This window comes from Lycium ferocissimum, chromosome 6 (genome assembly GCF_029784015.1).
Source record: "Lycium ferocissimum isolate CSIRO_LF1 chromosome 6, AGI_CSIRO_Lferr_CH_V1, whole genome shotgun sequence".
In the NCBI taxonomy this organism is placed as follows: domain Eukaryota; kingdom Viridiplantae; phylum Streptophyta; class Magnoliopsida; order Solanales; family Solanaceae; genus Lycium; species Lycium ferocissimum.
Genome location: NC_081347.1, coordinates 65,584,744 through 65,645,888, shown reverse-complemented (window position 1 = coordinate 65,645,888; position 61,145 = coordinate 65,584,744). Strand labels below are relative to the sequence as shown.

The 61,145-nt window shown below is 34.7% G+C and overlaps 3 protein-coding genes across 5 annotated transcripts; all 3 read left to right on the top strand.

Annotated features, from left to right (window-relative positions):
- Positions 1-12,772: 12,772 nt before the first annotated feature.
- On the top strand, positions 12,773-14,813 carry LOC132060912 (lignin-forming anionic peroxidase-like). Its single transcript, XM_059453807.1, has 4 exons — positions 12,773-13,038; positions 13,298-13,489; positions 13,630-13,795; positions 14,300-14,813. The coding sequence occupies exons 1-4, from the start codon at positions 12,838-12,840 to the stop codon at positions 14,683-14,685; spliced, it is 945 nt and encodes a 314-aa protein (XP_059309790.1). The 5' UTR covers positions 12,773-12,837; the 3' UTR covers positions 14,686-14,813.
- Positions 14,814-19,119: 4,306 nt separating this feature from the next.
- On the top strand, positions 19,120-26,696 carry LOC132060077 (uncharacterized). Of its 2 annotated transcripts, none has more exons than XM_059452951.1 (5): positions 19,120-19,580; positions 22,134-22,256; positions 23,815-23,914; positions 25,082-25,191; positions 26,332-26,696. In XM_059452951.1, exons 1-5 carry the CDS (start codon positions 19,251-19,253, stop codon positions 26,536-26,538), a joined length of 870 nt encoding a protein of 289 aa, XP_059308934.1. In that variant the 5' UTR covers positions 19,120-19,250; the 3' UTR covers positions 26,539-26,696. The 2 variants fall into 2 exon arrangements, with proteins under 2 accessions (XP_059308934.1, XP_059308935.1); XM_059452952.1 differs by lacking the exon at positions 19,120-19,580 and adding an exon at positions 20,030-20,373.
- A 4,562-nt stretch (positions 26,697-31,258) lies between these two features.
- Positions 31,259-54,145, top strand: LOC132060078 (histone acetyltransferase HAC1-like). Of its 2 annotated transcripts, none has more exons than XM_059452953.1 (18): positions 31,259-31,427; positions 33,768-34,085; positions 35,274-35,388; positions 35,505-35,784; positions 35,889-36,398; positions 36,501-37,049; positions 37,199-38,319; positions 39,755-40,051; positions 40,226-40,504; positions 42,915-43,043; positions 43,637-43,837; positions 43,922-44,064; positions 44,169-44,481; positions 45,147-45,286; positions 46,959-47,037; positions 47,137-47,529; positions 48,883-49,100; positions 53,478-54,145. In XM_059452953.1, the coding sequence occupies exons 2-18, from the start codon at positions 33,895-33,897 to the stop codon at positions 53,590-53,592; spliced, it is 5,073 nt and encodes a 1,690-aa protein (XP_059308936.1). In that variant the 5' UTR covers positions 31,259-31,427; positions 33,768-33,894; the 3' UTR covers positions 53,593-54,145. The 2 variants fall into 2 exon arrangements, with proteins under 2 accessions (XP_059308936.1, XP_059308937.1); XM_059452954.1 differs by having other exon boundaries at positions 31,260-31,427; positions 35,505-35,775.
- Positions 54,146-61,145: the final 7,000 nt, after the last annotated feature.

The window sequence follows — 61,145 nt, the reverse complement described above, 5'->3', positions numbered from 1 at the left end:
GCGAACAAGAATAGATTTGGAGCCTTTGTGCTTCCAATTCTCGCACTCCACCACACAAGAGGAAAAGTAAATAAATATTTGGACTAGAAGACTCCACTTAGCACTTAAGTCTTTAATTTTTTCTTTTTTTAACTAAAGCTCAGAATTTCGAGTTTTGTTCACTCAAAGTTCAAGCTATGGATGTTCAAACCTTTTTTTTTTAAAGTGAGGGTTGGGGTTCTATTTATAGAAACCCAAAATTCATACAAAGAAACAAACCAACCATGTGGGACAAACTACTTTTTCCTGAAATTAACCTTTGCAAACGTTATTTACGGCCTAGATTGACTCAAACCATCAATGAATGGTCAGATCTGAGTCCTGTTGAAGTCGATCCGACCCATTCACCTTCAACCAATGAGGTTTGAGTAAATACGAACCCAGTACAACAAATAAAATAGAAAAGATCAACTTTTTGACTCAGTAATTCAACAGAAAAGTAAAAGAAAAGGGTGATTACCGTGTTTGGGAGAAATTCGAGTGAAAATAAAACTTGAAATTGATTGTTTCATGATGCAAAAGCTATGCATTTTCTGGGCTCTCTGCATTTTTACTATTTTTAGATGTGTGAGAGAGGGAGAATATAGGCGGCGGCTAGGGTTTGTCATATAAGAGGAAGAGAGAGAAGGGGCTGGGGGTAGGGGTCATTTGGTACGCGTGTTTGTAAATGAGGGAAGTGTAAATTTGTATTCCCCTCCCTTATTGCTGATTAATCTTTGGATGGGTCGGTCCATTATTGGACTAGGCCTGGTCCAATTTTAAAAGACTCGACATGGCCCCTTTTCCCTATGTATATCATATGTGTATATTCATGTATACTGGGTGTATATACGCGTATAGGGGTAGGACGATTAATTTAACAAAATAGACAAACACTTTAAACAACCAATTATTGACCATAGTATTTAATTATAAACAAATTAGGACGTAATTAATTTTAAAAACGGCTAATAAGTTCAATTTTGCAAGCATAGCCTCAATTGATTTTTAAATCCAATTTGACCGTTTCAATTATGACCGTATTTGGCTAATTGCAATAATGTCCCTAATTGGTCTTAAGCTAATCAATTATCTCAATCATGAGCTTATTTATCCGTATTAGCTAATTAAAGCTAGATTTGCACTAATGACCTCAATTGATTTGCCAATGAGTTTGGTCATTTCAATTAAGGTCATTTAAGGGCTAATTTTGCACAAATGACCCCAATTGTCTTAAACCATGAATTGACTAATTCAATTGTGGCCACAATGTAAACAATTAAATGATTAAAAACCAATTTTGCAATAATGCTCCTCTAATTGATTAATTAGCCTAATTAAGCACTAAAAACAATTTATTAATTTCAAACAATTATGCAAACACGCAGAATTAGAGATTGAGGGGTAAAAGGGGTCAAATCTTTTAATCACTTTCGATTCGTTGGATTCAAAGGGGGTAAATCACTTATTAATTTGACTTTTTAACAATTTAGCAATTAAGTAAATAATTATTCGAAATTATTTTGCTTTTAATTAATTCTAGTAAAATATTCCATATATATCATAAAATACCAATTAATAAATAAATAATTTATAATGTCATAAAATCACTTTAACAATTTAAAGGAGTAAAATGTTGACCTGAACAATTTTATAAAAAATCATTTAAACTCTTTAAGATGCATGACTCATTTTATTTATTATCCAAAGACCCTGAGCAATTAAAATAAATTATGAGAAGTTAAAATTTAGGTATCAACAGATGGCAAGTGGGTTGAGGCGAAACGGTTGCGGGGTGCGTTGGAACTTAGCCCACAAAAATTTGAACCCAACCCACCTTGTGCGGCTCCGACTTTGTTCATCTTTTCCCGATCCTTGGACGTGACAAGGGGGGGCAAATAGTTGGAGAAACCTTTCACGACAAGAGGGCCAAAACTTTTTAATGCGTCAAATATTAAAAAGTTAGATACATTTACAATCGTATTCTTTGATCAAATTTTTATCGTAGTAGAGTCATTTATGCCTTATGCGTGACATCAAGATTTAATGAAAAAACTTATTGTAAAAAATTAGGAATCATATCAAAATATTCGTTCGTGTCCATTTTGCAATTGCATATGAAACTAAATAAGAACCAAGATTAAGAATATGAGCTTTTATTAAGGATCTCACTTAGAAATGTTAGATTCAAAACATTTATACCTAAGCTTGCAATAAATTCCTATCTAATTAATATGTTAAGTTTTCTTTTTCGCTCTTTTTTCGAGTGATTATTTCGTCTTACGTGTTAAAGTTTGGATATGAATATGAATGCATGAATTTTAGAAGTCTTTGCTTATTTTCATGCCTGCCAAAGATTGTATCTTGGTCCTACCTTGTTGAATTCAATTTCACCTTCTTCAAAATATTTTTTATAAGAAGTTCCTCATTTTCGTTCGTGTAATGAGGACAGTTTAGTAATGAACTTGGACTAGTTGCTGGTGATTTGGATGGTTGTTGGGTTTCGTTAACTCCTTATTATTGCTTTCCATATAGCAAGTTAGCATCATTTATCTCATTATTTGGTCGATTTTAACGCACTTGGCCTTAAATTCCTATACAAATTCAATTGTTACTCTAAATTACGAATTCAGGATACCGATGGCGAGGAAGAAGAGGGGGAAGAAGGGAGAGACCAGTAGGCCCACCTCTTGGTCCATTTTATTGAAACGAAAATGGAGATCTGTACGTTTAAAGGGAAAGAGAAGAAGAGAGAAGAAGAACAAAGTGGTTGAGTTCGTGTACTTTCTGATCTGAAGATTAGGTCTGAGCATTAGGCTTCTTTTTCATTATATACTCATGGGCCCATACACGTTTGGGTCATAATTTATTTGGGCCAAGTTCTCAGCAGATGCAACATGATTTATTTGGCCAAGTCTCAGCAAACATAAGCAACACAGTGCAGGCCCATGTCCATCAGATCAAGATACAAACAAAATACAATCTGTACACATACAAACAAAAATACAACCTGTACATAACCTTGTATTTTATTTACGTATTTATTTTTATTTTAGTAGACACTTGTAAATATTTCATTTGGTTTGTTAGACAACAACATATAGGATAGGGACAGTGTAGTAGTACAATATTCCTTTGAATATTCTCGGAGATGCTCTTGGTGTATATATACACGATTTTACGATTTGAGGATAGAGAAATACAACAGAAATTTTCTACTATTTTCTTCATTTCTAATACATTTTGCCCCAACATTTCTCATTCACGAAGAAAACCAACAATCCTGCTCACCAGCACCTAGTCCAAGTTCATCACCAAACTGTCCTTATTACATGAAAGAAAATGAGGAACTTCTTATAGAAAATATTTTGAAGAACGCAAAATTGAATTCACCAAGATAGGATCAAGATAGAATATTGGGCATCATATTAAGGTTGGACATGACAATAAGCAAAGACTTCCAAAATTCATATATTCATATCCAAACTTAAAACAGAAGACGACGAAATACTCAAAAAAAAGGATGAAAAAGAAAACTTAACATAATTAATTAGATAGGAAATTATAGCAAGCTCAAATACAAATGTTTTGAATCTAACATAAGTAAGATCCTTATTAAAAAGCTCATATTCTAAATCTTGGTGTATGTCCGTTTCACATGCAATTGCAACATGGACACGAGCCAATATTTTGATTTGATTCCTAACTTGTTACAATGAGATTTTTCATTAGATCCGGATGTCACACATAAGACATAAATTACTCAACAATGGTAATTTAAAAAAAAAAAATCATGACTGTAAATGTATCTAACTTTTTAATAGTTGATAGCATTAAATAAAAAAAAATAAAAAAACTAGAAGAAGACTTATCAACTACAAGTTTTAAGTAGTAAAAATACTCCAATCAGTAGTTTTCTACAAAATCAAGAGAGAGAAGGATAATTAGCAATTCAAGATTGGTGGTAACTCTGCCTGTGACAACGCAGTGTCCAGCAAAGGAAAGCTCCAATAGAGATGGTTTCGGCAATGAAATGGAGCGGGAAGAAAAAAGATATGAAAGAAATTAGAACTAGGATTTTAATATATAGACCTCCGGTTTTTTTCCATTATGGAATATCATTAAATATAATCAATTTTTTGGCATAACAACTTTCCAACCGACTCTATGGTAACATATTTAATATATATCAAAAATATTTTTTGTCTGCTATATTTATGTTTTCCATAGATTTTCTTAGAAAAAAGTATTTTTAGTTTTAGTATAGTATTTATCTCGCCACTAACTCTGTGGGTGATATATTACACAAACTTTTGCGCCAAATAAGATTCTCCGTAATGAATATCGAAAAATGATCAAGGAAAAAAAAAAAAAAAAAAAAATATATATATATATATATATATATATATATATATATATATATATATAGAGAGAGAGAGAGAGAGAGAGAGAGAGACATTCCTTGGGAAAATAGTGATTTTCTTGTAGGGGTTACATGAAATTTATATTTAGTATATTCAAAAAGAAAAAAAAATTGTCTTAAAATATTTTTATGAGTGATTGTTGATAAATCTAATGATTCCAACGGTTAAGGTCGCTTCAGTGAACTTATTAATTACTGTACAATAACATAAACCAATATGAAAATGTGATTAAACAATAACAAATGATACAAGATATTCAAAGTAGCCTCAAAATAATACAATATTATGTTGAAAAGATGGGCTTACATTATTTAAAATATTTTATTTATATTGTTATAATTTTGGATCATTTTTTGTGCGGATTGCCCTTCTTTTGGGGTGGTCTTTAAATGTTACCCCTCAGATTAGTGGTCTTTAAGTTTTATCCTTCGCTTGAAAAGGTGGCCGAAAATATTCTGAGGTTCTGGGTTCGAACCCCTACTCAGTCAAAAAAGAAAATATTTTCGCAAGGCAAGGAAAAAGTTCTGCCTTATGGGGCAGACTTTTAATTATGCTTAAGGCAAAGTCTGCCGCATAAGGCATAACTTTTCCTTAAGGCATAGACTTTGCCTTATAAGACAAACAATGCATTGCTTAAGGAAAAGTGCAAGATACTTTTAATTATGCCCATCCAGGCGAAAGTGCCTCACACATTCCTTAAGACATAACTAAAATTTTGCCTTATAAGGCAAAGTGGTAATTTTAATTATGCCTTAAGGCAAAAATCATTGCATAATGATTTTTGCATCTTGCCTTGCGATTTTGGGTTCGAGTTGAAGCATTAAATTTTAGGCGAAAAACAAAAATTAAAACTAGAAAGCCAAAAACTAAAGACCAGCCCCAATGAAGGATAATCATGCAAATTGCCCATTTTGGATTGTATGGTAGTCCATAAATATGATCTCAATTATAATGTGGGCCCCTATCTTGGGGTGGTATTTAATTTTTGTCACTCAAGTTGATGGTCTTTAAGTTTTGCCCTTCGGCACTTAAGTAACTAAAAAGTAGTCGAAAATATCCCTGACATCAAAAAAAAAAAATATCTGCCTGCCCTTATCTACTACCTAATTTCGCAAGGCATAAGTTTATAAAACTTTTGCCTTGTCCGGCATAAGTTCTATAGGAATCAAGTTATCCGGCATAAGTTGTGTAGCGCTTAATTTGGCCGGTATAAGTTTATATTTTTGCATCATAATATAACACAAGTTATGCCTCGTGCTTACCTCTTTCAGAAAAGTTTAGAATCATAATATAACACAAGTATGCTTTACAAGGCATAACTTGGTTCCTACATAAAAGTTCTCTAAACTTATGCCTAGCGAATTAGTTACTACACAACTTATGTCGGATAACTTCATTTTTTACATAACTTATGCGGGACTCTAAACTTATGCCTCGCGGCTTTTTTTTTTGTAATAAAACGACGAGTTCATCAACTCACATAACTTATGCGGGACTCTAAACTTATGCCTCGCGGCTTATTTTTTTTTTTGTAATAAAACGATGAGTTCATCAACTCTGCTAGGGATCGAACCCAGAATCTCTGGTTTCTAGACCAGCGGCTTATCATAGATAGGGGTTGGGGTACTTTGGCCCACCAATTTCATTAAATGAGAAGCAGGAGCAAAAATTAAAAACCAGCGATTTGAGGGCCAAAAATTAAAGACCAGTGCATTTGAAGGAGAATCCACACAAAAAAATTGATATTGGGTTGTACACTTTATGTATATATATATATATATATATATATATATATATATATATATATATATATATATATATATCCCCCTCTGAGAGAGAGAGAGAGAGAGAGAGAGAGAGAGAGAGAGATTAAAGATGAAGGGATCTTATTCATCTCACCACAATTCTTGTTGGTGATGATTATGGTCCTCATTTGTGATTGTAACTGGCCAAGCTGCTCCCTTATATTGTTACTCTTTCTTTTTATATATATAAATTCATTCTTATTTAATTTTTTTCAGTTCCTGTTTAATATTCTTTCAACTATTCAGAGACGCGTTTTTTTTTTTCTCTGCAAAAGCAAAAAATGTCTATGCTTACAAAAGCAAATAGGGCTTTAGAATAACTTTTAGAATTAATTTCATGTATGATTACTGGATTTTATCAATTATAACGGTAAAATCACAAAAAGGTATTTCACATTAAAGTAATAGAGTGGTGCGTGATTGCGCAAAAACTATAATAAGTGGAAGGTTAATCTTCGGTGTCGATCGAGCCATGACACATTATTAGTCACTCTGTAAATTTTATGTCCAAACAAAAAATATTTCACCTAATTTTTTTACCTGCGCATAATTTAGACAAAAGACAATTAAATCAGCATGCATTATTGCATTATATATGCCTCATGGTAGATCAACTTTATTTCATGAGTTGTGACAATTTGTTTATGAAATTCTTGTTGGATCACTTTAATTAGAATCAAACTTTCTTTCAAGATATCTGCTCTCGCATGTGTTGTGAATTTTGTCGGTGTAATTTGTATTATAAGATGCTTCACATGGCTGCCGTTTTATGGCGAGCGAAATGCATTTTAAATACGATCACGAGCAATGACTATAGAAAACGCATTATTCTTTAATATCGAGCTTTCCTGCGCGAATTTGAATTTAGTCGAACTTCAATGCGAATATCAGACAGCCGTATGACAAAACCAAAAAAAGTGAAATAAATATACAACAGTGTACTTTTTTTGGCAAAAGAATATTGAACGTAGCTCCACCCTAACCAGAGGTACACTTGATTATTATGGTTTTTGCAATGTAAACTAATTTACATCATAACCCTTTTGTCCTTAATCGATTGCACAAGAGAGTGAATTCGGTTCACGAAATGACAAGTTGAGGGGAGAAATGATAGAAATATTGGTTTCCTGCAACGTCTTTAATTTGTTTTGCTGTCCTTTCAAAACCACCCTAGCACCCCAGGTCCATCCTATATTAGCGAATGACACGGATTGAACTCGCATGGGGTGATTCACAAATATGCCTCCTCCCAACATTTTTAATATAGAACAAATCAAAATTGATATATATACACCTTGAAAACCTTAATAATATTATGTTATTTCGAACTTGATACTCCTATATCTACGTGACATTATTCTGAGCAGTTTTCTCTTTAAGTTAGTTTTAACTTTTCCATGGGCAAAATTACTTCTTTTCGCTTAAAGTTTGTCAAAAAAGAAAACTTTCCAAGTTCACAAATCAAAATATAGGAAGACAAGCTGTATACCTTTTCAGTTTGGAAGCCTTTGAAGTTAAGATAGTAGTACTACGTACTTTACAGTATATATGGAAACGAAATGAGGTGCATGTGAAAAGGCATATTCTTTTTGTTCATTTTATTAATTAATTATTCAAGAACCATTAGTAACTATTCAGTTATTTTACTGGTGCAAGAATATTCAAAATGAACATCTATATATTATTAAAAAGAGGATAGTTTTAGGACAAAAAGTAGTTAATTAGTTAATAATTAGTTATTAGTTATTGTTTGAATTTAAAAATAATTAAATATCTATTTTTTTTTTAAGTAGTGGTTGTAGTGTTACCCATGTCTTTACAATGAGGAAAAAAAGCGAAGACCAACTAAATCAAGTTTAAGTTTTAAATATTTGTAATTCATTTTCTTTTAAATTCTACTTAGAAAAATGAAAAATGAAGGTGGAATTGCTATTCTTAAAAATTGCTAAAAATTCTATCCATGTTATACTATTCCTAAAAAATTTTAAATTACACGTTTGGCGCAAGCCATGGTTGCATTATTGCAACAAAAGTCAAACTTAGAAACCAACTAGACTCCTCCTTACCTTAATTCTCTCAACTCGCACTTGACACATCTATATATAAACTCACATTTAAAAGACACCCCCCCCCCCCCCAAAAAAAAAAAAACAACCAAAACCAACCCCAAAGCCCACGTTTGTAACTTCCCCATTTTCCTCATTTTACTCTTTCATGATCACACACAACCTTCAACTCACAAATATACACCATTAGAGTCTTTCAAGTTTCACGTGGCAACTACAATGGAAATGAATTAATTTTCAAAAGTTTGAATTTTAAATTTTTGATTGAGAGTGGTTAATTTTTTTTAAAATCAAATTCACTATAAAGAAGGGTCGCAAATTGTCCACTTCCACGATTAACTACTAATTAACTGCTACATTTAAAACAAATTTAATTTATAAGAGGGCAACTTCTCTATTCAGATGCAGACGTGCTTTCATAAAAAACATTTTTCTTTAAAAATTATAGAATAGAATGGTTGGCTCTTCATGAGAGCCCTTTCTAAGGAAAAAGTGAGAAACTTCTCTCCCATGGTAAAAGAAGTAGGTAGTTATGGCAGTACTCCTCATGTCACCATTGAAGAAGTCCAAGAACTTTTTGGAAGCATCGGACAAGTAATATGCAAAAACTTTTGGCTATCTGTTTCAGATTTTTTTTTTTTCCATTAGTAGTACATTAACTTTTTTTTTACTTCACAATTCCATGTTGTTTTGTGGTATTAGCACTTGAAGCAAGAAGATAACATATCTGGATACTTGGTATTTTTATGTTTATCAGAAATATTGCTCGACTTTTTATCATCACAATGAAGTTATTGACTTTTGTGACTAGCTGTTAGTCCATGCCTTTGAATGATGCTTAATTCCTTTTCCATTAATATGTAGGTGGCGATGATATAAGACCCGTGGCCATGGAGCATAAAGTTATACATATGAAAAAGGATATAACATAGGGAATGTTGTTTTGTCATATGAAGATGCTTCCAAAGACTGGTGCTTTTAACATAGTAAGTAAACCGTAGTAGTAACGATTTCTTTTATGCACTATATCTTAACTCTAACCATGAATTTGTTCACCAGGCTTCTTTAATTATAATATAATATGGTAATGGCTGAGAAGTCTTCACTAAAGGCTCCTCCATCATATGGTATTTGGGTAATTCATGTAGTGTACTTTGTTCATTCTTCTTTTTGAATTTTTTTTCTTTCATATTCACATGACTTCCATTTTATCTACTGTCCACTTAAGAGTACTTAAATGTCTTTTATACTTTTGCCTTGGCATGCATGAGTAAGCAATTTTAGCACCACTAATCACTCGATTTCCTCTTCTATTGACATAGTAGTTTTTTCTCCCTTTTTATAAGTTGAAGTTAATTAATAGTAATAGATTTGGAAACTTATGACAAAAAAATCAAATAGAGGTTTGAAAATTCTATTATTTTTTGTTTTAGATTTTAAAGGCAAAATTTTTGTATGAAGTACTACCAAAAGTTTAAAAAGCTGAAGACAAATTTAAATTGTATTTATCCGTATTCTCTTTTGTCCTCTTTTATTTAAGAGAAGAATTGTTCAGAAGATTGTTAATAAAATTAAGTCATATTATCATAACATCGTAACTTTTAAGCCATTAAGCAAATAAAAATGCACGCTAACTCATAAAAATCGAGATTAGTAGAAAACTTTCTTTATGCAGCAATGAACACACAACACATAGCCAAATTTTTGTATGAATATTTTGAATTTAATATGATTAATTTTAAATTTTGAATGAAAATATAAAGCCTTTGAATTAGATGTGGTCAGTTTTTAATTTGAAATTTGAAGATGTAATATAAACCTAATAAGAGTTCTTTGTAACTGAGATTAAAAAAAAAACGATGAATTAGAAATGAAAGATAAAGTTATTTCATTTTTCTCTAATTTAGCTTAAATTGATTTGCCTTGCAATTATTCCTAATACATTTTTTACTTTTTCTGTATCATTTACGGAGCAAAAAATTATTTCTCTTTTTATACGTACTTTAGCTCATTTATTTTTTACTTCTATGGACTCTAATAATTCTTTTTTTTTTTTTTTAGAACAACAACAGAAAAGGAATATTCATCCTTTTCAACTTACTGCAACTCTGAATATATCATGTTCACATGTTATGCCTTATCATCATATGTGGTGCAAAGTTAAAAGTAGATAATTCTATGCTCGACAAATATACATCATGTGGTTGGGTGCCCAATTGAAGTAGCAATTTCACCTTCCAAAGTTTCATATATTGTAAAGGATACATGTAATATAATGATTTGAATTGTGTATTGCCTTCCAATGAATGGGAGCTTTTGTCACTCAAAGATTTATTTCTTTAACGGGGTAATTTAAACCAATATGTAATGGAATGTAATAGGATTTGTGGTGCGATTATCACATGTTCCATAACATGATAACCCAAACATGTCTTTCCTCTCTAATTAGGTAAAGAGAAATATTCATCCTTTTCAATTTACTGCAGCTCTGAATATATCATGTTCACATGTTTAATTAGGTAAAGAGAAAAAGATACAAAAATATTTTTTAGTAGATAATACTTAACTGAATTTCAATTGAAGAAGTATTTTGAACCGGCAAGAGAAAAGTTATACTATGAATAAGATCATGAAATCGAAATAAAAGATGGAAAAACAAAACAAATGCCAAGCAACAATATAAAATTATAAAATATAATAAAATTTCTCAAATAGAAAATATAAATAAATGCTTATTGCATATAATACTAAACTAACAATTATTAAAAATATTAATAGATTTTATGATAAAATAATTAAAAAAAACTTCTCTATTGATACATTAAACAAATTTGGAATCACGATAATACATAACATTGTTTGGACCATAAGTAAACCACTTACTGGGAAAACCTAAATCATAATTTACTATGATTAAATTATAAATTAAAAAATATGAAAATAATTAATGTTTAGTGATAAGAATGTATATGAAGAAGTCGTGTTATTTTTAGCACTACTGGTCTAATCCAATAGCTTGAGATTTTTATGATTTTCTAACATCACAATATGGAGAAGTAAATGAAGATGTTCCTCTTGCCGATGTTATTCATACAAAGATCAAAGAAACGGGTACAATAGAGCTATTAGACATTATTTCTTAGGCATTATTGGTGCTAAATGTTGGCTTCTATACGGTCTTTTCAATAATACTTGGTTTTGGCGTTGTCTTACATGGGGATTGTTACGCTTACAATTATTCGAATGAAGATAATGATCACAGGAACAATTCATCAAGCAAATCATCATCTTCTTTTATGCAAAGATCTTTAACTACCTCTTTTAATACTTCAACAAAGGATGCATTGGAAGCTCAGGGATATTTTCAGGGCAAAATAGAAGTCCTGAAGTTTAAGTTTCTCCAAAATTTAAAATTTCAATTTAAGATGATTGCTGTAACAATTTCACATATTAGTTACATACAAACATAGAAGAGATAACGTGAAAGTTGTGTACTCCCAATATCTTCTTCGTATAGTTGTTTTGTGACTATAAGTATTTTTACATGCATAAATTTTTTTCGATATGTGAACTTCAATTTAAATTTCTTTGGACAATGATATAGTTGAGAGAAGCGCTTTGCACAATGCTATAAAGAAGATTTCACCTTTTCAAGATGTCGGATCACAAATTAATTTGATTGGATAATATGATGTTTACGGTAAGTGCATGATGCTCATGTCTTTGTGCATTCTCCTTTATCAAATGATTTATAGTCACTTTGACATCAAATTTTGATGCTAAAAAGTAATTCACCCACGTTAAAAATATTATGCTTCAAAATAAAGTTCTTTTGTTTCCTGTGCCCCACCTATTTGTGTGATTACACTGGTATATCGTTGTTGTATAAAGTTCTTTAGTCACATTTATATTACAATTAATTATGTTGTACCTAAATATATATTGTTTAAGAAGAGTACACTTATGTTTTGTTAGCTCTATTCAAAATGATCAGAACTCAAAGATAAGATTGTTACAATTATCTCCCTCCGCTCTTTTTTTTTCTTTTCTTTGAGACAATCCGCGCATCGCGCGGGTACGTATACTAGTAATAAATAAAATATAACACAGAGCACTAAGATATATCTCATAGAATCTCTTAATTAAACACCAAATCCTATTAGTAATTTACTAATAGCTAAGTGATAAATAAAGGTGAAAATATGTATTAATTAACTATAACTTAGTAATAATTATACTGGTAAAGACATGTATCATATAGTCATATTACATGATTATTGGATTAGTATAAACACCATATACGGTTATGCTTTTACCATTTTTTGGGACATATAGCATGTACTTAAATATCAATTGATTTGAAAAAAAAAAAGACATGATTGATGTCTTTTGCAACCTATATAAGTAGAAAGCGGTCATTCACCATTTCTTGTACAACTCCTCTTATACTCTATTTTCTTGCCACCTTTAATTATTAGTACTAAAAATACATAACTTAGAGCTTCAATTAGCTCTTTTCTAGCTATGGCTTACACAGCAATTTGTATTCTCCTATTGCTTTCAATATTTATGCACTGCGAAGCGCAGTTAACTCCAACATTTTACAAAAAAACATGCCCTAATGCGCTTAGCACGATTTGTAAGGTCGTGAATCAAGCAGTATCACGTGAGCGTCGCATGGCCGCTTCTCTCATTCGTCTCCATTTCCATGATTGCTTTGTCCAAGTAACATAATTCGTCTAACATTTATTTTTTCTTTGTTAGAAGCAGATTCAGAATTTTAAATTTATAATTATGAAGAATCATTACGTCGATTATTTGTTTTGAGAATATAGGTTAGACTCAATTATTAATACAATATGTGGATTGAATAGGAAATTATCAACTATATATAGAGAGAGAACCAAAGATATGGGCATGAAGAATATAGAACCACCTTAAACACTTGTAAATAATTCTTTTAAAATTTTCAATTCTATTGTAGGGTTGTGATGCATCAATTTTACTTGACGAGGCTCCGAATATCAAAAGTGAGCAGACAGCGGTACCTAATCAAGGATCTGTAAGAGGTTATGATGTTGTTGAGGCGGCAAAGAAGGAGCTCGAGAAAATGTGCCCTGGAGTAGTATCTTGTGCAGACATTTTGACTATCGTAGCACGAGATGCATCTGCCGCTGTAAGTGTCATCAAAGTGAATTTAAATTATATATGCTAACAATATAAGAATCTATATATATATATATATATATATATATATATATATATATATATATATACTTTAGTATTCATATAACTTATAAATTCATGACCGTATAGGTTGGTGGTCCTTCATGGAAGGTTAAACTTGGAAGAAGAGATTCCACCATGGCAAATCGTACTCTAGCAAACATTGATATACCTAGTCCCGTTGATAGCCTTGACACTCTTATATCCAGATTTTCAAAGAAAGGACTTAGTGCAGAGGACATGGTTGCCCTATCAGGTACTTAGGCAATCTACTTATCCATGTTGAATTTAAGTTTTTGTCTTTTCACTCGGTGTCTGATTCTGGGTTTACGAACCTAAGTTGTATGCACTTATGTAAATGAGATCACTTATAGGATCACTGATAGGGGTTAAGGGCTAACTCACTTGGTGAGTTCCAATCTTTCTCAATTAAGGTGAAGAATTCAAATCCCGCTAGTAGCGTAGCATCGCCTTCTCCTTTACCCATCCTCTCCTGATGTAATAAAAAGCCAAATGTAATAAAATTACATCACGTATAAAGTAATTTTAAGTAAATCTAGGTAAATTAAGGTGACAAACATTAATTGCCAATCCAATGATTATGGTTAGCAATTTAAACTACACTGTTACCTTTTTTCATTATCAATATATATAACGTAAATCCATAAACGTTGAAATATATATGTTGTTGACATATTTCATTTGCCAAGTAACATTCTCATTTAATTTCTTATTGTAAATCAACCTCAATGATTTGCAGGGGCACACACCATAGGCCAATCAAAATGTTCTTCATTTCGAAACAGAATTTATAATGCATCAGATATAGATGCAAGTTTTGCTAGCACTAGAAGACGTCAATGTCCTAAAAATGGAGGAAATGGAAATTTGGCCTCACTCGATTTGGTCACGGACAAAAAATTTGATAACAATTACTTCAAGAATCTAATGCAGAGGAAAGGCCTCCTCCAATCCGATCAAGTTCTTTTCAACAGAGGATCAACAGATAGTATTGTTTCTAAATATAGCAATGATACTCGTGCATTCTTCGCGGATTTTGCTAAAGCCATGGTTAAAATGGCAGATATTCAACCCCTCACTGGTCGAAATGGGATCATAAGGAGAGTTTGTAGCACTGTCAACTAATTTTCAGATTTATGAGTAGTTTTTGTGTCATCTTGTGTGGTTCTCGTAATTGTTATTTGTCAATCTGCACTGTGAAAGCAGTCCTTCATATTTAACTTTTGATTCAATATGTTAATTCACATATTAGTTTCCGGACATTTACGTTGCACATTTATTCCATGTTAATCGGTATAAACTTTGTAGAACGTCATAAATAATATTAAGGCTTAGTGCATATGGCCATATGCGACGCCCTAAACTTGTTTCTTTTTTCCATTTTGACACCTCAACTAAGTATTGTTCCCCCTATTTGATTTTTGTTACCCCGAACTCGTCCTCAAGTGTAATATTTTATACATGTGGTATGGTCATGTATGTTTCGGTTTCTGCTCTTCTACTGCCAGCTTGATTAAGAGCTTCTCTTTTTTCCCCTCTCAATCGAGTGATAATCTTAGCTAAGAGATGACGTAATTAAATTGGAATATATATTAACATGTTGCTACATTGAAGATGGAATACTATGTAAGTCGGATTGTGTTTGATAGACACACTTGAAGACGAGTTCAGGGGTTTAATAGGAACAACACTTAGTTGAAGTGCCAAAATGGAAAAAAGGGACAAGTTTAGGGGGCCGCATATGCATTAAGCCTAATATTAAAGCATGTTTGTGATGAATAACATGAGTTTTGAAGGAGAAAAATTGAAGCTCAAATTGATGAATATAATGGTATACTTATTCGACCAACTTAATTGTTGAACGCAAATTGATTAGATTGTTTGAATATGTGAAATTAAACAATTAAATTTAGTTAGGTAGGTATGATGAACAGTGGGGTTAATTTTAATGTTACCATATACAAACATATGATTGTATCTTGCTTAATACTTCTTTAAGACGATGTTATTAGTGTATGCGTGTGTGACAAATTTTTGGAGTAAGGAAAATAAGTAGCACCCACTAAGAAAATATAAAGAAAAGGAGATTTTATTGATGTATATTGGTGAGTAGAATTTTATGTATTTCCTTGATTATTCTCTTCAAAATTCTTCGTATTTCGAGGGTTTAGATAATGTATATATATATATCTCGAACCTACGCTTTAAAGTGTAACATCTGTACTCTCATACTAAAACTTTATTTTATTCGTGTTTGCTACATTTATTAATACCTTTTAAATCCGAGTGAGACTTGTTTAAATGTATGAAACTCTTTCGAGTATAAAGATGATATTTTAGCTATATGAATCCATTTTAATGATAATTTAACGGTGTAAAATACTTTGATTTTTTTTACCAAAAAGTTTGAAGTTCTTAAGGCCTTCTAAATTCATCTAAAATGAAACAAAGTACTTATTTTTTTCCTTATTCTCGGTATTATTACGATTTAATTGAGAAAACTCTAAAACATGAAAGTTGTTTGTTTTGATTAATACGTTTCTAAACATATATTTTTTAATATTGCTTGATCTTTGTGCTAGGGGTCCAGTTATTTTTTTTTCCGTGAGTTTGGATGTGGCGCGATCACCTTTTTTTCTTCCTTTTTTTTTTTAAAGGCGACAACGGACGATGAAACACGACGTTTTAATAGCCAAACTTCGTTATATTCATTTTTACTTCATTTTAAATTGCAATGTTTTCGAGGTAAAGAACACCTTTTGGAATTTTCATTAGTTTGTATTATATTTATGTATATAATATATATATATATATATATATATATATATATATATATATATATATACACACACACACTATGATTCAAAAGCAAGAATTCATCATTATAACATAGGGTTTTCAAGAAAACCCACATATTAGGATCAAGATTCTAGGTTTTGGAGTTTTTTTTCAAAGTTCAAGTCTTTAATTCAAGTTTTTTTTATTATATATATGCTTGATTTTGTCTATGGGATACTATGTTCAAAACACATCAATATAACATCTGTAGTTTGCCTCATAATCCATAAATTTATTATATTCTTTACGAAATACGCATGGTGTTTAATATGGGGCCACAATTATTTTCACATTTATTAGAGTAGGTCCAATCCGAAATTATATTATTCTGATCTTATTTTAATATATAAGTTATTAATATTTATTTATGATAATTTCATTTGCTCCGTCCACTAATGGATTGAACACCCATATCTCATGAATCCATTATTATTGACTTAATGAGATACTTTAAATAAAATATTGTTTGATTTTTAATATCCTGCATTTTTTTACATTTTCATGCAATTGTATTAATATATATATATATATACCATGTTCAAAACACGATTAATATAACATTTATTTGTGAAACCGTATCTAAAACTTTATTATATTAGTGAACTATAAATACAAAGTCTTTTTGAAATTATTTTTTTTGAATATGGGTGATCATTTTTTTTTTTTACAAGATAATGCTTGATTTTGTTAATATGGGAAACTACTTTTTTACCGTGAGTTTGGAGATGGCTCCGGGTTGGACGATTTTTTTTATATACGCTTGATCCATTTTTTAGCACGTTACAATATATATGAGGCCCGCAATTTTTTTTTTACAATTTTTTTTTTATGGGCTCGTTTAATATGTACCCACGTTTTATTTTTTTTTATTTTTTAAATTTTTACTATGTTCAAAACTCATGTTGATATATATATTGTAATTTGTGCTGTATATAAAATTTTATTATATTAGTGTTTGCTAAGAATACAAAGTCCGCATTTTTTTTTTTTGACATTGTTTATTTTTTTAATATGGGATTCATTTTTTTTATATATTGCTTGATTTTGTCAATATGGGATACTATGTTCAAAACACGATTAATATAACATTGTAGTTTGTGCTCCGTATTTAAAACTTTATTATATTAGTGTTTGCTATGAATACGCATCGTGTTTAATATGGGGCCCGCATTTTTTAACATTGTTTGTTTTTTAAATATTGCATTTTGTTAATATGGGGTCCACTTTTTTTTCCGAGTTTGATGTTACGTGGGTTTCACTCATTTTAAGGTTTCATAGACAAGACAAGATGTTGTTTAATATGGGGCCCACTTTTTTTTTTTAATACTGAATGTTGTTGAATATGGGGCCCATAATTTATTTATTTTTCAATTTTTTTTTTTTTTTTTAGGGACTGAATATGGGGGCCAAAATTTTTTTTTATTTTTTTATGTTGGTGTTGGGGGGGGGGGGGGGGGTCCACGGACGGACGACGAAAGAACGTTATATGCTTCTAATATATTAGAAATTTGTGAGTAGAATTTTATGTATTTCCTTGATTATTCTCTTCAAAATTCTTCGAATTTCGAGGGGCGTGCCAATGGTTTCTCGAACCCTACGCTTTAAAGGATCAATTGTGCACTATGTATCAACCAATGCCGCCACTCGGTCTTTGTGAATAAGGATGCCAATCGAAATATATACCTCATATTTAAGATATATACACATACATACATTTTTTTTTAAGGTTACCGGAGGCACCTGAACTCCTTCTCTAGGGTTAGGTCCGCCTCTGTCGCATAAAACTTATTCCAGAAACTTCACCAAGAAGTTTTTTATTAGAAACTTTTACACCATCAAATCCTCAGCAAATGTGTAGAGAAAATTACCTGAAGAAGAAAGAGAACTCCGTATCGTATTAGCACGAAAACACGAGGACATGGTCTTGTATCGGAAGGATAAATATGTCATCTCCCTTACATACTAAATAGTAAATAGATTCTGTTTTTTGCAATAAATTTTAAAATAAAAACATTACTCTTTCCATCTCAATTTAAATGTCTTACTTTCCTTTCATTTTTTTGCCCGGATTGCCCTTTTTTTGGGGTGGTCTTTACATGTTGCCCCTCATATTTGTGGTCTTTAAATTTTATCCCTCATATTTGGTCTTTAAATTTTGCCTCATATTTTTAGTGAACCCCCGCCAGGACTTTAAGTAAAAAAAAAATCGCAAGGCAGCGTGTTGCGACGCAGATCTACACTACGCTGGAAAGGCGAATGGGCATAACTTTAGTTTGCCGAGGTTCTTTCCCTATATAACTAAAAGTTTGCATTAAAAAAAATAATAAATATATGCCTCAAGGCAAACTTTTTGTTTAGCCTTATAGGGACAGAGTTAAAAATATAACTAAAAAGTATGCCTTCCGCCGGAATTTTTCTTAAGACATAACTTTTTTAAAATTTATATGCCTCAGAGAAAATATTGGACGGGCAGAGCTAAACCCTAGGTTTTTTTAAAGTAAGGGCAAAATTCGAGCTTAGATTTTAAGCGAGAAAAAACTTAAAAGAATTCGAGGGCAAAATTTAAAGACCACACCAAAAGAAGGGCAATTCGCATTTTTGGTCAAGTCACGAGGCCACTCGATGCAATTTTGTGAAACGAAAATGAATCATACGGCCCACTTTCTTAACCTTTTTGAACATCCGGCCCAATGATCCATTAATACCCGCCGTCGGCCCTCCTTCATTTCCCGCCAAATCCTTAAACAAAAGCGAAAAATCTCTCCATTTTGGAACCTTCTAAATCTCAAAACAGAGAGCAAAAACGAAAATCGCTTCATTCTAGAACCTTCTAAAATCTCAAAAACGCTAAAATGGAAAAGTCCGGCAACAGCGGCGGCGGCGGTTCAGCACCTACAGGGTGCTACAAGTGTGGTCGTCCAGGTCACTGGTCAAGAGATTGCCCTGCAAATCCTAACACTACTACCGATAAATCTAACCCTAATACGACGACGTATGGTTCAAAAACCGGATCTAATACCGAAGCTGGAACCGGAGCTGGAGGTTCGGGTTCCAAGCCGAAGAAAGTAGTAACTAGGTCAATGCCTAAGTTAACTCCAGATATACTTTTATCTGATAAAGGACTTGGTTATGTTCTAAGGCATTTTCCTCGTGCTTTTAAATATCGTGGTCGCGGTCATGAGGTACTTACTTTTTCTTCGATTTATGTTAATACATTGATTTTTTTTTGATTCAGTTATCGCATTATTTTGTTGTTGTTGTTATTGTTACTATTCCTTTTTCTGAATGCTATGATATAATTTTGTTATTATATTTATTATATATGTTACTTTTCCTTGGATTTCTGTTAATACATGATGTTTTTTTTTTTTTTTTTTTTTCTGATGCTGTTGTCTCATTATTTTGTTGTTTGTTTTGTAATGATTTTGTTATTATTCGCCATGTCTGCTTTGCTTTCTGTATGTTATTTTCTTAAAATTGATTTATTATGACTTATGAGTTACTTGAGTCGAGGTTCCTTAATTTCGCTTTTTTTCCTCTACAACCAAAAACGAAAAATCTCTCCATTCTAGAACCTCCTAGATCTCAAAATAGAGAGCAAAAATGAAAATTTCTCTATTCTAGAACCTTCTAAATCTCTAAAACAACAAAATGGAAAAATCCAGTGGTTCAGCACCTACAGGATGTTGCAAGTGTGGTCGTCCAGGTCACTGGTCAAGAGATTGCCCTTCAAATCCTACCACTACTACCAACAAATCTAATCCCAATACGCCGATGTATACTTCAAAAACCGGTTCTAGTACCGGAGCTGGAGTTTCGGTTGCAGGAACTGGAGGTTCGGGATCTAAGCCGAAGAAAGTAGTAACTAGGTCAATGCCTAAGTTAACTCCGGATATACTTTTATCTGATAAAGGACTTGGTTATGTTCTAAGGCATTTTGCTCGTGCTTTTAAATATCGCGATCGCGGTCATGAGGTACAGTTTGTTCGCGTTATTTGTTGTTGTTACTGTTCCTTTCTGTGAATGTTATGTAATGATTTTGTTATTATTCGCTATGTCTGCTTTGCTTTCTGTGTGTTATTTTTGTTTAAAATTGCTTTGTTATGAGTTATTTGAGCCGAGGTTGCTTAATTTCGCCTCCTCTTTTTCCCGCCAATTCTTTAATTTCGCCTTTTTCCTGTACAACCAAAAACGAAAATCTCTCCATTCTAGAACCTTCTAAATCTCAAAGAGAGCAAAAACAAAAAATCACTCCATTCTGAATCTCAAAACAAATCACAAAAACAACAAAATGGACAATCCGGTGGTTCAGCACCTACAGGATGTTACAAGGGTGGTCGTCCAGGTCACTGGTCAAGAGCCTTCCCTTCAAATCCAACCAGTAACGACAAATCTAATCCTAATACGATGATGCATACTTCAAAAACCAGATCCGATGCTGTTGCTGGAGCTGGAGGTTCGGGTTCTAAGCCGAAGATAGTACCTAGGTCAATGCCTAAGCTAACTTCGGATATCCTTCTATCTGACAAAAGGACTTGGATATGTTCTCTGTCATTTTCCCCGTGCTTTTAAATATCCTGGTCGCGGTCATGAGGTACTTTCGTCTTTCAAATAAGTTTTCACATCCGCTCTGAGACCAGTCGTGTGTTTGGTATGATGGAAAATGTTTTTGAGAAAATAATTTCTCGGAAAATAAGTGATTTTCCTACTCATTTTCAAGTGGGGGAGGGGGTGGAGGTGGTTGGGGGGGTAGGTGAGGGTGGATGGATAGTGGTGGAAGTGGGGTGGGGGTAGGTTGTTTGTTTACTGATTTCTTGACTCTCACAATTAAAAGATTTTTCCTGAATTTTAATAGTATCAGTTTCAAAAAAAAAAAAAAAAAAAAAAAAAAAAGATTTTTCCTGAATTTATTCGTCTTCAAACTTTATTCCTCCTTTTGTTTTTTTGTTGTATTTATTTTGAATTCGCATAGCTAATTACCTATTTTAGCCGTACTAATTAGATTATGATTCTTTTTTAGGTTTATCATTCGCACCTTACTATATTAGTGAAATTTCCAACAGATATTGACCACTGATTTACCAAATTTTGGTTTTCTGAAGAATGTATAATTTCTGGTTGATAATATTACCAAGGCAGGGGTAAGGTCTGCGTACACTCTACCCTTCCCAAACCCCACTTGTGGGATTACACTGGGTATATTGTTATTGTTGTTGCGTCCAGAATAACCAACACTCTTCAATCATTTAACATGTCAGTAATATTAGTTCGGTAAGTAGACTTGTTTTTCCTTGTTTAGTTTGTGTAAGTTGAAAAGAGGCCAACATGGGTTGTGGTGGGATGATTGAGATCCCTCCATCCTTAACCAGAGGTCTCGGGTTCGAGTCCCTGGGAATGGAAAAAGTCTGTTGGGAGCCCCCCCCCCCTATAGTGCACAATCCGGATTTAGTCTGGCTCTCCAGTGCGGACACCGGGTGGGAAACCCAAAAAAAAGAAAAAGAAAAAAAAGGTACCCAATCATTCATCTTGTGCCTCTTTAAGATTGGTAAGTTTGATTGTTTGCATGTGAAGATTGTGATTGCTAGATGCTTAGTCCATCATTTTGGTTAAATGATATGCAGTCCCTTTAGTTGCACTCTTGCTAGAAAATGAACAATATCAAAATGTACGTACTTATACTAGTGGTACTCCATCATCTGAATGATTTGATTATAGTGTAATCTTATTGGTTGCAGGTTGCTGATTTGGGTCACCTACTTGGCTTATATGCTGAATGGCATGCTGGTTTACTTCCTTATTACTCATTTGATCAGTTCATACATAAGGTGGAAAAGCTCGGTGGCTCAAAGAGAGTCAAGGTAACCACTTTCACTTCCGCAGCTTTAATATTCCAATTGTGTTAGATATACTTGTCATGAAATGTGTGCTGCCTTTTAATTAAAAAATATTTCTTTTCCTTTGGTTTCACCTGAATATATGGTGAAGAAGGCTCTTGGAAAATGGACACACTTCAATCATGTCTAAACAAAATACTCACTCTTGAAAAAAAAATACTGACAGTGCTTTTTAACCCTAAGTCGACGAGATGCTAGAACTATTTTGTAATACTCTTATGATGTTTTAAGTAGAATATCTGCATCTAGTTAATTTGACAATACCTGCGGTCAAGAAGTCATCCAAACTTTTGATATCCTCTTGATTGTGTTAGTTTGATATTTGCGAATAGATAGTTCATTACTTAGTCATCTGTATCGTCCCTGTCATATATGAACTAAGAGGTAATTATTCTTATTTTTTGAAACTGGTAGCTGTAAAAATTACGAAGTCTAGAACAAGTCTGAGAGGTCTTGTAGGTGGACAATCTTAAAAAATGAACTTACAAAATGACTGCTAATTTTTTGTAGTTCCATGCCTATGCACACTTCAACTTCTTACCATGAATCTCTTTGGTAGAATTTACAAGATATCTCATTAAAGTAAATTTGAGGCACAAGATGTTCAGGTAAGTCTCAGTTTATCCTGCTTAGCAACTCTCTTTACATGCTTAATGCTCAATGGTGGTAAGTTTGTTATCATGGCACTTTTTAGGGTGTTCTTCTCCTTCGCGCTAGTGTCTTCTCGTGCCGTATACAATTGGTTTGGTTTCAGACCATGACAACAAGATATATCTACACCTTTCTTAAAGGAATCATTGGATAATGTGCAATGCCGTCCTCTGAAGGCGCTGAAAGATGAAATAATAATAAACACCCTTCTCCCTTCGCCATCTTACTACCTTGCCTCTGCTTTTGCAATGCTTGTACACCTATGTATTTACGAGTCAAATTGAACTATTTTTAGCTATTTTTAAGGCGTTACAATACTTCAATCCCCGAAAAATCACTTCTTATAATTTAAAAGTCCTCCGATGTTTATGGTCTCTTATGTTATCCATTGCAAGGCCTCTCTAGAACACACATGCCATTTTGTAGAATGTCCTGCTTAGCGAATTTGTTCAGCTGCATCCTACAGTCTGTAAGGGAAAAAACAGAACATTATAACCCTTTAGAACTATGGAAGATAAAAGTAGAAAAATAGGGGCCACAACTTCACCTAGATGCTTTAATTTAGTTGTATTATGTGCAAAATCATCCTTTAGGATTTCTCCGCAAATTTGATTGCCATAAGAACTGAACCAAATCATTTCATTTGCTGCTCAAGAGCATTCTATTGAGCTTAATATTCACGTAACACAGATTACATAGCTGGCTTTTAACCAGATGTCTCACTCCATTACAGGTCATGTACCCCAATAGATGATGATTGCAAGATAGTTTATTATAGGACCTTTAGTGAACACGTAAAAACAAATATGAGCAGTAAACAATCTATGTTTTCATTATCAAGCTTACCAGGGTTTCTTTTTTATTTGAACAGGTATGCATGAGAGGACTACGAGACAGGGTCGCTGATGGAGTGGATCCTGCAAAGCTGTATGACGAGCCACAAGTACAAGAACAAGAAACAAATCAACAGGGTATCTCTATCAATTCCTATTCTTCAAATATTCTTATTTTCTAAGCTCAAATTACTTCCAGCTTGTGCAAGCAACAATAATACAATAAATAGTCACTAACGAATTACTGATAAAATGCTGAACTTCCATTGAATTTTTTTATATCACTTGCTTTCCTTTGTCTCCCAAAGCATATATAAAGTTTGCAAGTACTATGATTTCAGCATTTCAGATACTAGACATTAATATTTGAAATGTTGGTAAAGTACTAAAATATTGGGTTGAGGAATATTTCAAGTGAAATAATGGTTTCTATTCACAAAGTTTCAACTTTTACAAACATTTTTCCAAGTGAAATTATGTCCAAACTCTTTTTCAACTTCATCCAACTATTGTCCAAATGCCTACCTACTTGAACCAGGAGAAAGGAAATGTAGCTGTCTGGTAATTATAAGAGATACTAAATTAACTTTTAAATGTGAATTCAATTTCTTGCATTTGCTGAGTGCTTAATACTTTTAACTCGCTTAGTTTCAATTATAGTAGTTCTATGTATTAATCCTCAACTAAGTAGTTCTATTCTATGTATTACTCCTCAACTATTACATGACATTATTCCTCTTCTCTATTGTTCCCTGAGGAGAAGAGCTGAAAAATCTCACTGGCTTGTACTTTATTCCTCAGTCGTCCATCACACATGTATCTATGTTTTGTTAATTATGTAAGATTTCATACCGTTTGAGGGTGAAACATTTAGGCTGAAAGTTAAACTTGATAATTAGGAGCTGTCTTGTTATATTTCACTAACAAGTTGTTTTTAGGCCATGGAGTTTTAAGTCCAACTTGACATTCTAGTTTTTAAAATTCCGCATCTAATGTACCCATATATTAGCCCCTCCCTTCTCTTTGAACATTAAGAACTGATCTGCTGAACAAGTAACTTTATTGATTATGCAGAGTTCGAGAAGATATGCATTTTTGTCTTAATAAGTACAGAATATTACATGCCTATGTATGCTGGTAGTCATGCAATCATGATAGTCACTTCCGAGTGCACCTTTTGTTGATTATGTGAATAGCAAAGAAGGAGAGTTCATGATATATGTGGTCCATAAATAAATTTGCTCTTCTACTTGTGAATGCTTGGATTTGAAATCAGAAATTGCACTTCCTGTATATTGAATGCAGAGTTCAAGGATTTGGAACCAACTGATTATCCAGAAGATAGCATGCAAAATCCAAATCCTAAAGATTTTCAGGAAATCATGCTTGATGATGTGTGGGAGAAGGCAATTGAGGTAAGCATAAAGAAACTTCCAACTGATTTCTGTGTCAATGTTTGTCTTATTTCTAAATATAACAAGTGTTACTTTTGTCTGGCATACTTAAGCCCAACTTTTACATCTAGTAAGTGATCATTATTCCCTGCTAGGAAGCATACAATAGTATTCTGCTTTCGTTCATTTTGTATAATGCATTTCGTAGGTCACAAGTACTTATCGAACTTTTACCTAGTATTTTGAACACCACCTTACCATCTGTCACCCCAAAAAGAAAATAAAAATAAAGAAAAATATAATTTTTGAAAATTTTGAGAGAATGAAACAGTCGTCACTCGTCCATGTGCATGATGTGCTTGGGCTATGTCTACTTCAAGTAACAAAAGATGAACTACATATTGGAGAGTACACTTACGCTTTGAAAGTGATACTAGAGTAATAATGTCACATTTCCATGATTCTGATAACTTTTACCAGGTTTCATATGAATGCCATTGGAACTATAGGGGATGAACTCTCATCTTAACATCCCTTTCTATTGGATCACATCTGGACTTATAAATTAACCCTATTCTTTGTCTATTTAGTTTCCTTGTTTCCACGGTTTGAAATTTTATGCAGTTGGCTACAGCATACACTTCCACAGCAGTACAACTGGAATGTGAGTCGTGTATGTTGAGACCAAAATCCACCCACCCTTGAAACAATTTGCCCACCTTTGTTAGTCTCTCCATGTGCCATCAGAGGAATTGCATATAGACCGTTAAAGGTAGTGCAACAGAATGGGGGATTCAATCAATTCATTCCAGGGGTTTCTTATGTATACCAATCTCGAACCATCTGAATACCAGAGGGTACATTATGCTTATTCCTATAGCTAGCTTAAGGAAAATATTAAGTTTGATTCGTAGAAACCTATCAGTTTAAAGAACTTCCAAGCAAACTCTCATATGAAGAGAAAACTTGCCTGATCAGTGATTATTTGTCAACCAAGGATCCTATAGTGACCTATCTGGCCAGTGACTATTATCCTGGCATAATTTAGTCTCGTGTGCCACACTGGTAATATATTTCGCATTTACTTCAGTTAAAAATGTTATTAGCATCCTTACTTACTGCAACAGATTTTTTGACCATATAGCTTTGCATATTTGGCAGGAGCCATCTCAACCATCCCATCAACAGATTGTTGCTGCTGATACATCTTCTGGAGGGAAAGATACAGTAAATCAGGCTCCAGAAAATGTATCAAAAAGTTCTGGGGTTATTCAGATCTCGGAAGAACAGAGAGCTCGGATGGAGGCTAATAAGTTGAAGGCATTGCAGAGAGCGGCTGCTCGAACTACTCATACAAAGTCTACATGATGGTTTTTACATAGAGCTCCATAGAGGTTTCTAACTTATATCCTTTCTTATTGTAAATTGTTCATGAGGGAGATTCTTCATTAAATGGTTAAAGTTACCTTCATCTTGAATGTCTAGAACTGGTCGAAATAATAAAACTTTTCACTCTTTCCCCCAAATTGGATGCCCTTTTCATTAATCGATAATTTTGACAATGTAAACAAAACAGAAGATATTTTTAGAGATTGCTTAAATAATCTTTTATTTTTAGCACAAAAAGATAAATGAATGAAGGAACTACAATCTAGTATTGTGTATGTCTTTAGTTGTAAAAAGAAGAACCACTTAATCCATTCTTCACGAATGAAATAACACGTTATTTGTTACTAAAATTCAGTAACAAACCAATGGGTTTGGTATTTCTGTAAGTAAGAAACTTTGTACGTACTGAGTAATTATAACTTTTTGCCGTGAGAGTTTCTTGTATTGTTCATTACATAAATCGTAGCTGTATTCAAGATGGATAAAGGTGTATGATTTATATACGAACATAAATTTATAGGTATACATGCTCCAATTGTAAGTCAGCATACTCCTACCTTTTCATAAAAAATTAATGAGGTGGCCAGTTTTGACCCTGCTATTTAAAATTATATTCAGTTTTTTCAAAATATTTAACTTGTAGACTGATGACTAAATTCAAGCAAAAGCTCCTTGCTTCTTCTTAGTTTGTAAGTAGTAAAAAACAATGACCAAAGAACAAACGAAGTCCGTTTTCGTGATCTCTTTCCATAGGCCAGAAGTTTTCACGGTATAAACTAAAGTGAAAAATTTACATACTCTTTCCATAGGCATGCAGATGAGTTGTACCCTGGGTGAGTAAAAAATTCGTCAATACACCTATTTTAACACATGCAATAATTAAATATGTGTTATATATGCGAAGAACACACACCTTATTATTCTTGGAAGAAGTAAGAAGTAGAGGGGAAATTTATCGTAATATCCATTTCATTCCTCCTCTAGGCTTGTGTCCGCGTTCCCTAGTAAGACCAATATATATCATCGGCATAATACTTGCTAGATATATCACAAAATTTAATTGCATGTGAACATGGCATATGCAGAAGTTTTCTCCATTCACGAACACTAATTTATGGATATTTCCGCCCTTACCTTCGTGTGCAAATGTCGAATCTCGAACTCGACATTGTATTGCTGTGTCGGTATGCTTGTTCATCAACACTCGGCTCTGTAACACGAGGTGGCAAACGGACCATAGCAACAAATTTTAGAGGTGTCTAGAATAATGAATTTTGTAGAGGTGACATTGTTTTTCGGTTCCATCCTCGTGTTCAGCTTGTAAGGTGTATTGGCACATTGAGATTGCTTTTCAAATGCCGAACGCAAAAACCTATGAGTTAGAGGTGTTTGGACACATTGATGTGCGTCTCGCGAACAATTGTCTCTGAGATTCCTGGAGTGTAAAATATCCATAAAGCAGCGCGAGCGGGAGAAACTGGCCTACGCCATGAGACTAAGCTAAAGTGTCAATCTCACTTGAATTTAGTTGTCTTTCAAAGCATATATAAGTGAGCACGTTTGGTGACAACCAACCAACCCTCATGAGGTGCTAACAAGAAGCCCCCCTAAGTGTGCGGCCTTGAATGAATGACATCCCTCGAGAGGGTTAGAAAAAGCACTTGACTACTCAAATGTTGAAGGTCGCTTACGAGTTAGTTGGTTTTTAGCTAACTTGTACGATACGGCGGCTCATAGCATGTAATTTAACATTTATTACTTAGTTAATGTGTATGTTATTTAACTTATATTTATTTTTATTTATTAATATATAACACATATTTAATTATTGCATGTGTTAAAATATTTATTTGAGTTATTCTGGATGCATATGAAAATAGAGGCAACGTCTTACAAACTAAACCCTAAACCGTGTTAATAAATGTAAAACGTGAGAGATCCACGTTTTACTTATTTGTAAAACGTGGATACGTTTTACGTAAAATATATATATTTTTTTTTAAACTTCAACAATCTGACAATTAAAAAAAAAAAGTTGGGGCATAACGTGGATCAGCCCACGTTTATATATTTATAAAAACTCCACCCCGCTTGATCATATACCCCTTTTGTATGTAAATTTTTGGCTCCTTTTAGAAGGACGTGAGTAAAAAAGTCAATACACCTATTATTTGAAGTTAGAAGTGTTAATTGAGACATAATACATATATATACACCTTAATTTGGCTTCAACTGGCAACTAAACCATTTCTAACACTGCTTCGAGGTGGCACATAAATTTTAGTGTGTCTAGATGACCATTTTGTAAGTTGGACTTGTATTATTGGCATAATTGAGGTTCAATGTGCATTTCTAGTGCTTAGTTACGGAGACTAAGCTAAAGTGTCAATCTCGCTTTTAGTTGTCTTTCAAAGCATATATAGACTCAACCAACCACCTAGAGGTGCTAACAAGAAGCCCCCCTAAGTGTGCAGCCTTGAGTGACATCCTCGAGGCAGACTTGACTACTCAAATGTTGAAGGTCGCTTACGAGTTAGGGAGCTCTACGGCGGCTCATAGCTCAATATAGTGTTGGATGCATAAAAGTGACGAGGCTTAGACATAAGTAACGACTGCACTCCATTGATCATATTCGGGAAGGACGTGACTTATGTGTTAATTGAGTACTGTGTGCTTGTACATAATGGGTTCAACATAGTCGGTAGCAAGAAAGACTCTAGACCGCAATTATGTTCCTATGCAGGACAAAAGCATGTTGCAAGAAAAAAAATTATGTTTGCCTCGGAGCACTTGCATTATATAACAGATGCATATAACATAAACCAATGACTAGTTTTCCCTACTCGGCAAGGCATATGCCACGTGTGCCATTGGCAGGCATGTTGCAAGGGTTAATATGAGAATTGGATTGTGCACGAACAATTAACACTTGGTGCTAGGCGAGGGACAGATATATAACCAATTTCGAGTGAGCACATAAACAAGACACAACATATAAAATGTGTGTCAGAAGTATGTTAGCTATTTGAGGTTGATGACATGAAACGGACAACACACTTGAAGCCAAGCTTTTATATCATTAAATAAAGTCAAATTTGAATATTTTGCTTATATATCCTACAATGAATCCCCTTTGACACAACCAAGAAGTTTAGCCAAGTGGTAAGAATGGTTCAAATTTACTCCGAGGTTGTTGGTTCAATTCGAAGGGGCACTAATTCGGAAGAAAAAAACAAAAAATTAAAATAATGTAGAACACTGAAACGTGAAATGAAAAAAGAACAAGAAATTTTAAGAAATGTTCGATGAAGTAGGAAGAAATGTAATCAGGGTATGACAAGGTGAGTTAAAATTTAGTGTGTTGAGGTTAGCTTAGCTCTATGCTGTCCCGCTCCGTTTTTCATCCTATACTTTTCACGTGTTTGCTTCTTCATATTTTGAACACGTTGGTGAAAATCTTGCCTCCGCCACTATCATTAAGGCAAACATTTGAACGAGGAGAGTTTCATCATAAACACAAGACTCTATGATAAGAAAAGACTGAATTTTAACTGAGTGAGGTTCTGAGTTATGCACATGCTACTCGGGCGTCACTTCCTATTAAAAAAAAAAAATTGATATGTGACAACTTAGTGAGATTGCGGGTGATGCACGTGCTATTTGGGCGTCACTTTATTAAAAAAAGTCGACACGTGACAATTAACGGGACATGCAAAATTAGTGATTCTATAATGACATGAACAAATTATTTTCCCTCGTTTTGTGGGAACTTATCAATTCTACACTCCTTTTAGTTTGAAAGAAAAGGTTTTGTTGAATTAATTCTGTAACTAAATTTATATTCTTACTAATTTGATTTAGCATCCATATTTCTATAGTATCCATAAAACAAGATTTTTTTATTTATAGTAAAATATTTTTAAAACATCTAGTATATCCTAAATATAATTCCAAAAAAGTTACTAGTACAACCAAATGAGACATGAAAATTAAATTACAAGTTGACCCCCAATAGTCTTCCAAACCCTATTCCTTTCTTCAAATCATTCTAGTGGGACAATTAGGGTACCCTTTTTGTAAGATACACTCATTCAAGCTCAAGTCAACTTCTGTTAGTTCAATCGGAAGGCAAGAGTCCAGTCTATCAATCCATTCAAATTATTGGGATACTGGGGCATTTCTACATTGGTTGAGTGCGCAAGGGATTTTCATCTGCTATGCTTTATGCCCTTTGCTTTTCTGGCCAATCCTATTAGATAAGCGACAATTTTTAAAGGTGCAGATCTTGATCTTTTAAACGACCTTAGCTTTTAAGCTATTCTTAGATGGAGCTATGACAGTAACTAAATTTATATTCTTACTAATTTGATTTAACATCAATATTTCAATAGTATCCTGCTTTATTCTGAACCGAAGGCCAACAACCTCTCTACCTTCTTAAGATAGAAGTAAGATATGCATACATACTACCCTCTCCAGACCCACTTGTAAATTATACTAAGCATCTTGTTGTAGCAGTATTTCAATAATATCCTATATTTTTTATTTTTTTTTGGCAAAATGTTTTTATAACATGTGTTATATATATATATATATATATATTTTTTTTTTTTTTGGCAAAATGTTTTTATAACATGCGCTATATCCTAATAAAAATTTCAAAATAGTTTTACTTGTATGTACCACCACCAATGAGACATGAAAAATTAAATTACAATTCTAACCCCAATAGTTCTTCCAAACCCCAACTTTTTCACCTATTCCCTTGTAGAAAGTCCCTATTTGTCTCTCTGTTTCGCGATTTTTCAATTTATCGTCGTCGTTAATTATAATCATCTTCATCATCGCCGATATATATATCGCTAAAGGTTCGATGTTAAAATCAATTTTTTTTCGTCAATTTAAATTGGTACTGAAATTTGGGAAATTCTAGTGATTTTTTTTTTAGGATTTTTTTTAAATTTTTTTGAAATTAAAAATGTAATCGAATGTTTTATGTAGTTAATTTGAGTTCAGCTTTATTTAATTACTCTTAATAGAAATGGTTTGTTCTTCATATATGTTCAAAGTTGATTTTTTGTTTAAAAATTAGGGCTTTTTGTCTGATAGTTTTTTTTTTTTCATATTAAATTTTGGTTAACTTAGTTTTAATTAGCTGAGCTTCTATATAGGTAATTTGAGTTCAGTTTTATTCAATTCCTTTCAATAGAAATGGTTTGTTCTTTCTATAAATGTTCAAAATTGATTTTTTGTTTAAAAATTAGGGCTTTTTATGAATTCAATTAGGAAAGTTATGTTATGGTTGTGTTTTAATTGTTTATTAGTTCATTTGTTAAGTCTGATTATTTTTTAATTCATCTCATATTTGGTTAACATAAGTTTAATTAGCTGAGCTTCTTTTTTCTTTGCATTGTTCCTTTTTATGTGTTCAAAGTTGGTTTTTTGTTTAAAAATTAGCGCTTTTTATGAATTCAATTAGGAAAGTTATGTTTTTGTTGTGTTTAACTGTTTATTTAGTTCATTTGTTAAGTTTGATTATTTTTTATTTCATCTTATATTTGGTTAACATAAGTTTAATTAGCTGAGTCCCCCCCCGCAGCGTTGTTCCTTTTCTTCATGTGTTCAAGGTTGAATTTTGTTTAAAAATTGGTGCTTTTATGTTCTCATTGAATTCAGTTAGGAAAGTTATGTTTTTGTTGTGTTTATTAGTTCATTTATTAAGTCTGATCATTTTTTTTATCATCTTAAATTTGGTTAACATATTCTTAACCAGCTCAGCTACTTTTTTTCGTTTGGTTAAACTAGTTGGTGTCCACTATATGAATGTTTATATGTCCTTTTTGCTATATTAAGGCAATGATCAGAGGATTGATCATTGACTATTGCTACACTAGCTATTGACTTGCCACAATGTTCCTGGTTTACTTGGGTTTGGGGGCGTCTGTACTTTGCGAAGCTCACATTGGCTAACAACAACATACCCAGTTTAATCCCACAAGTGGGGTCTTAGGAGGGTATGATGTAAGCAGACCTTAGCTCTACTGTATCGGGGTAGAGAGACTGTTTCCGATAGACCCTCTGCTCAAAAGAGATGTAACCGACGCAAGAAAGTAGGAAAGAAAAGAGAGATAAAGCTCACATTGGCTGAGCTGTTTAAATTAATTGAATAGTTGTATTCAGCTTGAGTTTTGAGCTGATATTGGGGCTTGCTCAAGCTTGTCCACCAGAGGTTTGGGCTTTATTGAAGCTCATCTCTAGAGAGTTCCCCAGGGAACTCTTGCTTGAGTATATCAACAACAACAAATACCCAACGTAATCCCACAAGCGGGGTCTGGGGAGGGTAGTCTATACGCAGACCTTACCCCTACCTTGGAAGGTAGAGAAGCTGTTTCCGATAGACCCTTGTCTCAAGAAAAAGCATTTCAAAGCAGTTCGAAAGCAAAGAAAATAACAGGAGTGAAGGGGCCGCTTGAGTATATACCTGGTTGATATAAGTGATCATACCATCTTACTTCTTGGATATGGTGAATTGTAAATGTTGATCAAATATGGTTAATGTAATCGTTGTTCATTTATGGTATCAGTGCCTTAGACTGTGCTTTGAACCGCATAGTAATATACTTTTTGTTTTGTTTTTGATAAATGAAAGTTCATTAACAAAATACAAAGTTGGTTTTCACAATTGTGTATTAGTTGTGTCTATGACAATTTAAAAAAAAAAAAAAAAAAAAAAAAAAAAAAAAAGAAAAAAAATACTCATGTCTACGACTCAATCCATGTCATACACAGTCATCTGAATGTAATCTGGCTATATGACCTGTGTATCTCTTTCCCTGGCCCGAAATGGGCAACATGATCACTCATTGTTTTTTATTTGGAGTCAAGTGTAGTATGAATTAGTATTTTTTATTCATTTTATACAATCTTGTTGCTCTTTTCAATAATGTGTAGAGTCTGTTTGGTTAGCGAGGAAGTTAGTTGGAGTCCTTGTCACTGGGAATGTCTTGCTGTTCCTGTGCTTGTCCTGTTTTTCAGATACATGAGAATGGTTTTTGTTATTCTTTTTTCGTTATCAGTTGCATCATGTTGTCGCTACTGATTTTGCTAATTTCCTCTTTCAGATAGCAATTTCTCCTGTATGCATTTAGATAATGTGATAAATTAGACAGATCACCTTTTATTTATCTTTAGTATCATTTCAACTGCAGATTTCACAATATTACCAAAATTGATTGAAAAGCTAATGATGCGTCGGATTCTCAACCATTTGAATGGGTGCTGATAGTCCACTTATGAAGTATACCTTATTTTTATAAAGTTACAAGGAAAAAAAAAATGAATTTCCAGCACATGTCAGGGCAGATTTCAGGGCAGGGTCCAAATCAAAGTGGCACTTCTTTGCCTGGGCTACCCCAGCAGAATGGAAATCCTATTCCTATGCAGATGCAAAATCCAGGTGTCCACCGTACTATGCCCAATATGGAGTCTGAGGTCTTGAAAGCTCGCAAATTTATTTCACGGAAGATGTAAGATATTATATTTCTTGTCTTTTTTCTTTTGATCTAAAAGTCAACAAAGGAAGATATCATTTTTCCTTTCATATAAAAAGGAAGATATGTTATATATCTAGGCGTCCATTAATATTTTCTTTAGGCGATTTATTTCTTCCTTAGTCCTTTTAGGAAGGGATGTGGAGTTGGATGGTGTAGACAGGCTGAGTTGAAGGGCTACTAATGATCAATTTATTAGCATCAGTTTAACACATTTTCTTTGATAACTAAGTCTACTTCAATGCTGAAAGAACCATTGGTGGAGGCCATATGTGAAAATCAGAGGTTGTATACACACATTTTGTGTTCTGTAAGTTATTCCAGTACGAAAATAGTTGAAAAACCAAGTCTTCTGCTAGCATTTCTTTTTTAGGGAGTGCAGAACTTATTTGTTCTTGACATATATGGTCAGACTATATCATATGTTCATCTGCTGGGTCCCTTGCCATTCATTTGCTCCTATAAAGCACCGACTCTTGAAAGCTGCTTCAGTAAGCTACTGTTCTGTTTTGGTGGTGAAGGTTTATAAAAGTATTCAGTTAGGAGTTCTAGAAAGGACTTCAACTTCGAAATACTAGAGTACGTGGTTGATATTTAGAGACAAGAATAGAACTACAGAAGATGATGAAAGAGAGTAGATTGAGGTGTTGTTTAACTATTACAAAAACTTGTGGAGGGGTTTGGTATCTGCTCCTGTTACCAAATATTGATGGCTTTTGGGAGGTTGTAACCCTCTTATATTAAAGAAGTAAATCAATAGTGACCTTACTTATAGTGGGGTACGCCAACCTGGTAGGTGAAATCTTCTGCTCCTGGGGAACACATACCCCTCTATTTCTTTTGCAAACTGTCTGAAAATGTTTCCAGCGTGGTAATTTATGCACTTGAAACTGTCCCTCAGATGAGGATAAACACTTGATAAATGCACAGGGAAATGGTGTGTGAACGTAAAGAGCTGCTTGGGTGCTTTTGACAACTTCAATTCCGTTGTTTAGTGAGCCTATTGGTCCAAAAGGATGCTGTTGTTTTTGCATTGTTCATGATTCTTCTTTCGAACTTCCCAATTATTTGTTAAATCTCTTTTTTATGGAATGATTCTTCCATGTTGTTGCTGAGTTATCTGATGATAGCTGATTCGAACTTTACAACTTTTCTGTCATCCAGCTATGAGTATCTCATGCGGCGGCAGCAGCAGCAAGCCCAGGAGATGCAACCACAGAGGGTTATGGATCTAGTTAAACGCCTGGAGGAGAGCTTGTTCAAGAGTGCTTCAACAAAGGTTTATTGTTGTTTCAGTTTTGTTTATTATATAGTATGACGTGAAAGATTGTGCTATCATGAAAAGTCATTTCTATTCATTTGGTGAATGATGCTTCATCTTTTTCATGCTTTTAGGAGGAGTATATGGATCCATCGACTCTGGAGAGACGATTACTTGCCGTGATTAAACACCTTCCTCGGAATAATCATAACCAACAAATCTCCCACATTAATTCATCCGCCTCCATTGGTACAATGATACCAACTCCAGGCATGCCCCGAAATTTGAATTCGTCCCTTATTGGGACATCATCTGTCGACAGTTCCGTGACTGCCGGAAGTACTATTACATCCTCTGCAGTTAACTCTGGAAGCTTCTTACCGACGACCAATTTCCCCTCTGGCAGTATGCATGGTGTTTCATTTATTTATGCTGAAGATATTACTTTTAGGCAGTATTTGTTTCCAAATTAACAAGGTATTTACTTCACTCTGGTGTAACTGAACTCATCCTTGCAGGCCCCTTGGCAAATGGATATCAGCAGTCTACATCCAATTTCTCGATCAATTCTGGTGGGAACAACCTGGTACCATCCATGGGTGGACAAAGAATAACAAGCCAAATGATTCCCACTCCTGGGTTTAGTAATAGTGATAATTCCAATAATAATATCAGTGCACAATCTTACATCAATTTGGAATCATCTAATGGTGGTGCTGCCTTCTCTGGCGTTGATTCCACAACCGTGTCGCAGCCTCTACAACAAAAGCAGCATATTTCTGGTCAAAACAGCCGTATACTGCATACACTTGGCAGCCATATGGGTGGTGGAATCAGGTCAGGATTGCAGAATAGATCATATGGACAGTCAGCTGCGCCTCTGAATGGGGGGCTTGGAATGATTGGGAACAATTCGCAGCATAATGGTCCTGGAGCCTCAGAGGGCTATACATCAGCGACCATGTATGGAAACTCTCCAAAGTCGTTACCTCAACATTTTGATCCACATCAGCGACCATCAATGCAAGGTGATTCCTCAGCACAACACATACCTTTAAGCTAATTCCTGCAATATGCTACTTTCAATGTTTTGAGTAATTTTTGAAGTATTTCATTGTTTTTGATAACAGGTGATACATATGGTATTAGTAACACTGAAACTTCAGTGTCTGGAAACTTGTATACTCCTGTGTCTTCTGCAGGGACAGTCATCAGTAATCAGAGCTCGAGTGCTGTAGCCATACAGTCCATGTCCAAAATAAACTCCTCTTTGATGAGCAATAAGTCAAACTTGACTGCCTCTCAGCAGATGCCAAATGCAAAGGTTGAACCCATCGATCAATCGGAGAAGATGAAATTTCAGTCCCAGCATTATAAGGGAGATGACCATTTATCTTCTCATCAGCCTCAACAATATCAACAGCAGCCTCAACAATTTCAGCATCAACATCAATTTGCTCAGCATTTATCCCAACAGAAGCTACATAGTCAGCAGCAACAACTTTTGTCAAGGAGCAATGCTTTTGGAGCTCAGCTGCCATCTAATCCTGGTACTCAAGTAAAATCTGAGCCCGAAAATCATGATGAAGCCCTGCACGCTCAGATCTCTGCTGAGAATTTACAGTCCTCTGATATGCAAAATCAGTTTCAACAGAATACCGTTGGAGACCAACCTAAAGGTAATCAGTAGCTTCTCTTATTTAGCCAGCAGCTTGTCTGTCCATTACTTTCTCAATCTTCAGGTCTAATGCAACAATTTGCATCCAAACCAGCTTATTGCTGATTAATGGTTTAAGCCGTCACTCTAACGGAGTTTATTCGGGTGCAGTATTGCAGGGCGAATGGTATCCAAAATCTCAAGATGGGTCTCACATACCAGGTAGATTCTTTGAACCCAATGCACAAGAGGAATTGCGTCAGAGAACTTCCACGCAAGAGGAAGCTCAGCCCAATAATTTATCTACAGAGGGATTTTTGGCCAGTCAATCTGTTGCTAATAGAGCAGTTGAAACCAATAATTCAAGCAGTGCTATGCGCAGATCTGGTAACGTTCCTCGTGAACGTCAGTATCTTAATCAGCAGAGGTGGCTGTTGTTTTTGATTCATGCGCGTCGATGTTCTGCTCCTGAAGGAAAATGTCCCGAAAACAATTGCATACATGCACAAAAACTATTGAGGCATATGGAAAGATGCAGTAAATTTGATTGTCGGTATCCTCGGTGCCCTGAAACAAAGGTTTTAATTAATCATTACAGGCAGTGCAAGACTGAAACCTGTCCCGTTTGCATTCCTGTCAAGAAATTTATGCAGGCACAGCAAAAAGTGTTTGCTCGTCCTGGCTATATTTCTGGTATTGCAAATTCCCTCAATGGTGCTTGTAGAACCTATGATGCTGTTGAAACTGCTTCTAAGTTGACTGGCAAGCTGAGTCCGGCGGCAGTTAAAACTCCAGAAGATTTGCAGCCTTCTCTTAAACGCATGAAGATAGAGCCATCTTCTCAACCTCTCATCTTAAAAACTGAAAATCTTGTGCCAGTTTCGGCCTGTGAGTCTAATATAATCCAAGATGCTCAGCCTGTTGAACAGAATGATGCTGTGGCACTGAAGAGTGAAGTCCCTGAAGTAAAAATGGAAGCTCTTGCAAATGCTGTGCAAGTTAGTCCTGGGAGTACAGATATAGCAAAGGATAATTTGGATGATACATACACTCAAAGGCCTGCTGGTGATTCCCTTGCATCAAGTACTCCAGGTTGTCTTGTGAAGCAGGAAAATGTTAATACTGAGAAGGACATAGATCAGCCTAAACAGGAAAATACATCAGCGCCTTCTGAAAGTACAACTGGATCCAAATCTGGGAAGCCTAAAATAAAGGGTGTCTCGATGATGGAACTTTTCACCCCAGAGCAGGTCCGGGAACACATTAAAGGTCTGAGACAATGGATAGGCCAGGTCAGTAAAATATATTTCGGACGTAGCATTGTTTCGCTCACACTATATTCTTCTACATTTGGGAATTCTGCATTTGGTTGTTAAAGAACTTGTGATTTAAATGAGTGATTTACTTTTCTTTTCCTTTTCTAGGTAAGAACTCGATAACCAATTAGGTAAAAATACGGATGTTCAGTAACCTGCCTTATGAAGAAGTGGCCTGAGTTGCTTAAAGGATTAAATAGAGAACATCTTTTCAGAAATTCATTCTTTTAGCATTTCTACACCTTGACTAAGTATTCTAAGTTTATGAGGGCAGACTGTGAATTTGCATTGAGCTGAAATGATTTTTCCAATGTCAAGAGCGTGCGGTTGCTGTCGTAACTGTTGGTCGGATCATATATAATTTGTTGTATGCACCTGAGGGTGTCGCCTAGTAGTCAATGAATCTGGAAGGGACCATGGAAGACCAGGGTTCAAATCCTAGCAGAAACCAAAAAAATGGCTCCTTTATTTCTGTCTAAGGCTGGGGGACACGGTACTTGTACTGATCGGAGATAGTAGGTACCTGGTAGGTTAGTCGAGGTGCAGGCAAGCTCCCTGATAACACCATTGTTATAATTTTTTTTTTAAAAAAAAATTAAAAGTTTGTTGTCCTCTAGCTGAAGTTGAAAGAAGAACAATGGGTAATCAGTGTTGTCAAAGGCGCGCTTAAGCCCTGAAGCGAGGCTCAAAATATGTTGAGCACTTTGCCTCGCTTAATATGCGTTTCAGTGTTGTCATCAAGGCTCTAAGACATACGTTTCCCGCCAATGAACATTTCCTGAAGAGGCGACACTAAACAATTGATATTTCACTTTATCGTAACTTTTTTTCAATTTCTTTGTCCATTTATTTGTTATTCATGATTGTAATTATTAGTCTTGGAGTAAACATATATATATATATATATGTATGTATGTATGTATGTATGTTTGTGTTATTTCTCCATTTTGCCTTTTTTTATTACAGCCCTCTCTTTATTTCCGCTTTGTGCTTAAAGCCCCAGTGGACCTTAGAGTTTTTTTGCGCTTCTCTCTTTTGATAACACTGGGGGTAACTTGGGTAGTTATGTGTCTCAATTATCTTTCTAGTCAGTAATTGGCTAATAAGATCGTCAGACCTTAGTCGTTGCCAAGGACTATAAGGCTTAACTTAGAGTTGATGGTCATAATGAAGCGCTTTGCTATTTACAGGAAATGTACTATTCTGACTTCATTCATGTAATCCTTCTACCATGTTATGTAGACTTAATTAAACTTTTAACACTCATTTCTTTTTCTAATGATCTTCAGTGCATGTAGTTGGACCAGTGGCTGATTTGTTGCTATAATGGTCTTTATTTTGGTGACTTGTTTGGTTTCATTTCTAATCTGTATGAGTAAACTTTTTCGTTTCTTTCTGTTTTGCTTGACAGAGCAAAGCGAAGGCAGAAAAAAATCAAGCAATGGAGCATTCTATGAGTGAAAATTCTTGTCAGTTATGTGCAGTTGAGAAGCTAACTTTTGAACCTCCACCCATATATTGTACTCCATGTGGTGCTCGTATTAAACGTAATGCGATGTATTATACCATTGGAGCTGGTGATACACGACACTACTTCTGCATTCCATGCTATAATGAGGCCCGTGGAGACACAATCGCTGTTGATGGAACCACCATTCCAAAGGCGAGGATGGAGAAAAAGAGAAATGATGAGGAGACTGAAGAATGGGTATCTGTCTAACTCTTTGCATTTAATTTGCCAAAAATAGTATCTCATTTACTGTAGAAACGGGGATTTTGAAACTTGTATGGTTGATGCTTTTTTTTTTGAATAACATGTTTCTATTATTCTACTTTTAATTTTTATTGGTCTCATTATATAAGAGGTTGCTGCTTTGCGCAGTGGGTGCAATGTGATAGGTGTGAAGCTTGGCAACATCAGATTTGCGCTTTATTTAATGGTAGAAGGAATGATGGTGGGCAAGCAGAATATACATGTCCCAATTGCTACATAGCAGAAGTTGAAAGAGGTGAGCGCAAGCCCTTACCACAAAGCGCTGTTCTTGGAGCAAAAGATCTGCCTCAAACAAAACTCAGTGATCACATTGAGGATCGATTGGTTGAGCGTTTGAAGGAGGAACGGGAAGAAAGAGCAAGGCGTGAAGGAAAAGGTTATGATGAGGTAAGTCAATTGGCTTGACTTACTCCTTAATGTTTTGCAGTATAAAATGATTAATGCATTGAGACTTGATTCCTCTGATAAGTAAACAACAACATATACTACTACTACACTGGGATGATTAATATGAATTCCGACTGATCATGTTTGTCCATTTATATTAATCTCAGTCCAAAATTACATAAAATAAAAATAAAAAGTACTAAAAGTTATCTATATTTTATAATGACATTAAATCTGTGTTGGGGCTAAAAAAGTTCTAGAAAGTATGCCTGAACATTCAATAAAAACTTCATCACTTCATAAAAAATGACTCCTAGAAAGCATAGGATGTAAGGTATACGCACTAACATGGCTAAAACACGTTCACAGCTAATTTATATTGTTTATATAGGTCTTTTTCTTCCAATATGCTCTATCCTTCGCTAAGTTTGCATGGATTCCAAGGAATCGTAGGCCCTTCGAGACTATTTTTCCATGTCATTTTAGGTCTAGCTCGTCCTCTTAAAACACCTTCGCTCACCACAGTTTCAGACTTACTGATCGGTGCATTTGAAGGTCGATGCCTTTACCAATTAATCTCAAGCGACTGTCTCATTTCATCCTTACTAAGCGCTAATAAGTTTTTCCTGCACTTGTTGGCGGATGTGATCACTTTTAGTCTTTTCTAATCTTGTATGGTCGTACATCCATCTTAGTATGTGTATATTTGGAATACTAATTTAATAATTTTGCGGATGTGTTGGGCTTTAACAATTTAACATGCACTTCCTTATAACATTTCTGGGCTTATAACCGTTCTATAGAACTTACCTTTAACTTTCGTAAGCATCCTTATCACGTAACACTCAGGTAGAACTTCTCCATTTCAACCACGGAGGGCAGTTGGATTGTATAAAAATTAATGGGTGAAAATCATTTACGCGCCCCAACTATGCTTTAAAAATCAAATACCCCCCTCAACTTTGAACAATAGATATTCTCCCCCCTTTATCCTAGTTGACTTTTTTAAATGTCTATTTTACCCTTACATTATAACTTTTGTCTTATTTTTTTACTTCTTTAAAATCATGATATTTTTAAATTTCTTAATTTATGTAACATATTGCTTATTAAAAATAAATATTTTCTACTAGGAGAAAGAAAAAAGTGAGAAATACTAATTGAGTATATATGTTAATGATGTTCTTAATAAAATAAATTAGCAGAATAAATAAATAAAAAAAATTATTTAAAATAATCAAAACTTTAATATTTATTTATACAAGTGAAAAATAACAGGTCATAATAACTTTATAAATATATATCTATGCAGTTAATGCAAAAACAATTAAAAACATAGGCATATTTTTAAAAATGATTTATTTATACTGTAAATGAATTTTATTATAATCTAAGAAATATTCCACTAGTGACAACCAAAACTTGTTTACTTATATGAATAATAGAGAATAAGAGAGAAGTGAAACTTTTTTTTTTTTGGGTTTCCCATCCGGTGTTTGGTATCCACATTGGGGCCCGACTAAATCCGGATTTGTGCCGGGTAGTCCCACATTGGGGGGCAAAGCACTCCCTAACAATGGTGACTTCGTACCCAAGGGGGCTCGAACTCGAGACCTCTTGGTTAAGGATGGAGTAGTACCATGCATATATACACACATGCATATACATACATATATACATACTTACTGTATATGATATTGAAATAATAATCACAAAAAATAGCATTAGATTTTGTTACAAATTGATAAAAGTTTATTCTACTTATAATGTTAATGAACTTAAATAAAAATTTATAAATACCTAGATTAAATAAATAAATATCATATAGTATAATATAAAAATGTATTACGTTTACCTATCAAAAAAAAAAATGTATTACATAAATGGTGGATTGAAAAAAGCAAGGGTGAAATAGTCATTGTATTGGATTAAGGGGGAAAATGTCTATTGTTCAAAGTTGAGGGGGGAGTTTGATTTTTAAAGCAAAGTTGGGGGGTGAAATGATTTTCACCCATTGATCCAGACATCCACAAATCAAGGTCTGCTCTTTCTGTGGATGCTGCATTTGTTACTTTAATTGTTGTTATACTCCAGAATATTGATTAGGGCCAGTCTTCCAGAGGGAAAAAAAATTTAGAAATTAAAGTTGTAGGGTTCTGATCTGCAGCTATAAGTGTCTGGATATATGCTTGGAAGTGAATTTTGCATTTCTCTATAGCTTATGGAGTTTGAGCTATTAGTGAATAAGTCAACTGTCGTCAGACTTTTTTCCGGTCAAACTTCTTTCCCCTTGGGAAAATATCATCTTTAGTTTGTTCTAACTTCTGTTTCTGCATTTAGTATTTGGTAGTGGTGTAAACAAGTTCACTTGTGCCGTCCTAATTTTGCTCCTACTTATATTCGTTTGCAGGTTCCTGGAGTGGAAGGACTTGTTGTAAGAGTTGTGTCATCAGTAGACAAAAAGTTAGAAGTGAAACCACGGTTTCTTGATATATTTCAGGAAGAGAACTATCCGCTGGAGTTCTCGTATAAATCAAAGGTACCTTCATGCGTAATCATGCTCATGAATGTCAATTTGGGTTAAATAATTTGAATGAATGTTGCATATGTTATTTAGTTATTACAAGACATTTTTTATGTTAGATCTAGAACTTTCCCAGTCACGTCATAGAAGTTGTATGGGAGCATGGTCCTTGTTTCATTAAATAATTACAAGAAAAAATTCTTGATATATGGAGATAAGGGCTGGTGTGCCATTAGAGAAAAGATTTTCACACGGAAAGGTGATGGCTTCATGGTCCTGTCTATCCATATTCATTTGTTTCATCTTCCATGACCCGAAATATTGTCCCAAAAGTTCCCTCCGGATCTCGAATAGCCTTCTATTTTTTTATTTCCTCGATTGTCCATTGCGAAGAAGGTGTTCTTTGGGGGACATTTGACATCCATGAAACTTTGGAACATAATTTGATCGTGGGAGGCCAATTTTCGAAGGATTAGTATTTACTGAATCATGGACGGTAGTGTCCAGACATTGTCGTGTCTCAATATGTTTAAGTCTGGCATTATCCTCAGATAGGAGTCTTGTTGTTTTCTGTTTTGAGTTATGGACTGAAAAGTTGCATTCTTCAGGTGTTATTGTTATTTCAGAGAATTGAAGGTGTGGAAGTGTGCCTCTTTGGCATGTATGTTCAGGAATTTGGATCTGAATGCGCACAGCCAAATCATCGCCGTGTTTATCTCTCGTATCTAGATTCTGTTAAATATTTCAGGCCAGAGATCAGAGCAGTTTCTGGAGAGGCTCTCCGCACATTTGTGTACCATGAAATTTTGGTAATCTTTCTTCCCGTCAATTCCAATTGCTGATTCTAGATATTTGTTATTGGTTTGTATATTAATATATTTGATTCCACTCAGATTGGATATCTAGATTATTGCAAAAAGCGTGGTTTCACGAGTTGTTATATTTGGGCTTGTCCTCCATTGAAGGGTGAAGATTATATATTATATTGCCATCCCGAAATTCAGAAGACCCCAAAATCTGACAAACTCAGGGAGTGGTGAGCTTAATAATTTGCTTTCATATAGATTATCTACTGCGGTATAGAAGGTGTATTTTCTCATGTTTGTTACATTAATTAAACTAGTGTTTTTCATATTTCAGGTATTTATCAATGTTAAGAAAAGCTAAGAAAGAAAAGATAGTTGCTGAGCTCACTAATTTATATGACCATTTCTTTATATCCTCGGGCGAATGTAAAGCTAAAGTTACTGCAGCTCGCCTGCCTTATTTTGATGGGGACTATTGGCCTGGTGCTGCAGAGGACATGATTTACCAACTACAGCAGGAAGAGGATGGGAGAAAGCAGCATAAGAGGGGCATTATAAAGAAGAACATGACAAAAAGATCTCTAAAAGCATCTGGTCAATCTGATCTTTCTGGGAATGCATCTAAGGATGTGCTTCTAATGCACAAAGTAATTTTGATTGCTAAACATCTGCGTTTACTCGTTGTCCTTCTACTTTCTCTATATTGGTTATTTGGTTGATTTATTTGCTGTTAATATGGAGTTGTGGTTTGCAACTTCCAAGAAATTAAAGTGTGATTAAGTACTGTGCTTTAGAGTGAAGTTTGCACTCGTTTCTGTACCCAAACGTGTAGCCTAACGGTTGATGCAGCGGCTGAAAACCATGGGAGACCAGAATTCAAACCTTAGCAGTGACAAAAAAGTTAGGTGATTTCTTCCTATCTGCGTCTAAGCCTTGATGGGGAGAGTTAAGCGGTGCCTGTGCTGGTGGGAGGTAGCAGGCACGCGATGGAGTAGTTGAGCATGCACAAAAGTTGGCCTGGACACCACCTTTATTAGAAAAAGATTTGTTGCGCTTAACTCTCCCTTGGTGGGGAGAGTTAAGCGGCGTCTGTGCTGGTGGGAGGTAGCAGGCACGCGATGGAGTAGTTGAGCATGCACAAAAGTTGGCCAGGACACCACTTTTATTAGAAAAAGAATTGTTGCACTTGTTTGTCATCGTCTTTGTTTCTGTTTTGCTTTATTTTCCATTCTTCGTTATGAAAGTTGATTGTACTGCTAGTCTCATTGATCTGCACTTTTAACTCTGTCCATTTTCTTTTAATTGGCCACAGCTTGGTGAAACAATTTCTCCAATGAAGGAGGATTTTATTATGGTTCATTTACAGCATGCATGCACCCATTGTTGCGTTCTAATGGTTTCTGGAAATCGTTGGGAGTGCAAGCTATGCAAGAACTTTCAGCTCTGTGACAAGTATGGATCTCATCTCTCTATATGCTTAGAGTTGTAAAAGTTTTATGGTTGTTACAGAATCATGCTTGTTGCAACTTGAATGTGGATTGGTAAAAACTTTTCTCATCTGTAGAAAATGTATTGTTTTTGTTTTTCCTCTACACATGCAGAATGAATATAAGTCTTAGTTTATTGCCAAGTCCTTCTTGAAAGGGATATAAATGAGAGCTAGTGCCAGCAACACCAACTGTTTGTTTATGAATTTATTTATTTTATGCTATCTCAGAGGCAACCAGAGTGTCCATATGAAGAAAGGTATCAGTATCATGTTCAAAGCAGAAAAGAAACATAAACGAAGACAGAGGCTTTAACTTCTTTAAAACAACTAGTTTTGTCCTGTCATTCCTCTGTTAGGCATTCCCAGAGCGTATATGTCTTATCATCTATGAGGCTTGGACTTCTACTCTTTGCAGTACAAGTCCTCACGAAATGACACACCTCCACTTTCTCATCATTGGTGTGTTTCACCGGGATTCATGAGTTCGAAAATGTAGTGTCATTTGGTGGTTGTAGTGCCATTTGCCGATTTGGGAGCATGTTGTCTTTTGTAAGCTAGAAACCTGACCGGTTGGACTGAGCTGATTGTCCATTTCAGGATTCAAAGAGAGTGCAATAGAAAATATGTTTTAGCAGATCCATTGAAGGAATTCAATAGATCCCCTTCTCAACAATCCATCTTCCTGGCAGAGAAACAAAGAATCCCCCTTGGTGTTGGGGGGTTGCTGTCTAAGTCGGAGAACTTTATGGACCAGTTTTTGGTTGTGGTAGGGACACCCTATATTTACTGATTGACGTGTCTAAAAGTTTTTTTGCTGAGAAGGTAGAGAATATAGGATAGAGTCTTTTCCAACTGAGCATCTTAACAATCCATATTCCTGGCAGAGAAACAAAGAATCCCCCTTGGTGTTGGGGGTTTGCTGTCTAGGTGTGAGAACTTTATGGACCAATTTTTGGTTGTGGTAGGGACACCCTATATTTACTGATTGACGTGTCTAAAAGTTTTTTTGCTGAGAAGGTAGAGAATATAGGATAGAGTCTTTTCCAACTGAGCATCTCAACAATCCATCTTCCTGGCAGAGAAACAAAGAATCCCCCTGGGTGTTGGGGGGTTGCTGTCTAGGTGTGAGAACTTTATGGACCAATTTTTGGTTGTGGTAGGGACACCCTATATTTACTGATTGACGTGTCTGAAAGTTTTTTTGCTGAGAAGGTAGAGAATATAGGATAGAGTCTTTTCCAACTGAGCATCTTTAAAGACCCAAATATATTTGACTTGTTCCATGAAAAGTGTATCATGTGAAGAAGCTCAGTTTTTTGCTGCACCCTGTCTATGTTAGGTTTTAGTTCATATGGGTTGCGAGTCTTTAGATTATGTGTTTTTTTTTTTTAATAGCTGACAGAGAGATTGCATAGTGATTAGTCTAAAAAAAAAAAAGAGATTGCATAGTGATGAATAAATTAACGTTGAGAATCTTTAGGGACAAAGGAAAAGAAAGGATGCAGTTACATTATGTTTTGCTAAATTCTTTCTGATGTATGAAATATTCATAAAGAGATACTATTTTGAGAGTGAGAGTTTCATATTCCCTAGTGTTTTTCTTTGTAACATTTGTCTGTATTGGTACTGTTTCAGGTGCTATGAAATTGAGCAAAAACTTGAAGATAGAGAAAGACATCCTATTAATCAAAAGGACAAGCACCCACTTTATCCAGTAAGTATTCCCCCCCCCCCCTCCCCCTACCTCTTTCCCCCCAAACAGTTGGAATGGGTATTGGGTTCCATGATTAAGAAATTCGATGAAATTTTCCAGAGTGAAATCAAGGAGGTACCTCATGACACCGAGGATGAAGATGAAATACTCGAGAGTGAGTTTTTTGATACAAGACAGGCATTTTTGAGCCTTTGTCAGGGAAATCATTACCAATATGATACCCTGAGGCGTGCTAAACATTCCTCAATGATGGTCCTTTACCACCTTCATAATCCCACTGCACCAGCATTCGTGACGACGTGCAACATTTGTCACCTTGATATAGAAGCTGGTCAAGGTTGGCGATGTGAAGTTTGTGCAGATTATGATGTGTGCAACGCTTGTTATCAAAAAGATGGTGGAGTTGATCATCCTCATAAGTTGACTAATCATCCATCCTTGGCCGAGCGTGATGCACAGAATAAAGAAGCTAGGCAACTACGAGTTTTGCAGGTAAGCATTTTCGTTGGCCCTTAATGTAATTTGTGGTTTTGTGCTGCTTCCTATGTTTAGTCAATGAAGTCCTCTGTTGCAACTTTTGGGTCAGTTCTAGATCCTTGTACCTACCACATTGTGTTCTTCCGAAGCTTTTTCATCCTCTTTGAATCACCATATATTATTCCTAGTCCACTAGCTTCGATTTTGTAGTTCTCTCGCTGTGTTTGATTCACTGTAGGTAACATTTTTCAACTACTCATAATAAGCTATTATATAGCTAAATCGTGGTGTATCACATTGTGCGCAAGCTGTCACGGACACCACCGTCATTTAAAAAATATCTTGGGGTATCACACCTTTAAGGTTGAAGTTTGCACTAAATGCTACTCCTTTCTTTGTTCAAAAAATTCCTACAACCATTCCCCAGAAATTATTTTTTCTGGACAAAAAAATATTCTTCCATTAATAACATGCCAAGATGGTGTCAAAAGTATGAACATTTTAGCGATGTTGCTCGATGCCAACCACCTGTCAAATTATCCCAATTATCTATGCAACAGGAAATTATTTCCTTACATTAAAAGTTGTAATGAAAAAGCAAAAATGATCTTGTATTTTTCTTATGTATATCTCGATATTTTTGTAATATTATCCTATTTCCACCAAATAGCCCAAAAAGGATATTATAGTCTAATTCTCCAAGTTGCTCTTTCGATGAGTAAAGATAATTTTATTCAAGGATATTATAGTCTAATTCTCCAAGTTGCTCTTTCGATGAGTAAAGATAATTTTATTCAATATGTAAAAGAAATGGATCGTGGGACTAAATCCCTAAAAGCTAGCTCTTAAGGCTGAGGATTGCCAATGATCATACAAGGAAATCAAATCCCATTTCTCATAACTGATGTGGGACAACTTCTATTCATTGACCTTTTCTTTGAGTGGTGATAATTGTTTCATTCATTTTCCTTGAAAATGCTGAATAACGTGAATACAAAGTCTCATTTGTGATGCGAATTTGCAAATTTTCAAAACAGGTCTGTCTTTTGAAAGCTTTTTTGTTGTTACAAGATTAGAGCTATCCTAGCATTTTATCTTTTGCAAAAACCTCTTTTTTATTTTTTTATTTTTTTTAGAACTTTTTCCAAAAGCTCCTTAAGAAGTTCTTCATCGAACATCTGTGAGTTCATGTGAAACAGAGAAGTATTAGATTCTGTTCTCCATCCTAACAGAAAAGATAAGACGAGTATAGATTGTTCTGTTTACATATAAATGAAATTCTTTTAGCCCAATTATATTTTCTTTCATTTTATTGAAAATATATACTAGACGTGAGATCTGACATGATTTCTTTCTTTAACTCTACAGCTAAGGAAGATGCTTGACCTTCTGGTGCATGCTTCTCAGTGCCGCTTTTCCCATTGTCAATATCCAAACTGTCGCAAAGTTAAGGGCCTTTTCCGCCATGGTATACAATGTAAAATACGAGTTTCAGGAGGTTGTGTTCTCTGTAAGAGGATGTGGTATCTCCTTCAGCTGCATGCTCGTGCATGCAAGGAATCTGAATGCAGTGTTCCCCGTTGCAGGTTTGTTGGCTAATGCTTCCTTAGATGTTTGTATTCTGTTAGAATTTTAATGTATATAGTGTCTCACATGAAAAAGGAGTATTATGTATTGTGTAGAATATAACTATAAATAGCGCGCAGTGTAATAATGTAGATACGTATCTTGACAATATTTCCGTCTTTACTTCTCACATGGTATCACAGCCTTGGTGAGAGAACATCGCTTTGTAAAAATACCAGCGCCTTCCGGGAAAGAGAATCTCGGTCACCGTGCAATTTTGGGGTGACCTAAGTGGCTGTCCGCGTCAATACCACATGTTGCCATTGTTTTTTGAAAACTGTTAATACCACAACGCTAGGAAAGCTCGGGCGAGCAAAGCCCATTTAGCTCCTCCGGCACCTGACACCTCACTGTCTCACGCACTCTCTCTCCGGCGGCCCGTCTGATACACGCGCCTAGCGCGTGACGAGCTTTCCGACGACTTCAGCTTCTGGTTCTTGGTTCTTGGGGTGCGCCTGGTGATTCCAACCTAAACCCTCCTTTTCTCGAGACCAGATTTACAGATCTGGTCCTTTTTCAGTTTGGGGCAGCCTTCTTCGTTATATTGTGTGATTATTTGCTTAGCACTCTCTTCAATCCAACCTTGTCTCTCAAATTTGATGCTTTTAGTTCCAAAAGTATTGGAGCTGGAAATTCAGGTGTTACGGTTACTTCGCAACCCTGAATGTGAAGTTCAAACTATTTAGCTTGGGCTTCCGCGGTTGAGTGGTGGTGCGGGATCAAGCATAACCAAGAAGGCAGGCTAATGAGGTAGATGAGAAGGCCTGAGCACATGGGGAGAAGGTTGACACTCAATTATGTAGTAGTCTTCTGTGGCGATCTATTGATTCCAAGTTGATGTCCTTTGTTACGTCCATTCTAGACATGTTAGTCAGTTTGGGAAAAGCTCGCAGTTTATACATTAATGACATATCTCGTTTTGAGATGTGATGCTTCGGATGACAAACTTAAAGAACGAGAAATTGGATATGTCTACTTACTTGGGATAGGATATCTTTGAGTTCTTAACCATATCGACTTTTGAGGAATCTGTAGTTACTTCTACGTCTCCGACCATATTATAACCACTCCTGACTTGTCATCTTTGTTTGCGTCCAGCGTCAGGCCTAGATGATTCATGTCCTATGTCAAAACCTACACCTACCGCGAACTTGTCTCCTCCTGTCAATCGATTGCACTTCAAAAAAGTATACGATCCACTCGAAATACTAACCCCCATTATATCTTCTTAAGTTATCATCGTCTGTCATTGCCCCTTATGCCTTTGTATCATCTTTGTCATCTGTTTTCATCCCTTAGTGTACATGTGAAGCACTTTCTCATCCAAGATAGCGACAGACTATAATTGACGAGATGCCTACTTTACATGTGAGTGGTACCAGTGTTTTGGACGGCGCGCGGCGACTAAAGGCGACAAGGGCCTGCCTCGCCTTAAGGCGCGGCGCGCGGCGAGGCGCTCGCCTTTTTGAAGTGCGGCGCCAATAAATACCAAAAAATTAAAATATTTAATTGCATATGTAAATAATCAAAATCTCACTAGCAATAACATATTAGCAAATATTTCAATTCAAAATTCCATAATTCCAACCTATGTCTTTTTTGCTAGCGTCCGACGATTCCATTGAATTTGAACCTACTGTTTATAACTGTGTAACAAAATTTAAACAATTATTGAACAGAAAAAATAGGAGCAAAACAACCAATGCCTCACTGGTCCAAACAGAGAAAAAAAAAAAACAGAGGAAGAAACAGAGGAGAAAAAAAACAGAGCAATTAACAGAGGTGAAAAAAACTGAGGGTAAAAAAACAGAGGAGAAAAACCAGAAAACGAAGAAGAGAATAGAATCAGTCAAAAAAAAAAAAACCAGAGGTGGCCGGAAATAGGGCAGTTGTCGCCGGAAAAAAAGAAGAAGAAAGAAGAAGAACAGATGAAGAAGCAGAAGTCGAAAATACAGGAGGAAGAAAGAAGAAGAACTGACGAAAAAGAAGAAGGAGAAAGAGACATACCTGAAACCTTGAAGGAGAAGAGAGGAGGAGGCAAATAAAAAACCCTAGCTGCTATTTTTATTTAGTCCTCCACTTCATTTAAGTCCTCCACTTTTTTTAATTGTTTTTTTTTTAAAACCCTAGCTGCTCGCCTCGCCATTTATTCTCGCCTCGCCATGGCGCCATCCTCGCCTTTCTCGCCATTGGCGCGCCTTTTGAAGGTCTGCTCGCCATGGCCATGAAAGGCGCAGCAGCCGGCGAGAAGGCGCTCGCCTTTAATAACACTGAGTGGTACTTAGGAGTTTGTTTCTCTTCCTTCGGGTAAAACCTACTGTCAGTCTTTGGGTTTATGCAGCCAAAGTTGGTCCCGACGACCAAATTGATTGGCTGAAGGCCCGCCTTGTTCCCAAGGGATATGTGCGGATATTTGAGCTTGACTACAATGATACTTCCGTGTCTAAAATAGCATGTGTTCGTTTTTTCTATCCATGGTTGTTGTCTTCCATTGGCCTCTTTATCAGTTTGGACATTAAGAGTGTTTTTCTCCATGGTGGCCTTGAGGATAAAATTTATATAGAGAAACCACCTGGTTTTCTCTCTCATGGGGAGTCTAGTAGCCTTGTATGCTGATTGCACCGGTCACTCTATGGTCTGAAACAGTCTCCTCGAGCCAGTTTTGGGAAGTTCAGTACTGTAATTCCGGAGTTTAATATGACTCGTAGTAAAGTTGATCACTTTGTGTTATATCGACATCTTGAGGAGACATGAATGACATAATCTAGACACCATTGACACTCTTATGGATCCGAATGCTAAATTTCTGCCAGGACAGGGGGCTACTCAGTGATCTTGGAAGATATAGGTAGGTGGTTAGTAAGTTAAATTATCCCTCTGTGATTAGACCTGACATTTCTTTTCATTTGAGTGTTATAGTCGGTTTATGGATTTTCCCTATAAAAGATATTGGGATGCAGTTATCCACATTCTGCTAGGCCACGAGCAGATCGTTAGATATAGAGATGTTGATTGGGCAGGATCACGTTCTGATAGGCGTTCTGAGTCTGGATATTGTGTTTTAATAGCAGGTAATTTGTGTCTTGAAAGAGTGAGAAACAGAATGTGTTGCTCGATCTAGTGTAGAAGCAGAATAGCAAGCAATGGTAATAGCAACTTGTGAGTTAGTTTGGATCAAACAATTGTTTCGAGAATTAAACTTTGTCGAAATCCAGCGGCCCTTGATATTGCGTCGAATCTGGTATTTCATGAGGAATAAGGGGTCGTATGGTTGCTGGTTAGAGTTATGCACGTATTAGTAATTTAGGGATTAGTGATGGAGGGATTAGTTATTTCATCTTCTACCTTGCATAAAATAATACATAGATTTCCTCATAACTTTTACATGTATTAGTTATGCAGAAAAGAAAAGTATGAATCAAACATTGTATTAGCAATGCTATGTTTTATGTGGAAAAGAGAAAAAACCAACCAAACAGTGTATAGCTTACGCTAGAATCTATGCTGAGATTATTTCTTTACGATTTGGCAACCAAACAATGTAGAAAGTTATGCTAGTTTTGATACATGGATAACTCCTCTCGAACCGGTAACCAAACGACCCTAAGCACATTGAGATTAACTGTCACTTTAGAAGAGAAAGACACTTTCAGGAGATTTTGTTATCACAATTTGTGAAGTCAAATGGTCTGTTTGCAGCTATTTTCACCAATTCACTCACTGGACCTCGTATTAGTTACATCCGTAACAAGCTCGGTACATGACTTATATGCACCAACTTGAGGGGTTGTGTTAGAATATTAATGTATATAGTGTCCGACATAGAAAATGATTATTATGTACTCTGTGGAATATAAATATAAATATGGCTCAGTGGAATAATGTAGATACACATTTAATAATATTTCCCGTCTTTACTTCTCACATAATCAATCACTTGTAATTGATAAAGTTATTATAATTAAATATATCAATGATTAGCCAATGCTATTATTTTCTGCTATTAGCAGTACCAGCCACGAGTAGTAATCAATCTGAATCAATCAAACTTTGATTCAACCCAATTTAATTTGGGTTTGGCTACATGAATCCTTTTTATCCATCTCGTTCTATTCTTCTGAGGATTAATCTTATTAGTTATTGATCATGTTATATGCTTTGCATAGGTCAAATAGGCAGGATTTTAGTGATTGAATTAGCAAAAAAATTTCATAAAATGCAATCACATTTTCTCCCTCTCCGACTCTCCTCTCTCCTTTTTCGCAGTTCTCACTTTTGAATTTCAGCTATATTGAAGTATTGACATAAAATATTTTATCTTTTTACCCTTTGTACAGAGATTTGAAAGAACATCTGCGGAGAATGCAGCAGCAGTCTGATTCTCGGCGGAGGGCTGCTGTCATGGAGATGATGAGGCAGCGCGCAGCAGAGGTTGCGAGTGGTTCTGGTTGAAGATATTGTACATACTGCAATAGGCATGGTGCTGAAGTGTTATTGGAGGTAGGACTATGGACGTGAGGAAGCGTTGGACATACAAATGCAAACAGGGCGTATTCATACCTAAAAAGACGCTCTCCCATGGCAAAAGAAATTGACCAGATGTCTGGTTGACTGTCACTCTAATGAGTCCTTCAGTGACAAATCTTTGGATTACCTCTATAATGAAGGTTAATCCAAGCTGCTCTTGACGACAGTTCCCTGGGAGTATAGAATGCCAACGAGCGTCGGCTGCCCGTGAGACATAGGTGATTCTTTGATTTCATTCTACCAAAAGTAGCCATCATTTGATGGCAGATGTAAATAGCTTTCCTTATTTAACTTAAGCTTGCAGCGTGGAGGGAGGAAGAACTAGCTTTTTTGTGTAGTGAAATTGTTTTATTCCGGTCTTACTCCATTGAGTTCTCAAACTGGATTTTGGTTCTGTGGATGTTTCTCTTATTTAAAGATGCAAGAGTTAAAAGTAGCAACTTACTATTGCTTCTTTTTTGGAAGCAGAAAATGTCCACTACGTGTTTTCCTTTCAAGAAACAACCATAATTCCTCCTCAGCTTGACCGACAAAATTCGATTTTGATTGATATAAAGCCAAAGCTTTTAAAAGATATCTAGTTTAACTTCAGATGAGTGTCTTGTGGAGTTCTTGCTGAAGAAAAACCTTTAGCAAGATTGTATGTTAGAACTTAGAAGTACAAAAACAGCTCTTGTTACTTTGTCTACTTAATTCTCAAAAGTATTAATTACAGAATATATTTGGCCGTACTAGGAGCAATCAAGAGAGGAGGATATTTCAAAATGTTCACAAACGAATTACGTAGTACTCCCTCTATTCAATTTACTTGTCCACTGTATTACAAGTTATTACTTGTTACTTTTAGCATATCAAGAGAAAAATATATATTTTTAGTCATATTTTACTCATAGCATCAGTTACTTATTCCTCAAATCCTTTCCCTAAAACTAAATATTAATTAATATGGATATTGTGGTAAGATATCCATATCAATTATTGTTTCTTAAAGAATATGCGAAATTCAAACTAGACAAATAAAAGTGAACGGATGGAGTATTTAACATTCTTCCTCGATGAACTATAATCAAATGATCACAATAATTTATAATCCTACTCGTGTTTCCCTTCAGCCAAAAAAATAATGAGATGGTGAAATACTCCACTGCTATGTAAATATGCAACATTGACAGTATCGACTTATAATAATACTCGTCCTCCTTTCATCTTTAACAATGAGGAAAAATAAAGGTTGAATCTAGCTAAGCACTCACGTGTAAAGTCAAAAACTCATTTCCGCTAAAGTTGTGACGGTTCACAGCACATAGGCACAAATACACATACACAGGGAGAGGGGCTAAATGTTACTCCCTCTTTGCCAATTTATGTGACACGGTTTAATTTGGTATAAAGTTTTAAGAAAGAAAGATTTTTCTTTTTCTTTTTTTAATTTGTGATCTAAAACAAACATTAAACATTTGTATGATTATAAATCGTTTCATTAAGAGTGAAGGGAACTTCAAAGTTAAGTTATTCATATTTATAGAAAGACAACTTCTTTTTAGGACAAATTAAAACGGAAGGGGTATCACATAAATTGAGACAGAGAGAGTGATAGCTTTTAAAATAGTGACTAATATTTAATAGCGGGCTTAAAAGTAGCTCTTTACCTATTTCTCCCGAAAAGTTGTGCCTAATTTCCTCGTGGCAATTTGGAGGATTGCCCTTCGCTGGGGGTGGTGTTTAATTTTTGTCCCTTAAATTGGAGGTCTTTAACTTTTGTCCTTCGCTAAACATCCCCTGGTTTCGTGTTCGAACCCTTGCTCAGTCAAAAATTTTAAAACAACTCGCAAGGTAGAGTTTGGATTCGCAAGACAGAGTTTTGAAGGAGTTTTGAAGGCCTTCAAAACTCTGCCTTAAGGCAGAATTTACATGGGCAGAATTTTGCAAAATTCTGCCTTGCAATTTTTTTTTTAATTTTTTTTTACTAAGTTAGGGTTCAAACCCACAATTTCGGGGTATTAGGCGAAGGGTAAGACTTAAAGGCCACCAATTTTAGGGACAAAAATTAAAGACAGCTACGGGGTATTAGACGAAGGGCAAAACCTAAAAGACCACCAATTTGAAGGCCAAAAATTAAAGACCACGCCAAATGAAATGAAGGGATAATCCGTGCTAAAAAAAAAAAAAATCCTCATAGTTTAAGTGGCCCGACATAAATTAACCCCAAATATCACAAAACCAATTCAAATAGCCCATTTTGATGTTGACATCCCAATTTGTGGCGGGTCATTTGCACCATCAAAGGCTCTGGTCTTTAATTTTTGGCCCTCAAATTGGTCGTCTTCAATTTTTTCCCTTCATGTAATACCATGAAGTTTGGGTTCAAATCCCGGCTCAATAAAAAAAAAATCACAAGACAGAATTTTGTAGCAAATATTCGATCCAAAGTTAGGCCTAAGGCAGAGTTTTGCTTGCGAATACAAACTTTGCCTTGCGAAATTCCTTCTTTTGTTTATTGAATTAGGGTTCGAATCCAGAACCCCGGGGATTAGACGAAGGACAAACAAAAAATTGCGTGGATTGCCCTTCCTTTGGGGTGGTCTTTATATATTGCCTCTCATATTTGTGATCTTTAAGTTTTACCCCTTGCTTGAAAAGGTGGGCGAATACTGAGGTTCTGGGTTCGAACACCCGCTCAAGCATAAAATTAAAAAATATTTTCGCAATGCAAGGTTTGGATGCGTGTCTGCCTGCACCGGCATAACCTTGTTAAAAAATAACTAAAGTTATGCACAATAATAACTATGCCTTATGCGACTTTTAGTTATGCTTTAACTAAAAAGTCCGCCCCATAAGGCATAATTTTTCCTTAAGGCATAGTTTAGTTATGCCTTATGGAAATGTACTTTTAGTTAAGACATGACTAAAAGTATGCCCCATAAGGCATAACATTTCCAAGAAATAGTCTTTGCCTTATAAGGCAACTTTTAGTTATGCGCTTAAGGAAAAGTTTCGCCATGTATAAGATACTTTTAGTTATGCACTTATAGAGACTTTTTAATTTAAGACATAACTAAAAACATGCCCCTAAGGCGGAACTTTTCCTTAAGGCATAAACTTTGACTTATAAGGTGGAACTTATAGTTATGCCGGTATGGGCATAACTTTAGTTATTTTTTAACAAGATTATGCCGGTATAGGCAAACACGCGTCCATGCCTTGCTTTTGCCTTGCATTGCATTGTGAAAATATTTTTTAATCTTATGCTTGCGCGGGGGTTCGAACCCAGAACCTCATAATTTCTATGCGAACCAAATTTGCGGCGAAAATTAAAAAAAAACAAACAATTTGAGGGGCACCAAATAAAGACCTCCCCAAAGGAAGAGCAATCCTGCGAATTGCCCAAGGACAAAAATGAAAGACCAGTGCCTTTGATGGACTATCCGCACAAAAATATGATTTGTGGCCCCACAATTCAAAATGAGCCCAAATATCTCTAAACCAAGTCCAAACCCGAAAGACTAGTGATTTTTACCTATAAATAGCCGGTAGCCCCTTCATCTTCCTCTCGGCGCTTACCATTTTAGCACAGTAGAAGCTTGTAACCGAAACAGATACTTATCTAGTTATCTTCCTACTTGCTCCTTTGCTGGTTGTTCGTGTGAGTTCATTGTCCAACAAGACATAACTTCTATAGCGGCGCATAATTTTTGAGATATTATAATGTAAAAATATAAACTTACGACTCGCGAAAAAGTTGTTTGTCTTGAGGAAAGAAAAATTAACGACCAACACAAAATAGGTACAATCAGGGGGTCATTTGCACAAATGTCCCTATTTCAGGGTGGTCTTTAAATTTTTCCCTTCGAAATTGTGATCTTTAATTTTTGCTCTTTAGCATTTTTAGCGCGACAAAATTTAGATGTCGCTCTGCATAACTTAAGTTCATGCATAACTTAATTCCTACAGAACTTGTGTTGAGTGAGACAAAACTTCAGTTTTCAAAAATAAAATATTACAGAACTTATGCCGTGCGAAGCATGTCTGAATTTTTTTATTACATAAACAACAACAGTAAAAATTGAAGACCGACAATGCCTTTGAAGGGAATCTGTCAAAAAACTTCATGTTCATTCCAATTCGTCTGGCCACATTCCTTCAAAAGGACTGTTCTTTAATTTTTACCCTTCAAAATTGAACTTACGAATATTAGGTTCTTCAAGGGCGAGGGCGATATTATGGTGAGTAACTTATGGAGTCCGGAGCCTAAAGGGTATAAAAATACATGGTATAAATCAAAAGGGGGTAGCCAAAAATATATATACCAAAACGGGTATAACGGGAACTGATCCACGTTATACCCCAACTTTTTTTTTCCAATGTCAGAATCACAACGAAAAAAAAAAAAAATTGTATAACATGGACTGATCCACGTTATACAAATAATTTTGTATAACGTGGATCAGTCCACGTTTTACAAATATATGTTATAAAACGTGGACTGATCCACGTTATGCAAAATTATTTGTATAACGTGGATCAGTCCACGTTATACCATTAATGTATATTTTTCTTCCCAACGTTTTACAAAATAGTTTGTAAGACGTTGCCTCTATTTAAATCATATTCGGTTGTGTTTTTAATAAAAAAAATTTATTGATTTTTTTAATTTTTAAAGCATATAGTTAATTTAGTTGATTAGCCGAAATAAATATTTTAACACATGCAATAATTAATAAATCAATAAATCTTTTCTTTGCAACCAACACTTAGTATTTTTTCATACTTTGACCAACGATTAGTCGTGTGTCAAGACTCTAAACGTCAATATTTTATATAGAACACGATATTTTTTTTAACGTACTATAATATAGGCTCGATACATCAAGGATACGTAAACGTTCGGATCGTCGTTTTAGGGGTTGAAAAGGTTGCAGTAAGTTTTGTTTGGAAACTTTAGGGTGTTTTATTTTTTAAGATTTTGATTTAAGCGTGTTATTTTTTAATCAAGACATAACTTTATTTTGAATATAAATCTAATTCTAAAAAATATAAGGTGAAAAACTAGTTGTAAAGTGGTCAAACTTTAGATGGTCATAACTTTGCGCTCGGACGTCGTTTTACGCGTTTTTTTTTGAACTTGCGTATTTTTCGAGATCTGTGGAGAAAAAAGCTATCGGTTTGGCCGAGCTGATTTTTAAAAAAAAATACCTTTTTATCCCATTCAATTTCAATTTTCCCCCCAAATTGGCGCAAATTTTAGGTTTTATTTACTTATAAGATGATGATATACGATAGATTTCAACGTAAAAATCTAGGGGCAATGTAGGTTGTGAATGTCAATTTCACTTAGTGGTTTTCAATTTTTGAAAATAAAGTGACTAATTTTCTCGACATATAAAGTTGACTAAAATAACCTTACAGGTCAAACACTAAGTTTTTTTCAAACAAATTTAATTATTGCATGTGTTAAAATATTTATTTCGGTTAATCGAAATTAACTATATGCTTTAAAAATTAAAAAAATCAATAATTTTTTTTTAAAAGCACATAGAATATGTTTAAATAGAGGCAACGTCTTACAAACTATTTTGTAAAACGTTGGGGAGAAAAATGTACATTAATGATATAACGTGGATCAGTCCACGTTATACAAATTTTTTTTTTTTCGTTGTGATTCTGACATTGGAAAAAAAAAGTTGCGTTTTGGTATATATATTTTCGGCTATCCCCTTTTGGTTTATACCGTATATTTTTATACTCTTTAGGTTCCGGACTCGTAACTTATGTGCCTCAATTTTGAAAGACAAAAATTCCTCGATTTTGAAGGAAAAAAATTAAAGAGCAGCCCATTTGAAGGACAAAAATTAAAGACTAGCATAAAATATGGACAAAAGTGCAAATGACCCAACACAATTCGAAATGTCTTTTTAGAATTGAGCAGTATCAAAAAGAACTTATTCTAAATTAGTACTCCCTCTGTCCCAATTTATGTGGCACTTTTCATTTTTTGAGAGTCAATTTGATCAAACTTTGAAGAAAATTGGATTAGATTAACTTAATATTTTCAGATGAAAATTTATATACTATTTGAAAACTACATGAAAAGTATTATAAGTTACAACTTTTCTCATATCAATTTGGTGAAAAAATACATCTTAAAATATTGGTCAAAATTGATATAGTTTGAATCTCAGAAAGCGAAAAGTATCACATAAATTAAAACAGAGAAGGTAATAATAATTTTAAAATATTTTTTTTACCTAAAAGGACAGTTAAAATGAAACGGATGAATTACTTTGTAAACGCTGGCTGTATTAGCATTGTTGCAACCCTACAAGTAGCTACCTTGTAATCATTAGTACCAAAAACGAAAATAGACTAAACATGGAGAGAGACTATAACTTAAACATAAATAATTAGTAAAATATTCCTCGTAATTAATATATTAAGATCATAATAAGTATTACTTAGCCAAAAACACGCGTAAGAAATCAAATAATGTAATGTAAAGTTTACTAAATTACCGCTATATAATAAAAATAAATTACTTTCTCCTCTTGATTAGGTAACTGTACGCGAAGTAATGTCTTTTGACATTAGAATCAATCTTTAAATTATTACATGGCTTGTACAATTATTATTTAGATGTTACTTTAATTTCTCATTTTTTGTCTAAGGGTAGAGTTGAAAAAACTAGCCAATTTTTTCTTGGATTCCTAAGGTGATACTTATTATGGGATAAACTTTTTTGGCTAAAATAACGTATTATTATGGGACGAAGAAAGTATTTCTTAAGGGGCATGTAAATAAAAAAAACAAAAAATAATTTTAGACGGAGAGAGTATCATTAGTACCAAAAAAAAAAAAAAAAAAAAGCCACCACTAAATGATGTGGTGCAGCGAATAGGGCTTATCTTTCGGCCAGGGAGTTAAGTTCGAATCACAGATATGAAAAGGCTCTTTAGTAATGTGAGCGGCTTCTCGAACGGACACTGCAACGTGCGAATCACGAATATAATCGGATTCCAATATGAACACCGAATAGAAAAAAAAAAAAAAAAAAAAAAAGTGAAAAGCCCATTGCACTAATGGAGTAGTAAATAGTAGATGAGGAGAAAGCCAAGTCAAGCCATCTTCACGTCTCCTTAATTTAATTAAACAAAGAAAAAAAACTCTTTCAATTTAATTAACGCTTTTGGTACTTAGAGAAGAAGAAAAAGAAACAAGAAGAAAACAATCTACAATAGTACACGAAAACTAAACAACGTAATTCCCTTTCCCCTTTCATTCTTCACGCAACCCTCCAAAACTCTCTTCCACCACCCTATAACGGCGGCGTTACTTTGATATAAAGGTCTCCATTTATAGTTTTTATTTTGACTTTATTGTATGAGAAAAAAATACCTAAGTATTTCAGTTTAAATCCACCAATATAACCCTTACCCTTGGTGGGTTGTTTTTGATCTTTGGAATAGGTAGGGCAAGCTGGTTTA

Coding starts and splice junctions, on each gene's coding strand:
- LOC132060912 (XM_059453807.1), top strand. CDS start 12,838: ATGGCTTACACAGCAATTTGTATTCTCCTATTGCTTTCAATATTTATG. Junction 13,039..13,297: donor TCCATGATTGCTTTGTCCAA/GTAACATAATTC, acceptor ATTCTATTGTAG/GGTTGTGATGCATCAATTTT. Junction 13,796..14,299: donor GGACATGGTTGCCCTATCAG/GTACTTAGGCAA, acceptor AATGATTTGCAG/GGGCACACACCATAGGCCAA.
- LOC132060077 (XM_059452951.1), top strand. CDS start 19,251: ATGGAAAAGTCCGGCAACAGCGGCGGCGGCGGTTCAGCACCTACAGGG. Junction 22,257..23,814: donor GTGGCTCAAAGAGAGTCAAG/GTAACCACTTTC, acceptor TTATTTGAACAG/GTATGCATGAGAGGACTACG. Junction 25,192..26,331: donor TGTGGGAGAAGGCAATTGAG/GTAAGCATAAAG, acceptor CATATTTGGCAG/GAGCCATCTCAACCATCCCA.
- LOC132060078 (XM_059452953.1), top strand. CDS start 33,895: ATGAATTTCCAGCACATGTCAGGGCAGATTTCAGGGCAGGGTCCAAAT. Junction 35,389..35,504: donor TCAAGAGTGCTTCAACAAAG/GTTTATTGTTGT, acceptor TCATGCTTTTAG/GAGGAGTATATGGATCCATC. Junction 36,399..36,500: donor TCAGCGACCATCAATGCAAG/GTGATTCCTCAG, acceptor TTTTGATAACAG/GTGATACATATGGTATTAGT.